This window comes from Schistocerca gregaria, chromosome 4 (assembly GCF_023897955.1).
Source record: "Schistocerca gregaria isolate iqSchGreg1 chromosome 4, iqSchGreg1.2, whole genome shotgun sequence".
Lineage (NCBI taxonomy): Eukaryota > Metazoa > Arthropoda > Insecta > Orthoptera > Acrididae > Schistocerca > Schistocerca gregaria.
This window is the reverse complement of record NC_064923.1, coordinates 82,713,074-82,785,162: the sequence shown is the minus strand read 5'-3', so window position 1 is coordinate 82,785,162 and position 72,089 is coordinate 82,713,074. Positions and strand designations below refer to the sequence as shown.

The following is a 72,089-nucleotide window of genomic DNA, read 5'->3' as shown; positions in this document are numbered from 1 at the left end:
TTGCTAGTGTAAACAAAGGTGCTTAGATTTTTCAAAGAATAAATGTAAAATTTTAAAACATCAGAACAGTTATCACATATTGTACAAGATTTGGTATGTAACACATCCGCAGCTGAGAGGCATGATAATTAATTTAGAGAGATGTGCTTCAGTTGTACTAATTATTTATTTAAATCACAATCAGTTTCGGGATTTTAAAATCCCATCTTCAAGTGTATGAAATTAAACATGACATATGATCAGGCCAGTCAGTGCAAGAGCTCCAATCATTGCATGTTGATGGAAACTGCCAGCCACTGGGCAGCCGCACAGTAGGAGTGCACTTACTGCATCTTATGTGTTACCATATACAATGGGATTTTAAAATCATGTAACTGGTCATGGTTTGAATAAATACTAGTACAACTGTAGCTCTCTAAATCAATTATCACATACTGAACGAGATGCAAACATTGGTGGCTCCAGTATGGGAAAGACAGAGCTATAATACTTCAGTGTTGAAACAAGTCACAAGTGGCCCTTTCAGAGTTAGCTCTGTCATGATAGAAGGCTGAATCCTGAATGGTTGTGGTTCATGGTTGTAATTGGAATGAAATGTTCTACCTTGACGATTGTCTTTTGTATTATTCTCAAAACTTTTGTGTTACACTGTTCTTTCAGCACTGTTACACTGTTCTTTCAGAAATCATCCTAATGATTTCTAATTTTATTGTGGAATAGTTATTGGTATTCAGATTATCTCTTCCTAACAATATGATGAAATTTAATCCTGGCTGCTTAAAAAGGCTGAGGTTGTTTGCAGTTGACTGCAACACTTATTCCACCAGGACGCGTGATTCCAGTATACATCTTGGTAAGTGGTCACAGGGTTGTAAACCACCGGGCAGTGTCTGCAAATCACGAGTGATTGACAGTGGGGAATAACTATGTAACAGTGTTAAAGTGCACTCTCAGTATCATGTTCAGAAGATATACTAGTCTTTCAACATCTCAGCCTGTGAATACAAACAGAGCCCCATAGAACCACTGTATACATTAAAATCTGCACTGAGAAGAAATTGCCAAGGATGTTGAGTGACCAGGTACCTGGAAATATTGCCTAGAGCTTCATTTGGTGGCAGATAAATTAACATATTGCCATCCTGTTTGCCAAGTACCCTTTTACAGCAACTGCTTATGCCTATGGTTAAAGGAAGATGAGTGAGTAATATGTATTGTTATAAGGCTAGCCACATCATCTTTAGCTCTCTTGTCCCTTCTGTGAAGACTGTACTCATTACTAGAGTCAGTGCATTTCAAGTGCATCTCTTACAGATACAAGTCTTAACAGATATTTCCTGTATCAAGACTTTCAGTTTCTCTACATGCATCTTGAAGCCACTGCAGTAGGAGAGCTTCTACAATCTGTATTTTATTTTATCCTCCAACTGTCTTTGTCAAGGTAATTGTGTTCAACAACTGTGAAAGTGTGAAGATGAATTCATCCAAAAGCTCAGCCAGTAATTGCACTTTTTTACAAACCTATGTGCTGCTCAGTACTACTTCTGTTCTGCAAGTAGGGACCTGCTACAGTGCAAATATTTATGGAAATGGCTGAAGTACCTACTTGCTACAGCAAGTTAGGTGAATAATGCATATAGTCTGTATCTGCTACGGCCTCTTGTTAGCACAATTGCCTTTCAACGGGATTTGTTCATTTATCATATTTCATTATTGTTAACTTTTTCTTTTGTATACATGGATGCACAGTTGCTGTGCATTTCTTTATGGAATTATTTTCCTGTGTGGGTTGCTTTTATTTTTGTAATGTCACCTCATGTGCATTTTCACACTATCTCTGTTACTTGCATCACAGTAAAAAACTATCATCATATATTGTCTTTTATTCCACATGTCTGTATGAAGGAAGCAATACCTGATGGCATACTTAAGATTCTTAATCATCAGGGAAGTTATGAGCACAACTACTTCACATGTAAATTCCGTATGTAAATGGAAGTAACTCCAACCCTTATACAGGTTTTGTCACTGGGCCAGTGTAGAAAATGTTAAAATGTGTTAATTTCACATTTCAAATAAAACTATACATGGTGTGGTCAATGTCTTAAAATTATACGTGGGACAAGGTCTGAATTCCTGGTACTACCAAGGATTGTTCCTCGGTGGGAGGGCTGGAAGAGGTGGAGTCTATATCGTGCTGCCAGGCCAGTTGACAAGCTACTTAAACGAAAAGTAGCAGCACTATGTTTGCTAATGCGACAGTGGCCTGCTGACATCAAGTCACTCCATACCACACCGATGACGTCATTGGCTCAGGACGATGCAGTGGTCAGTCGGGCCCAATTGGCCCGGCTTTGGCCAGAACTGCGGTGCTTCCCATTTCCATGTTTGGTTTAAAATGAATAACATAAATGCAGTGGGACAAAACAATTTATGTAGAAGACACCACTTTTGTGCAGCACATATGGGGTTATTTATTACCAGCAGGCAGCGTGATCAGTAATGACTGGATTATATACATTTGCATGTTGCATGTGAGTTTGCATATTTGGCTCCTTTTCGCCAGTTATTGTATATTTTAACTATAAACTATTGATGATGCATATTTTCGCTCTGTGTTTACAATATTTTAAAAATTTAGACAGGCAGTCTATAGTTCGATCTAGTTTTGATATCTCACAGATTGACAGCTACCTAGAACTGCGTGCATTTGCTAACTGAGAGGCCACTGCCTTGCAAAATTATTACAGAAGCCCCTGCTCCACTATCATACTGTATGTGTCAGCAACAATTAAGTTAAACTACGCAATCTTTTAGTCGCACGTCCATTGTTTCAGTTTAGCTTTCTATTTAATTGTACACTGTTGAATGTGTTTATGACGTGTAGTGTGCCATGCCATCCAAAAAAAGAAACGTCATTTTGTGGATAGCTGGCCATCCTGGAACATTTACGTATGACGGAATTGTTTTATATTGTCGAGTTTGTAAGAAAAATGTTTAGTGCAAAAAAAGTTTCAAATAGACCAGCATGTTAAGACTAGTCTTTCTATCCCAAGAATGTAGAAGAAGGAACTGCAACAACAACTTCTTGACAACAGCAAGTTGCAGTAGCAGGGATTTGTCCAAAGGTAATCAAAAAAGTCAGTTTATCATGGACCTATGTGAAGCATTCATTGCAAGCAATACTCCTATTCACAAACTTACTAACACTATCCTCAAAGGCTTCCTGCGCAAATATTGTTTCAAAATATACAAGATGAATCAACATTGCGTAAAAATTACATACCAACAATTTACGTAAATGTCCTGGAAGAAATATGCATGAACTCAAAGGCTTTGAGGGATAAAATAGTGAAGGCAGACTTAGAGAAAGCTTTTGACAATGTTGACTGGAATACTCTCTTTGAAATTCTGAATGTGGCAGGGATAAAATACAGGGAGTGAAAGGCTATTTACAATTTGTACAGAAACCAGATGGCTGTTGTAAGAGTCGAGGGGCATGAAAGGGACGCAGTGTTTGGGAAGGGAGTGAGATGGGTTTTAGACTATCCCCGATGTTATTCAGTCTGTACATTGAGCAAGCAGTGAAGGAAACAACAGAAAAGTTTGGAGTAGGACTTAAAATCCATGGAGAAGAAATAAAAACTTTGAGGTTCGCCAATGACATTGTAATACTGTCAGAGACAGCAAAGCACCTGTAAGAGTAGTTGAACGGAGTGGACAGTGTTTTGAAAGGAGGATGTAAGATGAACATCAACAAAAGCAAAACCAGGATAATGGAATGTAGTCGAATTAAGTTGGGTATGCCGAGGGAATTAGGTTAGGTAATGAGACACTTAAAGTAGCAAATGAGTTTTGCTATTTGGGGAGCAAAATAACTGATGATGGTTGAAGTAGAGAGGATATAAAATGTAGACTGGCAATGGCAAGGAAAGCGTTTCTGAAGAAGAGAAATTTGTTTACATCAAGTATGGATTTAAGTGTCAGGAAGTCATTTCTGAAAGTATTTGTATGGAGTGTAGCCATGTATGGAAGTGAAACATGGACGATAACTAGATTAGACAAGAAGAGAATAGAAGCTTTCAAAATTTGGTGCTACAGAAGAATGCTGAAGATTAGATGGGTAGATCACATAACTAATGAGGAGGTATTGAATAGAATTGGGGAGAAGAGAAATTTGGGGGACAACTTGACTAGAAGAAGGGATCGGATGGTAGGACATGTTTTGAGGCATCGAGGATCACCAATTTAGTATTGGAGGGCAGCGTGGAGGGTAAAAAACATAAGAGGGAGACCAAGAGATGAATACACTATGCAGATTCAGCAAGATGTAGGTTGCAGTAGGTACTGGTAGATGAAGAAACTTGCACAGGATAGAGTAGCATGGAGAGCTGCATCAAACCAGTCTCTGGGCTGAAGATGCATATAATCCAGTCTCTAGTGATCAGACTAATTCTTACCAATGGGGGTTAGCAGTTCTACTTGCCAATCCCTTCATATATTCCTGGGCTTTTATTCCTGTTTATGATTTAAGTTTTATTATATGCAAATGTTACCAGCGAATATGTGATCCAATGTAGTGATCTCTAGAACTCCAAAAATACTTGCATCAAAAAAAGTTTTGCATCACCTCAGTTCCGAGAGTTTCGGAAACTGTACAGAAAATTGGAAGAGAGATCAACATAAACATCATTTCTGCCCTTTTTATAACCACACTTTGCACATTGTACCACCATACAGTGAGACCTTCAGAAGTGGTGGTCCAGACTGTTGTACACACTGGTACCTCCAATACCCAGCAGCACGTCCTCTTGAATTGATGCATCCTATATTTGTCGTGGGATACTATCCACAAGTTGATCAAGGCACTGTTAGTCCATATTGTCCCACTCCACATCGGCAATTCGGCGTAGATCCCTCAGAGTGGGTGGTGCATCATGTCTTTCACAAACAGCCCTTTTCAATCTATCCTAGGCATGTTTCATAGGGTTCATGTCTGAAGAACATGTTGGCCACTCTAGTCGAGCGATGTCGTTATCCTGAAGGAAGTCATTCACAAGAGGTGCACAGTGGGGGCGCGAATTGTCGTCCATGAAGGTGACTACCTCGCCAATATGCTGCCGATATGGTTGCACTATCGGTCTGAGGATGAGATTCACGTATCGTACAGCTGTTATGGCGCCTTCCAAACCCCCCCCCCCCCCCCCCCCCCCCTGTGGCATATGTCGACCCCACATAATACCATCCCAAAACAGCACGGAAACTCCACTTTGCTGCACTCACTGGACATTGTGTCTAAGGCAGTCAGCCTGACCAGGTTGCCTTCTAACATGTCTCCGACAAGTTTCTGGTTGAAGGCATACACGACACTCATCGGTGAAGAGAATGTGATGCCAATCCTGAGCGGTCCATTCGGCATGTTTTTGGGCCCATCTGTACCGCACTGCATGGTATCATGGTTGCAAATGTGGACTTCGCCATGGATGTCGGGAGTGAAGTTGCACATCATGCAGCCTATTGCTCACAGTTTGAGTCAACAACACGACATCCTATGACTGCACGAAAAGCATTATTCAATATGGTGGAATTTCTTTCAGGGTTCCTCTGAGCCATAAATCGTAGGTGGCGGTCATCCACTACAGTTGTTGCCCTTGGATGGCCTAAGCGAGGGATGTCATTGACAGATCCTGTCTCTCTGTATCTCCTCCATGACCGAACAACATCCATTTGGTTCACTCTGAGACTCGTGGACACTTCCTTTGTTGGGAGTCCTTCTTGGCACAAAGTAAGAATGCGGGCATGATTGAACCACGGTATTGACCATCTAGGCATGGTTGAACTACAAACAACATGACCCATGTACCTCCTTCCTGGTGGAATTACTTAAAACTGATCGGCTGTTGGACCTCCTCCGTCCATTAGGCGCTGTTCATGCATGATTGTTAACACCATTGGGAAGGTTTAGTGACATCTCTGAACAGTCAAAAGGACTGTGTCTCTGATACAATATCCACGGTCAAAGTCTATTTTCAGGAGTTCTGAGAACCGGGCTGATGCAAAACTTTTTTTGATGAGTGTAAATGAAAAATCATATTATCCTGATCCTGCCTATAAATTCCTAGTATCTTGATTGTTGGGGATGGGAATCTTATTCATAATGTGGATAATCGTAACTACAGATGTATCACCTTCACTTTATGACATTATGTTAATGAAAGTATAAAATGGATAGTTAAAAAAATCTATTCACAAAGCAGCAGCAGGGGAAAATGCATATGAAAGATTTGGCAGTATGGCTTTCAGAGCATTTCCAAATCTTTTTATGTTTTTCTCCTGCTGCCACTTGATGTGTACATTTTTTTCACATACCCATATTATATTTTCAGACATAGATTGTTTCCAATAATATATTAATGTAGATTGATATACTTAAAAAAAACTATTGGATATTGGTAGATAAAAAATTAATTTTCAAAGCTGTGTCTTATTCAATAGCTACCAATTTTCTTGAAGTTGAGATACAAATGGAAGTTGCCATTTTAATTACAAATAGATAAAAATGCCCAGGTAAGTAACACACAAGAAGTTTTCGATAGATGCTATTCTGTTTTATACTTTCTTTGCTGAATTCCATGCTGACAAATGTTCCTTCATTCCAGTTAAAAATATTATATGTCTTATAATTCCACTGGATGTATCAATGGATAAATAGATATAATTATGCGTACACATCCTAAAAGATTGCCAGGTGCAGTGCAGACAGTCACTTGTGCCATGTCAAGGGGCAGATTTGAGGGATGTCGCGTATCACCAGGGCCTCACGTGTTGTAGCCAGCTAGTGTTTAAAGCAAACTCTTTGGTATGCTGATTGTTAATGACTCTGTACTATGTGGTTATCTCCTGGACTGTGAATTGGACTTTGTTGTCACCTAACTTCGACAGTTCGAGGCTTGTCTGCCTAACACAGGATTGTCTTTGCTCACCATTCAACCAACAGTTATGTTTTCATTGAATGAACTGATGGCATATATGTGTATCGAGAGCATGGTTCATATCTGAGTGCTTCCCAGTCAAAATTACAGTGTTCTCCAACACTGATGTGCGAGCTGTTCAACGAACCTTCTCAGAGTTCTGTATTGACAATGAGGTACCAACCACAAGAAGTCTATTGTTTTGTGTATATCCAGAAGAGTCAACAAATATTACTTCCTGTGATTTAATTGTAATAGGTCATATTTTGCAAAGGAGATGTTGAGTTGCAGAGAAGCACATTGAAGAGAGTGTCTGTGACATAGTGTCTCCTCAGTAGCAGTCTATACATTTCATTTCATGGTATTGTTTCATTGTTTAATCATGCTTAATGAAATCTGTGTTATTGAGGAAATTGTCTTATAAAAATTTCTGCTTGGTATAGATACATGCAGCTATCACATACACAGTTGGTATATTTTATGCTGTAAAAGATAATGGCTGTACAAAAGACAATAGCTCATAACAACACACTGTGATAACTGCCAATAAAAACATAGTGTTTAAGATTATTTGGGTGAAATAGTATAAAGAGTAGCACAAATAAATATATTATACTGGAATTTAATCAGTACATAATCTTCTGATTAGAATGTGGCTTTCATAAGGTAAGATTGAATAATTGAAAAATATGGAGCTGTGGTACCATTGACTGACAGATGGTCCATGGAATGCTACAAAAATTCTCTGTGGGACTAGACATTTTGTTATATATGTAAGTTCCCACTTACTTAAAAGTTCCTGGTGATTCTGTAAGTTGCATTTGTAATGCAAGGATAGTCTGGCAACTTGTACAAAGGGACTTTACATCAGTATTATGAAAAGAGTTGTCTAAATCACCTTCTGGTGTTCAGCCACACCAGCAAGTTGGGGATTGCATCCATACATGTGACTGAGAAAGCTGCAAAGAGACAAGTGCATCCTTATGATGGACAGATGGTGTCTACCTGCAGTCTGTAAACCAGGATCTTCTGCTGGGGATAAGTTATAATTATAGCACTGTGTTTCTTCCTCCTCTTCTTTCACGCTTTATATCTCCACACTTTCAGGTTAGAGTAATCATCCTGTCTAATGCTTTAGTGCATCAGTGCCCAAAGATAATTTCCTGAAGTTCCATATTGTTATAGATCAACAAACTTCCACATTACATCCATGAGTGATAATGCCTCTTTCTACTGCTGATGGTTTTTTTGAGAGCCAGTAGTACACTTAATGAGTCAGGTCAGGGTCTCGGTCAGCCCTAGCAGTGTGACAAACTGGAGAGCTTGCTCGGGAACCATGGCCTGTGTCATAAATACTGGGGGAAGAAGTATTATTGTTCTGCTTGGAGATCAGTAAAGAAAAAGGTAATGTCCACTTGTTGTTGACATGCGAAATTTTTAATCACATCTGTCCATTGCTTTTGCACAGTTGCAGTGACTACATTATTTATGTTTGGTATTTTACTTTTGTAGAGACAGTTTATGTTACAAAACCGAATAGGCCTAGCTGAGAAAAAGAAATTTCAAAGTGCTTAGTCAACAAATAAAATGGGGAATAAGGAAGTGTTTCCTTCTAAAATATAAATGATAATGACTGGAGAATCTCCTGTGTACATGCTGATTTCTGGACAATAGGGGACAACACAATCTGGGTAATTTGCAACACGAATTTATCCTACATCTACATCTAACAAGAATTATCACTGCTTTCACAAACTGGGAGTTGGGAGTGCTCTGTGTTGTAGGATCACTCTGATGCACATTTCAATGCAGCAGCTTTTATTATTATTATTATTATATTATTATTATTATTATTTTATTATTATTATACCACCATTATATAACTGAGACCATCCCAGCAATCAACATATGGTGAGCATTGTGGCAGGATGTGCACTCCACCAAGTATGGACCAGCATACAGTGAATGATTATCACTTGTTCTACCTTGGAAGATGTGGATCGCATCAGTTAAAAATTGTTGATTAGTCCCAGGAAGTTGGCAGCCAATCTTGCCAACACTGTATTGCCTCTCAACTTTGTATGCAGACTGAGATGTTCTACAAGTTTGCAAGTAGACACCACTACTTAGGGGTTTGCAATGCGATATTTCTAGCCCATTTTTATTGGCTACCCATCTATTATTATGACGGCATGATCCAACCCATGGCAGGTGCCCTCGAGAGATGTGGCCTTTTCTGCATATTTTAGTAGTTTAGCAGTGCTGGTTGTGAAGTTTCAGTATCTTCAATATACAATATTGGGCTGTCTTCCACCCCATGATGAAGGTCTTAGGATATTCAGCATGGTCCTGCCATTTCATTGTTCAACCTGATATACATTCTAAGAAAAAAAAACACAAAGGAATTATCCAAATGGGACAGAAATCATTAGATGTAATGTACATGTACAGAGAAACCAGTGATTAAAATTTCTGAAAAATTGGATCATTTATTCAAGAGAAATAGCTTCACAAATTGAGCAAGTCAGTAACATGTTAGTCCACTTCTGTTCTTTACGCAAGCAGTTATTCTGTTTGGAATTGATTGAGAGTTGTTGCATGCACACCTGAGGGATATCATGACAAATTCGGTCCAATTGGTGTGTCAGATCATCAAAATCCCAAGCTGGTTGGAGGCCCAGCCCATAATGCTCCAAATGTTACCAATCAGGTAGAGATCCGGCAACCTCACTCGCCAAGGTAGGGTTTGTCAAGCACAAAAACAGGCACTAGACACTCTCACTGTTTGCAACTAGGAATTATCTTGCTGAAATGTAGCTCTAGGATGGCTTGTCATGCAGGGCAACAAAACAGGGTGTAGAATATTGTGAACGTACCGCTGTGCTGAAAGGTGCTACAAATGACAATCAAAGAGGTCTTGCTGTGAAATGGAATGACACCCAAGATCAAGTCTGCAATCATTGTGATCTTTTTCAAAGATCACCGCAACTAAACTCAACTTGAAGTGATTACGATGGAACAAAAGGAAATGAATCCACTATATCAGGTCCCAGTCCACACACTGGATTTTCCTGGTCATCACATTCTGGGGGGACCAGGAACATCATGAGGAAAAGAAATGGAGCTTTTCAAAATCTCTTCGCAAATGCTACATTGGCACTCTCAACACAAACACACTCTTCAAACTTGGAAAACTAAAATTACTCAGGCATAATAGAAAATTTTCATATCAAAATTCTCATAATTCTCACAATTCAAGAGACGTGCTTCAGAGATAAAAACCATTTCAATTCAGAAAATTACAGTATCTATAAGGGGAAACCTGCTGTAAGAAGAGGCATACCATCATTATTTGGTACAGGATTTGCTGTACATAAATCAGTCATGGATAACATCATAGACTTCAGTTCCATATCAGAACGTATTTCCACACTCTCCTTCAAATCAGGTAATAAAGCATACACAGTTATCAATGCTCATGCACCAACAAATAGAAAAAAAGCCGCAAGACATTAAAACTTTTGTAAAGACATGGAAGATGTAACCAACAACATTCCAGAAAGACACATGAAAATTTTAATGGGAGGTTTTAATGTGCAATTAGGTAAAGAAAGAAATTACAAACCAATCACAGGTCCGCACTCAGCACACATTCATACAAACAAGAATGGAGACCACCTCATAAAATATTGTCAAAATTTCAACCTCAAAGTTATGTCGACACAATTTCAAAAGCCAAGACGAAAACTTAACAACATGGAAAGCGCCCAACACCGTGTGGGGGAGAGTTCCAGATTGATCATGTGGCCATTTCCACCAAATGTATGCGGGAAATTCTAAATGTCAGAACACATAAGGGATTTTTTGAGTCTGATCGTTATTTACTACAAGTTAAGATTAGGACAATCCCAAGACAGAAAAAAAAAAAAACAGCATGAAACAAAATAGTCAAACCTGATCCGGAATACTTCGAAGATAAACAGGGACAAAGTTGTTGAAGAGACTAATAGGCATTCAACAGACATTTAGACTTTGCAAAAACAATTCAGAAGGCAATTCAACCTCCTAGGAATGGTGGAACACGAATTGTGGTGTAGCCATTGAAAGAAGAACACAGGCATGGAAGAAATTCAGCAGTAACAGAACATCAGAAACATAGACGGAATTTCATGAGATTCAGAATCAATCAACAAAGGAATCAGAATAGAAAAACAGGTTGAAAGAAATTGACAAAGATTTCTAGAGAAATAACACTAGAAATTTTTACAGAACATTCAAAGAAAATATGAAGGGTTATCAACCTCCTAGCCACTGCTTCCGAAGAAGAGATGGATCCCTCGAAATGAACACGAAAGAAAATTGCAAAATCCTCAAACAATACTTTGATGAACTTCTGAATTGCAAAAAACCCACAGAAAAATTAACCTTCCAAAAGGCCACAGTCAACCCAGATTCTAATCCACTCACAATAGAAGAGATAGAGAAAATCATCAAACAAATGAAAAATAACAACGAAGCAGGAGAAGATGGTATTATTGCCGAGATCTGGAAGCTCCAAGATGAAAACATTACTAAGCAAATTTGTGAGATTATCTCAGAAATTTGGGTCACAGGGAAGTTGCCAGAAGAATGGAAATGTGCTTTGATCCATCCGCTACATAGAAAGGGTGTTAAGTCAGATCCAAATAATTACAGAGGTATTTCTCTAGTACCAGTGACATACAAAATTCTCTCAAAGATGTTATTAAACAGATTAGAACCACAAGCAGATCCACAAATAGGGGAATACCAGGCAGGCTTCAGAAGAGGGAGATCAGGCAAAGAACAGATCTGGAACTTGAGAACACTTTTGAAAGTCAGACAGACAAGAAACACTGTGGTCATCTTTGTTGACTTTAAAAAAAGCATATGACACCACAAACCGAAAAATGCTTTTTGAGATACTGGAAGAATATGGCTTTGACAGAAAAACCAGGGCAATTATACAACAGATGCTCACAGACACCACCTCAAAGATTAAGTTCATTGGAGAAATTTTGGAACCCTTCCAGATACACACAGGTGTCCGACAAGGAGATGGGCTTTCACCAATCCTGTTTAACATAGTCTTACACAAAATTGTCAAACAATGGGAAGAACAAGTTAAAGGAATACAGCTAGGAAAAACGTGAAACAAGAACAATCATAAAATGTCTGGCATTTGCAGATGACATAGCCATACTTAGTAATAAGACACAGGAGGCAAAGGAAGCACTGGAAAACCTACATGAAATAGCTGCCAAAACAGGTCTACAGATATTGTACGAAAATACTCAATACATGGAACGACAAACCAACAATGTACACATCATGCAAACGATGTATGGACCTGTAAAAAGAGTCGAAAAAATTAAATATTTAGGGGAATACATACAAATAGGGTGATCAAACAAGGTATCCAACATAGAACGAACAGAAAGAGTCCAGAAAGCATAAGAACTCACATGGCCACATTATAATAAGAAAAGCATATCAAGCCAGGCCAACATTGGACACTACAAACCAATTGTATTACCGGAAGCACTGTATGCATCAGAAATGACCGCAATTGGAGCATCAGGCATTATAGAGACAGAAAACATAGAACACAAAATTCTCAGGAAAATATTCGGACCAATACACAAAGATGGCATATCTTGTTTGCATTTTTTGGTCCATGTTACACCTGTTTGTTTGTCACAGTGTAGCTCATGTAGTTTACTTTTCTTAATGGTGTTTCTGAATTTTATTCTGTCCTTTATTATGTCTGGTGTGATGCTGAGTTGGTTCAGGTCATTTTTTACCTCTGCCACCCATGTGTTGTTTCTAGTGGTTATCCGGTCAAAGACCTGTTTGGTCAGTCTGTGTGATGGCATTCTGTATAGATGTCCATAGAATTGTGGTCTGCTTTTTCTAATATTTTCTGTGATTGTCTTCATATGTTTGTTTGGTTCCTCTGTAGGTTTCTTGATCCATATTCAATTGTTGTTAGTTGTATCAAATATTTTCCTAAGTATTTTCTGTTCTACTTTTTCTAGTTGTCTCATACATGTGTGTCCTAGGATTAGTGTGGTCTCTGCTACATACAGTGCTTTGGGAAGCACCACCATGTCATAGTGGCATAATTCGGCTTTTTGTGAGGCAGACTTCTTGTTGTAATGATTCCACACTACTTTGTATGTTTTGTCCAGTTTCGTTTTTCTTTCTTCGTTTGGGTCTCTGTTATTTGCGCTCATTTGTAGTGTTTCACCGAGGTATTTGAAGCTTGCCCTTTTTTAAATTGCTTTGTGTTCAGAGATGAGAGTTTCTCTGTGCTCATAAACTGTGTCTTTTCATCAGAGACCTGTAGTCCAGTTTTGGAAGCGATTTTGTGTAGTTTTTCAATAGTTTCTTTTGTTTTGTTTATATCGTTCATGAAAATTACCAAATTGTCTGCAAAAGCCAGACATTAATCTGTAGGTTTCCTAATGTTATCCGCTGTTGTGATATTTCTCATTCTTTTATTACCTTATCTCACACTAGATTGAAAAGGAGAGGTGAGAGGCCATCACCTATTATTTCTCATTCTTTTATTACCTTATCTCACACTGGATTGAAAAGAAGAGGTGAGAGGCCATCGCCTTGTCGGACACCTGTGCGAATTTCAAAGGGCTCTGATAGTTCCCCACAGTACTTCACTTTGGAGGTTGTGTTGGTCAAGGTTTGCTCTATGGTAGTCCATGTTTTGTTGTCTACTTTGTATTCAGCTGGAATTTTGAAGACAGTTTTCCGGTCGATAGAGTCGTACGCCTTTTAGAAGTTGACAAAGGTAATGATCAGGTTCTGTTTGTGTTGTAAAATCATTTTCAGGTTACAAATTTGTTCTGCACAAGACTGCCCTTTACGGAAGCCTGCTTGGTATTCCCCAATCAAGTGGTCAGTCTGGCATTCTAGTCTGTTTAGTAAAGCTTTAGAGAGGATTATGTATGTGACTGGTAGTAGGAATATTCCTCTGTAGTTGTTCTGGTCAGTCTTGTCACCTTTTTTGTTTAGCGGGTGTATCAGGGCAGTCTTCCAGTCATCAGGAATTTTCATGGTTTCTCATATATCTTCCAAGATCCTGTGGATGTGTTTGGTGTGTTGTGGGTCTGTAACTTCCAGATTTCTGCAATGATGCCGTCTTCCCCTGGTGCTCTACGATTCTTGAGTAACTTGATTATTTCTTTAACTTCTTCTAGAGTTGGAGGTACACTATCTGGATTGTACGTGCTCGTTTCTGTCATCAGTTATTCAATAGGGGGTCCGTTTGGAGGAGTTTTTCAAGGTACTTTGCCAACTGGTTTTGGTATTGGTTTATAGGGTTCCATCTGATCTTCTGAAGCACAAGTTGGGTCATTGATATCCAGTCATATTTTCTCTGAATGTTCTGTAGAAGTTTCTTGTATTGTTCTTCATGAAGTCCGATTCAATCTCCATCAGTTGCTGTTTATCATACTGACTTTTTCACTGGAATGATTTTGCTTGATTGTTTTTGTTTTTTCAGGAAGTTCATCCAATTCTCTGGGGATTTATGGCTACTAAATTTTTTCCATGCACTGATTCGTTGGTCAATAGTTTGGTCACATGTATGGTTCCACCAATAGCATTTCCTTGTCTGTGGTGCTTGTGCTAGTTTCTTGGCACCTCGGATTCTTCCTGAAAACTGTGTCCAATTTTCTCCATTTTAATTTTGTCTAATATTTGTGTCTGGTTTAAAGTAAGGTATTCTGGACCTGGTCTAACAATTTTGTTCTTCCTGAGCTTTTTCTTGGGCAAAATACAAATCCCGATCTGTAGTAGCTCATGGTCTGAGTTGAAGTAGCCTTTACGTGTGTCTATGTTCAAAATTTCTTTTTGTGGTATTTCTGGACTATTACATGGCCAATTTGTAGTTCTTTCTTTCTGCTCGAGAATTTCCATTTGGTAAGTTTCTGTGTTGGTTTATTGAATTTTGTTGACATAATGGTGAGGTCGTGGCTTTTGCAAAAGTCTATTAGGTGTTTTCCATTTTTGTTTGTGTCCTGGTGTGGAGTATGTCTTCCTGTGGTAATTCTGTATTCCTCTTCTTTTCTGAGTTTAGCACTGAAGTCTCCCAGTGAAACTTTCTGGCAGATTAAAACTGTGTGCCCGACCGAGACTCGAACTCGGGACCTTTGCCTTTCGCAGGCAAGTGCTCTACCATCTGAGCTACCGAAGCACGACTCACGCCCGGTGCTCACAGCTTTACTTCTGGCAGTACCTCGCCTCCTACCTTCCAAACTTTACAGAAGCTCTCCTGCGAAACTTGCAGAACTAGCACTCCTGAAAGAAAGGATATTGCGGAGACATGGCTTAGCCACAGCCTGGGGGATGTTTCCAGAATTCTGAAGTCTCCCAGTATTATACTCTATGTGCAGGAATTTTCCTGATAGTTTCGTCCATCGTCGTCCAGACGTCATCAATTTTGTCCGTGTTTTTCCTGTTGTAGTCATTAGTCAGAACATGTGCATTGATTATTGTGTAGGATTTGTTGGCTGATTTCACTGTGATGGTGCTGATTCTTTCGTTTGGTGACGAAAAGTCGATTATGCTGTCCGTGATGGATTTGTGTACTGCAAATCCTGTGCCAAAAAGCTGTAGGCTTTTCAGTTGTCTTGATGGTTTTCCTTTGTATATTCTAAAGTTCTTCATTTGAAATGGTCTTTGTCCGTGAATCGTGTTTCTTGCAGTGCACATATTTTGATTTGAAATTTTTTGATAGTGTCTGTGAGTTGTCTCATCTTTCCTGTCTTCATCAGTGTGTTCACATTGACTGTGCTGATGTAGTGTTTGCGTTTGGTCTCGAGGGAGTTTGAGAAGCTCCGATTCTTCACATGATGCCAGTGAGCCCCCAGAATCTGATGTTCATGACAATCCCAGTCTATTGAGTGGGGCTTGGGGTAATGATATTTTTCTCGTTGTACAATCATGATGTTTAGTAGTTGAATATATGGCATGTCGCCGAGTACAACCTGACTTTCCAGATCAGGAGACTGGTTGAGGCCGCCACTGACATATAGGATGACTAAGCAGGATTTGTGTACTATTTGTGCAGTTAATATTTGGGGAGATTTTGTTGGCCACATTTCATTGTTAACACGGAGCAGGTGTAAACCTTAGCATATGAACAAGAATCTGCCTTAGTTATACTTTCTTGTAATTAGATTTTGTGAATGACACACTTGTTCTGAGCCATCCTACTTCTGTTATCCTATTTACCTGAACTGTCTGTGCTGAAAAGCTCACCATTGTAGTTGGCACTTTTAACATAAGGGTACCCACTACGCCAAACTGGATGGGAACTTAAGGGGAGATGTAGGGCAAAACTGGAAAAAAAAATCGTTTTTTTTTTTAAATTGTGTGATTTATTAGATTGATTTTTTTTAAGAATAACATCCCAAAATTTCATAATCAAATTCTAGCTAGAAATTTGCCAAAAATTGAAATAAAAACTTTAAATGCAAATTGCTATAAACTGACTTTTTTGAGCTATAATCTACCTTTCCTCAGAAACTATAAAACCCAACATCCTGAAATTTGGCACAGTTCTTAAGAATTACTTACTGACTAATCTTGGGCAGCACTTTTCCATTATCTTTTCTCTTAGAAAGCTTCTTCTTTAAAACTTTATGAAAACAGAGCAGCACTAGGTAACACAAAATTGGAATATTAATTTCAAATCTACAGTGACTGTGAACCAAAATCTGTTCCACCTGTTGTATTAGCCTCGTATGCAGATGTAGACTGAAATTCCAGTTTTATTGCTTGATTAGTTTGTGAGAAAAGATACATTATAGAAACAATGGTAATTAAAAATTCAAATCCTTATAAAATGCATGTGGATGTACATTTTCAAACAAAAATTGTACAAGATGGCTTGCATTATATTGTACATAATAGTCTTAAGTTTTATTATTTTAGCTGTAATATTTTTGGAGACATGTATATTTAATTACAAAAATGAATTTTGCTCTATGTGTCTCCTTAAAACATTAAATAATAACACCCAGTTTGGCTCCTGCATTACTTACCGATGGGTCCAGAGCAGAGGCAGTTGAGCACTATCTTTGAGTGGTGATACATGGTGATATCTGTGCACCATGTGAGCAGTGTCTCACATTCTTCTTTTTCTTATTTGTGAAGAAACATTTATGCCTACACTGGTCATTTGCAGGGTCTCTTCTAATCTTCTCTTTTCTCTCACAGTCTATTGTTTAGTATTTCCTCCAATTGTAGATCTGTTTGATTCACATAATCCTTCACCTCGTGTTTCCATCTTTTTTGTGGTCTTCCTATTGTTCTTCTTCCAGATTCTGTCCATTCCAGAGCTCTTCTTGGCAGTCTGTCTTGTCCTGTCCCATTCCTTTAATGTTGCCAAACTATTTCAGCCTATTTCCCTCCACAGTTTCTTTTAGGAAATCGACCTGAAGCCCGTTTCATATTCCTTCGTTCTGTATCCTGTCCGTCTCATCTTACCCAGGATCCTTCACAGAAAGTGCATCCCTTCTGCTCAGATCCTCCTTTGTCCATGTTCTACATTCTGATCCATAGATCAAAACTGGTAGATAATGACTTGTGTATCATGATCTTCACTTCAGCAGATATTTTCCAATTCCTAATTATGTCTGATATGCAATAATAAAATTTTGAGCAATTTTTTTTATCCACTCCGAAGTTTCATCCTTGATGTTTCCTTTCTTGGTTAGTTTACTTCCTACGTATTTGAAATCATCTCCTTATTTAATTATTTTTCAAGCTCATTTTTGGAACTACCTTAGCTGCGTAGTCAGCACATCTGGTTGCCATGCTGCAGGCCCAGGTTTGATTCCTGACCAGGTCAGAGGTTTTCTCCACTTGGGAATTGGGTGTTGCGTTGTCCTCATCATCTTCAACATGCATGTCGCCCAATGTGGCATCATCTGAAAAGGCTTGCAACTCAGTGGCCGAACTTCCCCAGATGAGGAGTCCCAGGCATCACTGCCATACGATCTTTTTATTTTTCTAGACTCATTTTTTAAATTATTTGAATGGAATGTCAGCAAGCATGTCGGGAGATAAATTATACAAATTTTCATTTCATTTTCCTGAACTCATTTTAGTAATTCTTTGAACTGAATGTCAGCAAGCATATATGAAGGAAAAAATTACATAAATTTTGTTATCTTGCACAACATTTTTGATAAGCCCTTGGCACCAGCAACAGGTAGAGTGAATACTGTAGAGTGAATACTGTAGAGTGAATACTGTAGCACTTAATTTTAACAACAGGTATAGTTTTGTTGACTTGAAATTGCCCCTTGACTATGAACTATATGCATAGGTAGACTATCATTCTACCATACACATGCACAAACTAAAATGTTAATCGCTTGCAGGTAATTTGAATTCTACCTGAATTAGAAATATTGGCAATTATCATCCAGTAGTACAACTTTGAGCCATAAGTAGCTTCCTTACAACAGCGTGAAATTTCTCTAAGGCATTGTTCCTCACCCTTGTGAAACCTTTAATGGCTTCACATATGTGACTTCATACAGTACTTCCTAAATTTGCAGGTCCAGCAATTACTACATGACTACATACACTGGCCACCACTCCCTGGTTATTGGGTGAGGTATTGTAGGAAACAATTCGTGAGACCTGCGGTACTTCAGAGCTTTCCGATTTTTCATTGCACTGCTGAGCAGCATGCGCATTCTTTCATTTGCAGCACTGGTCACTTATGCAGAAGTCCGTGACATACACCAGTTGCTGGCAACCTGCAGATTTGCACCTAATTCTTCCACTACCGAGTTTTGAAGAGTTCCTGCCAATGATTGTTTTGATGGTATATGAGAGTTCATAGGGGGCTGGAATATTTAATCAAAGTTTCCACCCTCCCCATAGGTTGCAGTAATCTTGGTCGGTTGGTGATAAAAGGTGGAAATTCAAATTTAATTATGTAATATCACTAAAACATGGGTATGAATAATGTAGAGCTGCTTTTTGAGTCAAGTCCATGTGCTTTTGTAATTCAAACAGAACATCCCAGAGGACCATACTTACCAACATTGTAGACTCAGTTTTTGAATTGTATAAAATAATTAGGGACAATTTGATAGCAAACTTTGATAATGAATTCTATAATACGCTTATATAATGGACTGATAATGCAAGCTTCAGGAAGAGGCTAAATGGAACAATAATAAAGGTTATTGCTGATTGGTAATCAAAAAGAAAGAAGGCACAAACAGTGAATAATGTTAATGTTAATAATAATGTTAATGACTCATGTAGTTGTAATACACTTGTATTAAAACATTACGCATTATTAGGAAAAAGGAGGAAACTCTTAAGATAAATGACAATAGTTTCCCCTGCCTTGAGCAGGACCATGTTTAAAAGGTACTGAGACACAATGCATTAGATTCGTGAAACTTCAATTGCATTTGCACTTTCATTGGAGCAGATTACAGTTCCTCATAGAGTTTGCAAGTTAATGAGACAGAGACATTGGAATGTAGTTTTCAGGTTGAAATAACTGATACCTCAAATACCGTCAGATAAATACTGCAGACTCATCTGGTCTGGATACACCACAAAGTGTCACATCAGCTACCATGTCCTTGGCTGTCGCCTTTGCCACAGCCACTGTTTATGCATTGAGATGGTTTTGCCATCTCCCTCTGCAGGGAAGAGGAGTACATCGTATGTTTGGTACCTGATGACCCGGCACACACCATATACATCATTGGCCTGCAGGTTCCCACCCTGCCAGGTGATGCAGCTCCACTACAATGCGACATCTGCTGTGGTAACTAGGGCAATACGATCACAGGATACGGCAGGCACTATCTTGCATCTACAAAGCCATGTGACATCGCCCACTTCCCGGCATATGTTCGCCGGGCAATCTTTTAGGACCACCACCTGCGGCTCTCTCAGTCTGACACTGAGTCTGAACCCAACAGTAAATCTGTGTAAAATGACAAGTCTCCAAACAGGGCAACAGGACCAACACAATGACAGTGAACTGCTGATTGTGACCACAGATGATTCCAATCATGCCCACGATAGTGTAACCTATGGTGACAGACTGTGTGGCTTCTCTTGTTCCTTCCTGGAACTGTATGGATAGAGTAATAATTCTTCTCACAGATCGGGATGACCTCTTATACTCCTTTCATGAAGAATCCAAGTTTTCTTGTTGCTTTCTTAAAGAAATAAACTTCTGCTGTTCAATGCTACCTTGACTCCTCCTTTTCTGCTTGCACCATACCACAACAATATACCTTATCAACACTATTACAGCTGTTTTGCACATTTTCAATTTTCATTGTAAGCCAGTACAATGTCAACAATGGGTAACCACTTTGAGGCTTTGGACATCCATGCCTCATTACAGAATGTGGAGGTCGGAGGTTTGCCTGCTCTATAAAGTAGTACAAGCAGTGCTACGTGCCACATCCGTTGCAGATTAAAATGTTGGTGTGGGCACAGGTTTTTCAGAAGACATCATTCAGCATACATGTGGCTCACGGGACTCGACAGCAGATGACCCACCAGCATGGTTATTTACAATAACAGTGAAAATGGGAACATTAAGATTGTACTGTGGATCAGTGGAAATATGTTGCCTGGTCAGAAGAATCAAGTTTCTTTTCACATCACATCAATAGTAGTTTCTGGAAATGCTGTCATTCAGGTAAACAACTACTCAAACATGCAGTGCACCACAAATGCAGACAGGCCAGCTGGGGCAGTATTACTCTGTGGTGAACATTTACTTGGGTTTTCATGGGATCTTTTGTTGTAATCAGAGGTACCATGACAACTGTGGACTACATGAACATTACTGCGAACCACCAGAATTCCTTCATATCCAATGTTCTCCATGAGAGTGTTCGTATCTTCAACCAGGATATCTGCCTGTGCCAAAAGGTCAGAATTGTGCCAAAGTGGTTTATGTGCAGACAGTGAACTCTCATTGTCTTGGCAGTGAAGTTTTCCTGATATGAATGTAATGCAATTCACCTGGCATGCTACTGGGCACCTGCACCATATTCACAAACTCCCACCCTGTAATTTACAGCAACTGTTAGACACATGCATGGACATATGGTGCTACACCCGTCTGTAAACTTGCCAAGCACTTGTCAAATCCATGACATGTGCAATCACTGGTGCTGTGGTTCAAAGGTGCACCAACACACTATTAAGCAGTGATCATAATGTTTTGATTTGTCAATGTATTTGAGAGAGATGAAATGCCCTCACACTTCATACAGTAATAATTCTAAAGAAGGTACATGCTGACAGGTGTAAACATTACCAAACCAGAAGTTTAATAAGTTATGGTTGTTAAATAGAAGCAAGGAGTATTTGCAGAAAAATAAAAAACTGGTACAATTTGAGCCTGAGAAGATCGGTTTGGATTCTGGAGATATTAAGAACAACATAAGGCAATTCTGACTGTATGACTTATCTCGGAGGATAAGTTGAAAAAAGGCAAATGTATGATTTATCATTTGTAGATTTAGAAAAAGCTTTCACAGATCTTGACTGGAATGCACTCCAAAATTTTGAAGGTAGCAGTGATCAAATTCATGGAGTGAAAGGTTATCTACAACTTGTATAAAAACCAGACAGCAGTTATAACAGTCAAAGGACATGAACGAGTGGCAGTAATTGAGAAGGGAGTGAGATAGGCTCATCCCCGATGTTATTCAATCTGCACACTGAGCAAGTAGCAGAGAACACAAATGAGAAATTTGGAAAGGGAAGAAATTTAAATTTTGAGGTTTCCAGATGACACTATAATTGTGTCAGAAACAGCAAAGTAATTGTCAGAGCACTTTAATAGACAGGATATTGTCTTGAACAGATGTTATAGAGAAAAAACAGCAAAAGTAAAATAAAGGTATCGAAATTTAGCCTAAGTCAGTCAGAGCTGAGGGAATTAGATTAAGAAATTAGACACTAAAAGTAGTATGAGTTTTACTGCTTGAATAGCGAAATAAGTGATAATGACAGAAGTACAAAAGATAACAACTGCAGACTGGCAGTAGCAAGAAAACCATTTCTGGAAAAAAAAAAAGTTTTTTCTGAAAGTGTTTGAAATGTAGCCTTACAAGGGAGTGAAATGTGTGAGCACTACAGACAAGAAGTAGTACGGTGCTAAATAAGAATGAATGATAGGCTACCCTAACAGGGTATTTGGCTGTTTTCTAGAAACTGTCTTACATGATTAATTATGTAATTTTACACTCCTGACATCTTTTTTTTCCTCTTGGATTTTAGTCTTCCTTCATAAAAATGGAAATGAAATTCAAATAATTTGAAAGGCCACTAAAATGCCCCATTTTAGTCATGTGATGCCTGTGATGTCACTGGCCAGCTCACTGCTCCTATTGTCATAATGCAAATTAACAGTGATGTCTTGTTTGGTAATTTATGTTTCGAAAAATGTTTTACAAATGGTGCATAGTACCATACTGTACAAATACATCTACAAAACTCCTGAAAAGTGTTTTTGAATGTTCCCGAGAATGAGGTGATGTGTAAAACCTTGTTGCACTGTGCCGGAATATTGCCAAAACATCAATGAACAAGTTCACTAACTTGAATAAAAATGTGTTGTAGTGTGAAGTTAATGTTAACTTACCTCCAAGATATTCTCTCCCACTGTTACACCGAAGGCTAGTGTCATTCAATTAAATTACACGCCTAATGGAAATAATTGTTTTACCAAATTACACTCAGTTATTTGGTAGCTAAGTTTTAAGTGTGTTAGGCTGTTGAATTTTATAAGATGATGTCCATAGATTGCTGGTTCAAATCTAACCTGAATAAATATTTTAAATTATTTGTTAAATGACTTGACAGTCCTCTCGTGTGAAAACCAAATCACAATTACAAAACTTCACGACACTGATCAAAAACAATATTGTGTCTTCCTTGCTGTTTACATGCTTACAGTTACAGCTACTGTTCACACAGGTCATGTTCAAGAACGTATTTTCTAGTTAATGTGACCACCCATTTTTACCTTAAATGTTTCTATCTTCATACTATCCAGTTTGGATGCTTATTGTTTAAACTTCTGCACTTTCATCATCGTACATAAAGATGAAGTAAGTCTGCTTCAGACACTAACATCACAGTCCTTACGTTAGTGTCACATGCATGTTGTAAGTGCTTTAGATCTCTCCGTATCACCTCATCATCCAAAACTCCGTTGAACTGTCTGCGGATGGTGATATCTTCACTAGCAATGCTTTCCAAAAAGTTAATTTCTTGTTCACAAAGTAAATGCATTTATCCTCTGGTGTCTATTTCTCTGACTAAGACTAATGTGAAGTTATGTACAATACATCCCACAATTAAAACAACTGCTAGAATCAGTTCTTGCTAATGTTATTTTCGAATTTCGTGTAAAACTTTTAAAATTATATGTACCTTCCAGGTTTCAAACATGTGATCTCTCTATCTGCAGTTGGAAGTGCTATCCATTGTGCCACCAAATGCCTGTTCTGTGCACTAACTCTACTGAGTGTCTTCTACAGGGGAAATAAGAACTAAGTTTTGCCAAGAATAATTTTATTCTGCTTTGGGTCATAGCTCATACTGATAGTTGACAACATATGGACCCATTTCCAGAAGTTCTACACTTCCTTATTTTTGAACAAGTTTAATAATGTTGCAGGGAGCAGGGAAAAGAATGTCCATTGTTATACATATCTCCACTGTAAATGGATGGAGCATAAACATGTCAACTTTTGCAAGATTTCCACTATCAGCATTTACAAAATTGCTTTCTATTGTTACTTAAAAGCTGCAATTGCATTTTCCATCCCTAATTAGCTAACCTTCTTGCAGAAAAAGTACGTAAAAACCTAGTAACTACAGCTAATGCTCCTATAACACAAGTAGAGCTTCATCGTACTCCTAATCTGTGACATCACCAGAGCATCAGCCAATAACAGAACATTTTCGATCATGTGACCAGATCTTAATAATTAATTAGTTTTAAGCTTTAATTACATCCACTAAAACATACTTTGTGAGAATATTGACCGTAAATGCTATTTAAATGTCATAATCAATCAGAACCACTTTTTATGATGGGAAAATAGCCTGTTGCTAATGTGCACTTTATTAAAGTCCACAATCGGTTTCAGGCTTTAGTAAAGTACACAGTACCAAATGAAGTGGCCTAGCATTAACCCTTAACTACTACGGTCATTCACAGGAACACAATTACTATGGAGTGGTCTCTCAGACCACATTTTTATATTTTATATATGAAACCAGAATTTTGCTGAACATATATAGTTTCTTGACTTCCTGTCATTCATTGCATTTTTTTTAAACAATGTAATATTTTAAACATTAAAAACAGAGATTCCAAGACTTACCAAGCGGGAAAGCGCCGGTAGATAGGCACAATGAATAAAACACACACACACAGAATTTGAGCTTTCGCAACCGGCGGCTGCTTCGTCAGGAAAGAGGGAAGGAAAAGGAAAGATGAAAGGATGTGGGTTTTAAGGGAGAGGGTAAGGAGTCATTCCAATCCAGGGAGCGGAAAGACTTACCTTAGGGGGAAAAAAGGATAGGTATATACTCGCGCGCGCGCGCACGCGCACGCGCGCGCACACACACACACACACACACACACACACACACACACACACACACACACAAGCAGACATATTTAAAGGCAAGCAGCCGCCGGTTGCAAAAGATCAAATTCTGTGTGTGTGTTTTATTCATTGTGTCTATCTACCGGCGCTTTCCCGCTTGGTAAGTCTTGGAATTTTTGTTTTTAATGTATTTTTCCCATGTGGAAGTTTCTTTCTATTTTATTTACATAATATTTTAAACACTTTGACAATTAAAACTAAGCAAAATTTGGAGTTTATTTTTATTTTATGAGTTACGAAAATAATAGCAAATAGTTAGCTCTCTACTCACACACAGGTTTTCATCAGATGGATTATATAAATAATTGGCAATATAACTAGGTGGAAAATTACAACTTCACTTACGATACATTGTGTGCGAAGTCAATTTTCAGTTTATGACTCATCTTTGTAATGTTGAGCGAATATTTCAGTCCGCAAGTCTATGAATGGAGAAAGTTTGCCACATTTTACTTCTAAAATTACAAGTGAAAACTAAATGTGTGTTCTCATGTGCCCTGAATCATACTTTAGTCAATATCCACCTGCAAACACTTCACGCAGATCTTCCTAGAACACTCCAAACAAATTGGAACACCACACGGTTGACATGGATATCTTGTTTTCCTCTTCACATAAGGAGGGCAAAAGGAACACGTTTTTCAATTTTCGAATTCTCCTTTCGGTGTCTGAGGCTCATCTTGTAAGTGAAGTATTCTTGTAAGTGAAGTGTCACACAACTCTTGTGGCAAGCGTCCAATAGAAAGTCTGTGCTTCATATGAGGTCCAACTAGGTCTCTTGATAGAGTCTTCATGAAGCTCAATCTCGACATTACCTCTGCCTTTGGCTAAGCTTGATGTACCACATAACAATTTACACCACATGCAACATCCACTAATGTGAAGAAAATGGCCAAAGGCCACCTTCTTGTCCAGCGACTTGACGAATAAGCTCCACATCTTTGGTTGAGACTCCACACCACCTTTTGTTGTGTTATAAAACAGGATGATCTCAGGTTTTCCTGATTCCGGATAATTGTTTACTGAATGGTGCATAAATGAGATCAGTAATGCAGCTTTGTACTTCTTGGGCATGAAGGAAACCAGAGTCATGTCTTGTGTAAAATCCGCAAACAGATGTCTTCACACCATGTTTCTTATTAGGTAAGAAGTTCTGTGTGATCTCCTTTTTGTTCTTTTTCAGTGTACCAATGTATGTGAGACCTTTTTTTGAAAGTTCATGGACTAGTTCTACTGTTGAGTACCAGTTGTCACCTGTAACGTTTCTCCTTTTGTTTTCAATGGGTTTCCCACAGCCTGTGTGGGAACACTGTGGGCTTTCTCATGGCTGGGAAGGGTGTGACCATTGCTGCCTTTTCCAGAATAAATATATGCATTGTACAAGTAATTTGTACGAGTGTCAGTCAAACACTGAACTTTCAGGCCATACTTTGCCGGTTTCTTTGAATGTCATGTACATTCTAAACCCTCATCTTCCACGAAAAGGAACAAGCATTTCATCGACAAACACTGTTGCACCTACAAACTATCAAAGTTGACTGTTTTCGATGAAACACAAAAAGATTTGTGAAGTTGCTGCTGATTTGTCTATTTTTCTTTCTTTCCATCCAATCATTTGGATTGTCAAATCATAATGCAGACAAGAAAAACAGTAATCTTTCTTTGCTAACAGAGCATCTGTGCATCTGAAAACATCACAGGTAGATGCCGTGTTTCTTGACTTCCGCAAGGCGTTTGACACAGTTCCCCACAGTCGTTTAATGAACAAAGTAAGAGCATACGGACTATCAGATCAATTGTGTGATTGGATTGAGGAGTTCCTAGATAACAGAATGCAGCATGTCATTCTCAATGGAGAGATGTCTTCCGAAGTAAGAGTGATTTCAGGTGTGCCGCAGGGGAGTGTCATAGGACCGTTGCTATTCACAATATACATAAATGACCTGGTGGATGACATCGGAAGTTCACTGAGGCTTTTTGCAGATGATGCTGTGGTGTATTGAGAGGTTACAACAATGAAAAATTGTACTGAAATGCAGGAGGATCTGCAGCGAATTGACGCATCGTGCACGGAATGGCAATTGAATCTCAATGTAGACAAGTGTAATGTGATGCGAATACATAGAAAGATAGGTCCCTTATCATTTAGCTACAAAATAGCAGGTCAGCAACTGGAAGCAGTTAATTCCATAAATTATCTGGGAGTACGCATTAGGAGTAATTTAAAATGGAATGATCATATAAAGTTGATCGTCGGTAAAGCAGATACCAGACAGATTCATTGGAAGAATCCTAAGGAGATGCAATCCGACAACAAAGGAAGTAGGTTACAATACGCTTGTTCGCCCACTGCTTGAATACTGCTCAGCAGTGTGGGATCCGCACCAGATAGGTTTGATAGAAGAGATAGAGAAGATCCAACGGAGAGCAGCGCGCTTCGTTACAGGATCATTTAGTAATCGCGAAAGCGTTACGGAGATGATAGATAAACTCCAGTGGAAGACTCTGCAGGAGAGACGCTCAGTAGCTCGGTACGGGCTTTTGTTAAAGTTTCGAGAACATACCTTCACCGAAGAGTCAAGCAGTATATTGCTCCCTCCTACGTATATCTCGTGAAGAGACCATGAGGATAAAATCAGAGAGATTACAGCCCACACAGAAGCATACCGACAATCCTTCTTTCCACGTACAATATGAGACTGGAGTAGAAGGGAGAACCGATAGAGGTACTCAGGGTACCCTCCGCCACACACCGACAGATGGCTTGCGAAATCAGGGTCATTATCGCTGTCATCGAAGTCTTCATCCCAATGGGGAGATCTTGAACATCCACATCTGCCTCACATAACACATGTTGTATAGAAGGCCCAGCTCTCCCTGCCATGGAAAAACAGTAGCATGCAACAAAAACACGGCACACTAACACTATGGTGCGTCTGTGAGACCTCTCAAGGCTAATAATTACAAAACAAGAAGCACCAACAATGCAACAATGCTGGCATGTGTAGCTTGACAGCCAATAGGAAATTTGGCTTTGCAGGGGTGTGAGAAATATATCGACACAAAAATGAGTAGCAGTCTGAGAGACAGTATATAGTAGTTAAGGGTTAATTGAATATACAGTTGCAGGATAACAGCATTCTCAAACAGATAGAAACTAATGACTACCGGAGAATGCTGAAGATTAGGTGGGTAGATCAAATAACTAATGAGTGCTGAATCGAATAGTTGGATAAAGAAGTTATTGCACATCTTGACTGAAATAAGGGATTGGTTGATATAACACATCCTGACAGATCAAGGAATCACCATTTTGGTAATGAAGGAAAGCGTGAAGAGTAAAAGCTGTAAAGGTAAACCTAAAGTTGACTATAATGAGCAGTTTTAAGTGGATGCAGGTTGCGATACTTATGAACACACTTGCACAGGATAGACTAGCATGATGCATTAAACCCATTTTTGTACTGATGACCTCAACATTATATTTCCTTCACTGGTCCACACTGTGCTTACTGATGGTAATTTCACTTACCACTATAAATTTCTGTTCCTTGTGTGAGCACTATCAGCTGTCTGGTGTGAAATTTCGAAGCCATTGCTCTCGTGGATCTATAAGGAAGCAAATAGGTAAAGCCAAAACCAGGAAATGTTGATTATGTACATGGATCCATAGGAATTAGCCTCTGGGAAGTGGGTTGATGATTCATAGCAGAACATGGTCTCAACAGTTGAACTGTGAGGAAATTTCTGAACACCAACCTGCACTTTCATTGCAGATCATGGTCTCACCAGTTGAACTGTGAGGAAATTTCTGAACACCAACCTGCACTATCATCCACACAAAATGCAATTGTACAAACATTCACACCTCAAGATTATATCGGCTGAATGCACAGTTGCCAAGAACTATTGAATGTCAGTCAATGAGATGAAAAGACTGTTCACAACTTATGCATGAGTGGCATGGCCTATTTTCAATCGAGAAGCTTCAAAATTTCCCTTAGTGGTGTGATCATACCCCCTACAGTCTTCATTAAAAACTGTTTCTGAGAAAATAGTGGTATGCACAGCATCACTACGCTTTCAGCAAGATATCACCACAAACCATATTGTCTACAAATGCAGTGGATTTGCTTCAATGGACATTTACAGCTCGCCTCAAAAGCAGGAATGTCTTTACAGTGAGTGATTCCTCCACAATAACGGCTCCAGACATCTTCCTCTAGGACAAACATATCTCTCTGACATCAAATAAGGGACATCAATAAGAAAGAGGCCTGTATTAAGTTATCAGTCATCATCTAACTGGGAACTAATTACATGTGGTGTCCCACAAGGTTTCCATCTAAGGATCTTCAAATTTTGATGTGTGTATATTCATCAGTGACATTACCAGATGACAAGTTTGTTTCATTTGCAGATGATAACAAACACTGTAATACCTGTAAGTAACAAATTAAGTACCTATAATTTTAGAGAGATCAGTAAATGAAAGCTTCAGACATTAATAACTTGCTCCTACCCCATTTTTTTGTCATTAAACTTTGAAACAACACAATGTGCAACTATAAACTTGTCAAAGATTTAATTCTAAGATTTGATACCAACATATCCTTGGTTTTACAATTACATTCAGTTGTAAGCAACATGCCTAAGAATTTCTGAAGCATCCAAACAAATCTTTATTTGGGGTGTGGATGTTGTCAGAGCTGATTTAAAAATAAAAATGCTAGCATACTTCACTAACTTTAATTCCATAACCCCATATTTTTTGAGGTAACTCAGCAGGCCACGTGTAATAAAAATTATTTGTGGTGTGAAATCAAGAATGCCCTCAGAGGCCTGTTCAAGGAACTGGGGATAGTAACTACTGCTTCCCAGTGTTTTTATTCCTTAATGAAATTTGGTGTAAATAATATCTCTGTTTCTCAAACCAACAGTTGAGTTCATGAAATCAATATAAGAAGTATGAGTAATCTTTTTAAAGATTTAAAGTCACTAACTTTGGTCAAGAAGGGCATCCATAACAGATGGACACACATTATCAATAACTTGCCAGATTAACAAAATTCAGCTTAAGAGGTGCGAAAAGGATTTAATTGTGGGCAGCTATTTCTACTCAGTTAACAAATTACGTAGCTGATATTATTGATAATATCAAACAATGTGTTACAGCAACTTCATTGCAATAATGTGATTAATGCAAATAAATATAATAAAATGATTTTCCCTTTGATGAAGTGTTGCTTAAGTAGTGTAAGAATTACCACATGCACCTCAATGGCTTGTAGCTTCATACATTTTGTAATAAATTTGTTACTAGGCCTGTCTCTTAAATGAAACAATGTTTAGGATTTTTTTGATTTAATACACGTGCATGACAGCATTTCATTAAGGATATGTGTACTGTATTTCTTACTATTTTTTTAAAAATAAAGTTGTATTGTGTATCCTTATTTAATGGCATATTATACGTCTTTGCATATCTCCACAGTTCAGATCTATGTAACTTAACTATGAAGTAATAGAAAAATGCATAACAACTGCTGCTACTTTGTGTTAGCAAATATAGCCTGTGTACGCATGAATGATAGGAAAGTACTAACACACCAAAAACGAAATGATACACGTACTTTATATTAATTGCAACTTATGTTTGTTATCCCTGGGAACCATTCAAGTTTCCTTTCATCCCCAGACACTGCACGCACGTCTTCCACATACAGTTTACATCACACGAACTGTATACGGAGCTTCTGTCACTAGGCCATTCTCTAGCGACGTTAGTCGATAGCAGTTGATTCACACTAACAGTAACAGAAGCTATGATAGCGTTTTAACACTATTCTTCTATAAGTAAATCAGCCACGATGATTTGGTCGCTTGAAAAGAGCAGTTCAATCTGGTAGCCAATGAATTTATCAGGTAAATGTATTTTTTTTTCGATAGTTTAACGTACATTGAAGGGTACCGACTTCGCACGTGAATTCGAACCTTTGCCTGTCGACCTTCATACTTATCTGCTATAGCAGAAGGCCTCTTGCGTAGACAGTGAGTTGCAATAGGGCGTTTTTAGTAAACATATACTTAGTTCTTCGATAGAAAATATGGCTCGTCAAGGCGCAAGTTACATCGCTGCATTCGCTAAAATGTGTGCAGAAGACAAAGGATTTATCAGAAATTTACGAAAGGTAACGTCAGGGTAATTAATTGCAGTAACGTATTAGGAATCCTCGGTTTGTGGGAAATTTGTGGGCAACTAATTGAATCCTGTCGTAAACATTGTGCAACTGAATGTGTATCTTCTACAAGGTTATGTGACCAGTGCGGTATTGCTGACCTGCCATAGGCCCTTTGCCAAAAATTTCTGGTGGATTGGGAGATGGTAGTGCACAGGTTGCATTTTGCAATTTGCAGTTTCGCGTAAACAAGAGAGAGGAAAACCTTTTCGATAGTACACTTTCGCTCCATACAAAGCTGAAGGTTGTTTTGGCAGTGATGTTCGAAGTCATTTTTACGCGATTCTTTGGGCACCAGAGGCTATGCATCAATACGTGATCGCCATTTGTTTATTAGGAGTAGGACAATCCTGCTGTTGCAAACCAAAATTTTAACTCATTCGGAATCCTTATTTCATAATTGAAAATACGCTTGGAACATAGACACTCCAAAATTGTTCTTAGACGCTTTAAAATTTATATGTTAGATTAAAATAAGAAAACTATAATTATTCCCAGAAACTATGTACGATGTCTCGGATTTCAGCGAGTGATATAGGAAACAACATTTTTAATGACATGTGAAGAAAATGTAAATTCCTGCATTATCAGGCATTTCTAATTTAATTAACTCAAAACATTATCAACAGACTGTCATTGCCATATAACTGCAGTATTATCAAAGCCTGTATAACTTTTACGGTCTCAACAACAAAATTTTAGTTATAAAGGTTTGCTACAGGTCACGAAAGCTGAGAAGCGGCGGGAGATGATTTGCTGGTTTCATGCTCTCCATATCCGTATTCAGTGACGCCTCTGTTGTCCGAGGATGACTAGGTGGTCGGTCGGTACCGTCGGACCTTCCGAGACCTGTTAGGGCGGCGTTTTGAGTTTGAGTAATAATGGTTTGATAATACTTTTAATAATAGCACTGGCGAGTGATCGAATGTTTACATGTGGATTGTGTTACTCCATGTTAACAAGTCTTGGGCATTCGTAAAAAATTAGCATTTATGTGGCATAATGTAGAGAAACTGCTGAAAACACAGATCGCTCCAAACGGATCAAGAAATAATAAATGTCATGGTGATTACATCCTAGGCAGCTCTCCATCTTTGTTTCATTTTTTTTGTAACTACCTAATCTCCCCCACCCAGCCATAAAAACAGAAGCTCCCTGTGCATGCGTTCGTGAGAAGTTTAAATAGGAAATGGGGGAGGGAGGGCAAGCTATCATTGGAGCACTAACTTCAGAATTTTGAGTTTTTCATCATTTACTTGTTCTGTAAATCCCATGAAAGAAAACCAGGGATGTGGAACAAGTCAATGTTCATACAGTAACAAAGTGAAGCAGTTATTAGATACTCTGGACATTAATAATAGCATTTGTTAAACTGCTATAAACTGTACCAAACTCACTATCCAGTCCAGATAATGATCAGTGCAGGAGATTCCAAGATAATAGTTTAACATTCATAGAAATGCCAGTCATAGATAAATAGACCAGACTATTAAAATTTATAGTGTTAACAGTGATCAGCTCCCAAAGCATACTTAGCCAAATACCGAAGTATAAACTTCTTCAAAAAAAGCATTGGAATTCATATAACACTATGCACAAAAGCTGGCTATAACCCAAACACAACACCTGTGAGAGTTGTGGGGCATATCTTGATGAAAGAAAATAAATTCTCTTAAAATTGTTAGGAACAGATAGTTCATAAGCCCAGTCACGACAGATATATATTATCAAAAGTGGCAACAATTAGACCAGACATTTAGCATTGATTCTGAGTTATATGCTTGTTATTAAATCAAATAATATGTACTTGCATTTATTTTCAGTGATTAAGCCTCATGTTTATATCACCACACATTATTATCTTATAATTCATTGCACTCTCTTTGTCGATGGACACTTTCTTTCTTTTCTGAAGTGTGTTTCAAAATTTCCTTCAGGAGAAATTATTAAGTTTATGTATGAGTCTTAGACTGCTGTTATCTCGAAATCCTTGTCATCACAAAATGAGTTGATTTTAGTTATCCTGTTGACTTATAAACGGTCCAGTCATATTAACTGATCGCCTATCAAAAGCCTGAATAACCACCTTTCGCATTGTGGACCACTGTGAGATGTGCGGGAAAAGTATCACTGAGGTTCTGGAAGGTACTGACAGGGATATGCAGCCATGCCAATTCCAGTGATACTGACAACCGCTCCCTCCTACGGCCTGGACCCTTCCAACAATTGTTGCAGGTTGTTTGCTTTCAGGCATTTCATGCTGTACACGCCAACTGCCATCTGTCCAATGCTACATAAACCATGATTCATCTAAAAAGGCTGCTTGTCGCCACTCAATGGACGCTCAGTTGCAGTATTGGCATCCAAATTCCAGCCTCCATCACCAATCAACAGCAGTCTCCATGGGTGCATGAACCCCTTCTGCAGAGGTCCATATGCAACACCATCCCCTGACCTGTTATTGACAGGACAATGTTAGCAGTCTTGATTAATTTGGGTAGTCAGTTATTCAACAGCTGCATGTTGGTTTGTCTGTACACATCTCTGCAACTGTCATTTGGTTAACCACAACTACTTCAGTGCCAGTTGTGGATAGCACTATTTTGCCATGCACGGTATAATTTAACTGTTGTGTACAACTTCATACACAACAGTAAGTAGAGGTGGGCTACGGAATGGTGAAGCAACTGTTGCCAGAGGAAAACTGGACAGGAGCAGAAATGATTAATGAACAAGTTAAAAAAGTAAACAGAAGATTTACATGTATTTCTCTGAGTGAACAAAGACTCATAACAATTAATGCAGTAGAATCATAGTACAGCTAATTCAATGTCAAGAAGGAAGAGGCACTCTGAGTTACAGCATGAAAAACGATGTCAGAATCGCGACAAGGCCAGGCCTGTATGGCATCTTCTAGTGAAGTGGTTCCTAGTGCAAGTGGGGCCTTGAGGCTTGCGCTGGCCATCCTATATCGTGGCGACAGGGAGTGCTCATGGTACTGAGCCGTTGGAAGTGTGGCTCAGTGGGTGTGCACTGTAGATGCCAGCGGCATGGTATCGATACGTGATATCACATTAACCATGGCGACATGCAAACAGTTTACAAACTTAGCCATTTTGGAACTTCTTCCATCCTTGGCCCCAAATCCAATGACCATCTTTGGGATGTAAAACAAACTGCTTCGTTTCTGCTTTATGACATTGACTGCACTGTTTTCCACATCCTCTGACATACTTTATATATCCTCCATTGATAGTGATGCTATCTGCCATCTGTGAATGATTATTGCTCTCTGACATTGAACATTAATATGTCTGAACTGTGTAGATTTTTTCTATAGTATGTGGCAAACTCATATACAGGATCAGAATTTAGCAAGAGTAAATTTTTGCAGGGAGATTGATTTGATTGATGCTGGTGAGAGCAAGTGTGCTGAAAGGCATACTGTGAAAACATCTTACAAGAACATATTGTTAACACATGTAATTTATTTATTTTGATACATGAGGGATTGAATATTATCATGGAAGATTTTTACTACTGTTTCCTCATTTTTTTTCTTATTACAAGAAATGGCTGCAGTACCACTAATTTTCATTTTAAACATTCTGAAGGCCTTCTCTCGTGGTCTACTGTTTGCAGAGTTCCATTACTGTTTGAAATGGACATTTCATGCTATACCAGCTCTCATTGAATCTTCTGATTTGCAGCAATCTGATCATTTGCTATCCCATCACCCTTGGCTACTGCATCCCACCCTTTGTACATAATTGCCTCATTTTTCTGCAACTGAAGATGCTGCACTCAGGTGAGCGGTTTTTGTTGTGATCCTCAGTCAAAAGAATGGTTTGATGTAGCTCTCTCTGCTGGTCTGTCCTATGCCAGCTTCTTTATCTGTACATAACTGTTGTAACCTACAAACTTGCTTACTATATTCAGGCCTTGGTCTACTTCTGCAGTTACCATTGATGCTTCAGGATATGTCCTGTCAACTGAGCCTTTCCTTTAGTCATATTGTGCCATTATTTATTCCTCTCCTCCTCCTCCTCCTCCTCCTCCTCTCTCCACAGCCAAATTCGATTCAGTAGCACCTCATTAGTTTTACATCTACCTACACAATCCTCAACATTTTTGTGTAGCAGCACATTTCAAAAGCTTCTAGTTTATTTGTGTCTGAACTGTTTATCATCATGTTGCACTTCTGTTCAAGGAATACATGCAGAAAAGCCTCCTAACACTTAAATATATACTAATGTTATCAAATTTCTCTTTTTCAGAAATGATTTTCGCACTGTAGTCTGTCTGCATTTGTATCCTCTCTATTTCTGTCATCATCATCAGTTGTTCTGCTGTGAATAGTGAATCTCATCTACTGCTTTCAGTGTCTCATTTCCTGTTCTAATTTCCATTACATTGTCTCATTTAATTTGACTTCACTTACTTACCATTGTTTTCCTTTATTTGATGCTGATTGCATAACCTCTCTTCAAGACATTTTCCATTCTGTTTTATTGTCCTTCCAGTCCTTTACTGCCTCTGACAGAATTTTGAATGTTGTTGGAAAACATAAAAATTTCTATTTCTTGCTTTTTATAATTTCTCCTTTATTTTCATTACAGCTTGCTCAGTCCCCAAAGTGAATAACATTAAGGATATGCTACAACACTGATTCACTCCCTTGTCAGTTGCTACCTCCCTTTCTTTGCCTTCGGCTGTTATAACTGCTCTCTGGTTTCTGTACAAGTTTCATTCTAGTACCTTCAGAATTTCAAAGAGTGCATTCCAGTCAAGATTTCAAAAGCTTTCTCTAAATCTACAAATATATTTACATATCTTCAGTATATCTTTTGAGTTAAATCATAGGGTCAATATTGCCTTGGATGTTCCTGTGTTTTTTTGGAACCCAAAGTGACCTCCTCTGATTTGGCTACTGTATGTTTTTCTGTTCTTCTGCAAATAGTTTTTGTCAACATTTTGCAGCCATGACTTATTAAACTGTTAGTTTGGTAATGTTCATATCTGTCAGTGCCTGTCTTCTTTGGAAGTGGAATTATTATATTTTTCCTAAAGTCTTGAGGATATTTTATCCATCTCATGTATCTTGCACACCAGGTGAAATAATTTTGTCATGACTGGCTCTCCCAAGGATCTCAATAATTCTAAGTGATTGTCATTGACTCTAGGGCCCTTGTTTCTAATTAGGTCTTTCAGTGTTCAGCCAAATTACTCTTGCAGTTTCATAACTCCCGTCTCATCTTTATCCTTATCCTCTTCCCTTTCTAACATGTCTTCATTTTCCTTGTATTAACCATCTATATGTTCCTTCGACATTTCAGCCTTTCCTTCTTTGCTTAGTAGGCTCCACTACTGGCTTACCAGCTGAGCTTTTAATATTGATACAGCTGATTCTCTGTTATCCAAAGAACACTTTTACAGAAAAATGGAGGTACTGTAATTTTCGTAAAGCAAGATCGAACATATAAGTCTACTAATAAGTTTCAGCATCTCAATGCAGAGAGGGACTTTGAGCGGGCACTTATTGAAGTCACTGGGGAAAAACAGTTGTAGCTTGAATATATACTAAACAAGCTCCATCTAGACAAGAAATCAGCAGTGCTGTATGGGGACTTCACACTGATCTTCTTGGAACCAGCAAAGGAAAAGAACTACTGCTCAACCTCACTGATACATTCAACTTAAAACAGACAACCCCAGCATGAATCACAAAAACTGCTTCCACTGCCCTGGATCAGATATTTATGAATACAAACTGTACTGCAGAATGTATAAGTTCAAGCTTAGTGATCATGAAGCTCAAGTTGTCACCCTCCAAAGCTACTTGCTGCCCACACAGAACTACAAAAAGAAACATTCAACTCTATTATCAGGAGAAAGGTGGGAAGAAGTTTTACGAACAGATGACTCCAGCAAAAAGTTCACGAAATCCTCTAGCATCTTCAGTAAATACTTTGAAATTCCATTCCCTCTCAAAATACAAGTAATAAGAAGCACAACTCCAAAAGCAAAGAGATGGATAACAACAGGTATCAAAAATCTCAATTGTGAGATAAGAGAATTACACAGATACAGGAAAAAAACAACATACTCCCACTTCTGAACAACAACATTCAAAAATACGTTCAAATCTATGAAAGAGTGATATGCCAGCCAACAAAGGGCCAATGATAAGTCCATAACAGTGTCAGCAAATAAAAGCCAAACAGTTTGGAACATAATAAAGAAGAAAGCATATAAAGTGTCCCCTAAAATGAAAAATAACACTCTGTCTCATGAGAACAAGAGTGTAATTGATCCCCAACATATCACTCGTCTTTTCAGGTGTTACTATGCAGATATTACAAATAATTTAACAGTCAGTGACAATACAAATGGTTAAAAAAAACCTGAAAAACAAAGCGCAGTTACGTTCCTCTTCAATCTATATTTGTGGATCCACTCCAGATGAAACCATCTGTGTTGCATCAACTCTTAAGAAAGTGTCATCAGGAACTGATAGTATTCCTGATTGCATCATAAAGCAATGTATTACAACATTCCGCTGCCCCTTGCAGATACAGTCAATTCATCATTTCTGACAGGCACATTTCCAGACTGTTTAAAGAATTCTAAAGTGATCCCTATTCATAAGAAATGAGACAAATCAAATATAGAAAACTGTAGACCAATTGCCTTATTATCAGCCTTTAGTAAAATCATAGAAAAAGTAAAATATGATATGTTAATGAAATTTTTCGAGATAAACAAAATTCCCACTGATACTCAGCATGGATTTTGGAAAAATAAATCAACAACTAGTGCTATCTGTGATTTATACACAATGCCCTGCAAACATTCGACAGAAACAAAGTGCTCTGGCAATTTTATTTTACTTTCATCCAAATGACACAAACTTCCTTATTACAGGAAACAACACAAGTTAGCTACAAGTAATAGTAAATAAAACTACAGCACATCAAAACAGGTGGTTTGAAGGGAATAAACTACTGATAAACACCAAAAAAAATTCTAAATTTTTGTTTAAAAGTGTGACAAAAAATTCCACAATCTGGAAAGATTTTTTGGATGAATGAATAAATACAAATAAATTTTTCTATAGGCAGCACCTATCTTTCCCCTGATCATACATGCTTCTACATTCTTGTGTTTGCCCTCTAAGAGTTACTGCTCAGGCATTTTCCACTTTTTGTCAATCTCAGTTTTTTAAAATTTGCATTTGCTCTCACCTGCTTAATTTGGTGCATTTTTATTTTCTCGTTTCATCAGCTAAATTTAATATCTCCTGTGTTGTCTAAGGGCTTGGTTTTTTGTCTATTTGATCCTCTACTGCTTTCTATATTTCATCTCTGAAAGCTATGCATTTGTCTTCTATTGTATTCCTTTCCCCTGTGTCAGTCAGTCATTGCTTAATGCACCCTATGAAACTCTCAACAAGTTCTGTTGTTTCAGTTTATCTAGGCCCCATCCTGAATTTCCCACTTTTCTCCAATTTCTTCAGTTTTATTCTGCTGTTTACGACCAGTAAATTATGGCCAAAGTCAACATCTACCTCCTGGAAATATTTTACAATTACAATTCTGTCTTACTGTCATGTAATCTAGTTGAAACCTTCTCATATCTCCAGGTCTCTTCCATGTATACAAGCTCCTTTCATGATTCTTAAACCAATTCGCCTACTATTTTTCCTTCTCTTCCTTTTCATACTTTTGAATTCTAGTCCTCACCATAAGCAAATTTTCATCTCCCTTCACTATCGGAATAATTTCTTGTACACTCCTGGAAGTGGAAAAAAGAACACATTGACACCTGTGTGTCAGACCCACCATACTTGCTCCGGACACTGCGAGAGGGCTGTACAAGCAATGATCACACGCACGGCACAGCGGACACACCAGGAACCGCGGTGTTGGCCATCGAATGGCGCTAGCTGCGCAGTATTTGTGCACCGCCGCCGTCAGTGTCAGCCAGTTTGCCGTGGCATACGGAGCTCCATCGCAGTCTTTAACACTGATAGCATGCCGCGACAGCGTGGACGTGAACCGTATGTGCAGTTGACGGACTTTGAGCGAGGGCCTATAGTGGGCATGCGGGAGGCCGGGTGGACGTACCGCCGAATTGCTCAACACGTGGGGCGTGAGGTCTCCACAGTACATCGATGTTGTCGCCAGTGGTCGGTGGAAGGTGCACGTGCCCGTCGACCTGGGACAGGACCGCAGCGACGCACGGGTGCACGCCAAGACCGTAGGATCCTACGCAGTGCCGTAGGGGACCGCACCGCCACTTCCCAGCAAATAAGGGACACTGTTGCTCCTGGGGTATCGGCGAGGACCATTCGCAACCGTCTCCATGAAGCTGGGCTACGGTCCCGCACACCGTTAGGCCGTCTTCCGCTCACACCCCAACATCGTGCAGCCCGCCTCCAGTGGTGTCGCGACAGGCGTGAATGGGGGGACGAATGGAGACGTGTCATCTTCAGCGATGAGAGTCGCTTCTGCCTTGGTGCCAATGATGGTCGTATGCGTGTTTGGCGCCGTGCAAGTGAGCGCCACAATCAGGACTGCATACGACCGAGGCACACAGGGCCAACACCCGGCATCATGGTGTGGGGAGCGATCTCCTACACTGGCCGTACACCTCTGGTGATCGTCGAGGGGACACTGAATAGTGCACGGTACATCCAAACCGTCATTGAACCCATCGTTCTACCATTCCTAGACCGGCAAGGGAACTTGCTGTTCCAACAGGACAATGCACGTCCGCATGTATCCCGTGCCATCCAACGTGCTCTGGAAGGTGTAAGTCAACTACCCTGGCCAGCAAGATCTCCGGATCTGTCCCCCATTGAGCATGTTTGGGACTGGATGAAGCGTCGTCTCACGCGGTCTGCACGTCCAGCACGAATGCTGGTCCAACTGAGGCGCCAGGTTGAAATGGCATGGCAAGCCGTTCCACAGGACTACACCCAGCATCTCTACGATCGTCTCCATGGGAGAATAGCAGCCTGCATTGCTGCAAAAGGTGGATATACACTGTACTAGTGCCAACATTGTGCATGCTCTGTTGCCTGTGTCTATGTGCCTGTGGTTCTGTCAGTGTGATCATGTGATGTATCTGACCCCAGGAGTGTGTCAATAAAGTTTCCCCTTCCTGGGACAATGAATTCATGGTGTTCTTATTTCAATTTCCAGGAGTGTATTTTACTTCACAGTCTTTCAATCTCTTCATAATGTAGCTAGTAGGCATATAAACTTCTACATTGGTGGGTGTTGACATCATATCTGTCTTGGCTACTATAACGCTTCTACATTCTATTCATAGCAGCTTACCCACTTTCCTATTTTCTTATCCACTATTAGACCTACTTCTCCATTACCCATTTTTGATGTATTTATAACTTTGTACACCTTGTTCTTCCTACCACCATACTTCACTAATTTCCATTATAGGCCTACTAATGTCAACCTATACATTTCCTACATGATTAAGGGATCTAGTATTCCACATTCCAACCCATAGAATTCTAGTTTTGTTTTTCCTGAAGACATCTTCCTGAGTAGTTTGTGCCTGGAACACTCAATAGGGGTTATTTTACCTCTAGAATATTTTACCCAAGAGGATACTATCATAACTAAGCCATACAGTAGAGCCATATGCTATTGGGACAAATAACAGTTCCCCCTGTGGGTTCGGGGGTAAGAATAGGCCCACGGTATTCCTGCCTGTCGTAAGAGGCGACTAAAAGGAGTCTCAAACGTTTTGGCCTTGTGAGATGGTCCCCTAACGGGTTTGACCTCCATCCTTCTAAATTTTCCGAAGAGCGAGCCGATTGGGGAAGGGCGCCTTACAAGGAGCGATGTGTCCATCAAGCATTACCATCTCTAGCCAGGTTTGTCGTCATCGCTTAGCAGTCCCGCTCACCTACCATCTCTTGGGCGTGGATTTGTTCTTGGGTGCGGTTTCTTGCAGTCTGCTATGCTGTGCCGCTTTATGCGCCAATGACGATATTGGACTACATCACCTGAAATCCAGCACGGTAGCCAGTCCATTGTGGTGGGGCCGCCATGTACCCTGTTGGTTGTAGCCCCCTGACTACACAGGGATCGCTCTGCTGATGCCAGCGCCGTTAACTCCCCACGTATGCCAAGGAGTAGATGCCTATCTCCTTGGGGCATTGGGACTCCCGGCAATGGCCATCCTGCCAGGTGGTCGTTGCTGAGGCTGGGTGGCGCCCGTGGGGAGGGCCCTTGGTCGGAGTAGGTGGCATCAGGGCGGATGACCCGCAATGAAGCGTGGTACATCATCTCTTGCTGGTGGCCAGCCGCCAGCAGTCTCTAAGCGTTCCAGGGCTCAATACAACGCAACTACATATGACCCCAAATCGTTCCCCTCCCTGGCTACACCATGGGAGGAACGAAAGACTAAGGATGCCAGCGAACCATACTCGCCCCGCTACCTGGTGTGTACGAGAGCTGATGGTGAATCCTTTACATCCATGAAGCCTCAGTTCTTCGTCGAGCACTTAGAGGACAAGTTCGGGGAGGTGGAGGGCTTGTCCAAAATGCGCTCGGGCTCGGTTTTGATCAAATCGGCGTCCTCCGCCCAGTCCCGCCGGTTACTCGATTGTAACAAGCTGGGGGATGTTCCGGTTACAATCACGCCCCATAAGAGTCTTAATATGGTCCAGGGCATAATATTCCATCGGGATCTTCTATTGCAGTCCGATGACGAGCTTCGCGCCAATTTAGAGCGGCGAGGTGTTCACTTCGTCCGGCGCGTACATCGTGGTCCAAGGGATAAGCAGGTTGCCACCGGTGCCTTCATCTTGGCCTTCGAGGGTGATACTTTACCTGAGAAGGTCAAGGTGATGGTCTATCGTTGTGACGTCAAGCCATATATCCCTCCCCCGATGCGGTGCTTTAAGTGCTGGAAGTTCGGGCATATGTCTTCCCGCTGTACTTCCGGCCTCACATGTCGAGATTGTGGACGCCCATCACATCCCGATACTCCATGTGCTCCGCCTCCCATCTGTGTAAACTGCGGAGAGCACCACTCACCTTGCTCGCCGGACTGCAGGATCTACCAGAAAGAGCGCAAAATCATGGAGTATAAGACCCTGGACCGCCTGACATACACTGAGGCCAGGCAGAAGTTCGAACGCCTCCATCGTGTTCGAATGCCTGCCTCTTACGCCGCGGCTACTACTGTTATGGCCCCATTAGCTCTCCCTCAGACTGCCACCTCTCAGAGCCGGAATGCTACACCTGCCCCCTTGATGGTGGGGGGCACTTCACTCCCTGCTGCTCCTGCACTACCTGCCTCAGGAGCAGCAACCCCCCAACCATCGGGGACATCAGTCCCCACTTCTAAGCTGGGGAAGCCTCAAACTTCCCCTGCTCGAATAGCACGGAAAGGGTCCCTTGGGTCCCTTCCTTCCCAGGTTTCCGCCTCTGGGAAGGGTGACGTCAGCCAATGGAAGAAAAGCAGACCAGCGGCTGATCGCAGGGCTTCCCGCTCCTCCTCCGTCCCGGAGACTGACTCGCTGGAGCCCTCCCAGCCAATGAAACCCAAGGACCAGAGAGACAAGACGAAGAAGAAGACCTCTAAGGCCAAGGACCACGCGGTGGCATCCACCCCACTGCTCCCTACAGGCTCTGCGTCCGGGGATAAGGTGGAGATCCGGGCGTCCGCTGAGGACCTGGATCTCGCCGGACCCTCAGACGCCATGGAAGCAGATTGTACTGGTCCTTCATCGGTGGCAGCAGGTGACCCAGTGGCGTGATCTGCCTCCTCGGCCCCTTCACGCCTTTTTCGGACATGGACAAAGCAATACTCCAGTGGAACTGCAGCGCTTTTTTCCACCACCTTGCTGAGCTTCGCCAACTCATCAGCAGTCACCCTTTCCTCTGCATTGCCCTACAGGAAACTTGGTTTCCGGCAATGCGGACCCCTGCCCTACGTGGGTATCGGGGTTATTACAAGAACCGGGCAGCTTATGAGAGGGTATCTGGTGGAGTCTGCGTCTACATCCTTAACTCTGTCTACAGCGAATGTGTACCTCTTCACACACCTTTAGAGGCTGTCGCTGTAAGGATGTGGACGCCTCAGCCTATTACTGTCTGCAGTTTGTATCTTCCGCCAGATGGTGATGTCTCACGTCATGTGTTGGCTGCATTGATAGCACAACTGCCTCCTCCTTTTGTGTTACTGGGCGACTTTAAGGCCCATAACCCCCTGTGGGGTAGCGCCGCGATTACTGGCCGGGGTAGAGATGTCGAGACTCTTCTCTCGCAGCTTGACCTCTGCCTCTTAAACACGGGAGAGCCGACACATTTCAGCGTCGTCCATGGCACATTTTCGGCCATCGACCTTTCTATCTGCAGCCCCGGACTTTCACCATCCATCCACTGGAGTGTCCATGACGACTTATGTGGTAGTGACCATTTCCCCATCTTTCTGTCACTACCACAGCGTCACTCTTCTGAACGCCCCTCCAGATGGGCTCTGAATAAGGCTGATTGGGGCTTGTTCTCCTCTCTCGCCACTATCGCACCTCCTTCCCCTGACACCATTGATGCGGTGGTTCAGTCGGTCACCACCGGCATCGTTTCTGTGGCGGCATCTGCGATTCCCTGTTCATCCGGGTCCCCTCGGAGGAGGACTGTGCCTTGGTGGGCGCCCGAGATCGCAGAGGCGATTAGAGATCGCCGGCGGGCTCTTCAACGCCATAAGCGGCACCCGTCCTTGGAGAACCTCATCGTTTTTGAACAGCTCCGTGCCCGTGCCCGACGCCTTATTCGCCAACGGAAGCAGGAGTGCTGGGAACGGTATGTTTCCACCATTGGCGTCCGTACCTCTGCATCGCAGGTTTGGGCTAAGATTAGGCGACTCCATGGCTATCGGCCGCCTGTCTCTGTCCCTGGGCTTTCGCTGAATGGAGTGGTGTGTACTGACTCCGACACGATTGCGGACCGGATAGCAGCGCATTTTGCTCAGTGTTCCGCATCTACGAATTACCCACTGGCCTTCCGCTCCCAGAAAGAGCGGTTGGAAAGCTGGAGGCTTTCCTTTCACACGTGCCACGCGGAGTCGTACAATGCTCCTTTCAGCGACTGGGAATTCCAGAGTGCCCTATCTGCTTGCCCTGATACGGCTCCTGGGCCAGACCGCATCCACAGCCAGATGCTGAAACACCTCTCTGTGAATTGCAAGCGACGCCTCTTAGATGTTTTCAACCGCATCTGGGTTGAGGGTGTGTTCCCGTCTCAATGGCGAGAAAGCATCGTCCTCCCCGTGTTGAAACCTGGCAAGAACCTGCTGGAGGTGGACAGCTACCGCCCCATAAGCCTCACCAACGTTCTTTGCAAGTTGCTAGAACGTATGGTGAGCCGGAGGTTGAGTTGGCTCCTCGAGTCTCGAGGCCTTCTGGCTCCGTCTCAGGGTGGGTTCCGCAAAGGCCGCTCTGCCGTCGATAATCTGGTCTCCCTAGAGTCTGCCGTCCGTACAGCCTTTGCACGCCGCCAACATCTGGTTGCCGTCTTCTTCGACATGCGGAAGGCGTACGATACGACTTGGCGATATCACATCCTGGCCACACTTCATGGGTGGGGTCTTAGGGGCCCGCTCCCGATTTTTATTCAGAATTTTCTGTCGTCTCGTTCCTTCCGCGTGCAAGTTGCTGCGTCCCATAGTTCCTCCCGGGTCCAGGAGAACGGGGTCCCACAGGGGTCTGTCCTCAGTGTCTCCCTGTTTTTAATTGCGATCAATGGGCTCGCTGAGGCGGTGGGATCGTCCGTCGCAGCTTCGTTGTATGCAGACGATTTCTGCCTCTACTACAGCTCCGCTGGCATTGCAGTTGCTGAGCGCCAGCTGCAGGGCGCTATCCGCAAGGCGCAGTCGTGGGCTGTAGCGCACGGCTTCCAGTTTTCGGCCGCTAAGACCTGCGTTGTGCATTTCTGCCGGCGTCGCACGGTTCACCCTGAGCCACGCCTTTACCTTGACGGTGAACCTATTGCTGTGGTAGAGACGCATCGGTTCTTGGGACTGGTATTTGATGCCCGGTTGACTTGGCTGCCTCATATTAGGCAGCTTAAACAAACATGCTGGCGGCATTTAAACGCTCTCCGTTGCCTTAGCCACACCGGATGGGGTGCCGATCGGTCCACCCTTCTCCGGCTGTATCAAGCGCTGATCCAGTCCCGCCTTGATTATGGGTGTGTGGCTTATGGTTCGGCGTCGCCATCAGCGTTGCAATTGCTGGATCCCATCCATCACTGCGGGATCCGACTCGCCACAGGAGCATTTCGGACAAGCCCTGTTGACAGCTTACTTGTGGAGGCTGGTGTTCCTCTATTGCGGATCCGGCGCGACCGACTTCTGGCCGCTTATGCTGTCCACGTTTGTAGCTTGCCAGGGCATCCCAACTACCGTCTCCTGTTCCCGCACTCGATCGTCCATCTTCCAGACAGGCGGCCCTGGTCAGGGTGTACGATCGCGGTTCGCATCCGGGCTCTACTGTGTGGGATTGAGTTTTTTCCTCTCCCGCCTGTTTTCCGGGCCAATCTCCGTCTGCCCCCTTGGTGTGTGCGCCGACCATGCATTCGGCTGGATTTGGCACAGGGTCCGAAAGACTCGGTCCCTCCTCCGGCCCTCCGCCGCCGCTTTGTTGCTCTCCTTGCCGAGTTTCCCGGATCTGCCGTGACCTATACCGACGGTTCGATGGTCTCTGGTCGCACTGGTTACGCTCTTACTCTAGAGGCTCATTGTGAGCAACGGTCGCTGGCACCCGGGAACAGTGTATACACTGCCGAGTTGGTTGCCATCTATCGCGCCCTAGAGTATATCCGCTCCCGCTCAGGTGAGTCCTTTGTCATCTGTAGTGACTCCCTGAGTGGTTTACGAGCTCTTGACCAGTGCTTTCCTCGTACCCGTCTGGTGATGGCCATCCACGAGTCGCTCCATGCTCTTGCCCGTTGCGGCCGCTCCGTGGTCTTTGTTTGGACCCCAGGTCATGTCGGCATCCCGGGCAATGAGCGGGTTGACACGCTGGCTAAACAGGCAGTGAGTTCACCGGCTCTGGAACTCGGCCTTATGGAGTGTGATCTCCTGTCGCTTTTGCGCCAGAAAGTGCTTGGTGCCTGGGGTGACGAGTGGCGCACCCTGCCCACGCCCAACAAACTTCGGGCGGTGAAGGAGACGACCCGTGTGTGGCGCTCCTCCATGCGGGCCTCTCGGAAGGACTCTGTCGTCCTCTGCCGGCTGCGCGTTGCCCACACGTGGCTGACGCACGGCCATTTGTTGCGCCGGGAGGACCCACCGCTATGTCGCTGCGGGGCAGCTCTGACGGTGGTCCACATTTTGGTGGACTGCCCGCTTTTAACAGGACTCAGGCAGACATTTGCGCTGCCTGATACCCTCCCTGCCCTTTTATGTGATGACGATGCTATGGCGGACCTCGTGTTGAGTTTTATTCGGGCAGGGGGTTTTTATCGTATGATTTGAGTGTTTGTCCTTTTATTTCCTGTATTGCCTTGGGCCTTTGGCCTGTGGTTTTAAACTGTGGGTTTTAATGTCATTTGGTGGTTGGCTTTTCCTTATTTTCATGGTCGGCCAACCACCTTCACACTCGGTGCGATTTTGGTTCCGTTTGTCTGGTCTTTGTCTGTCTTTCTTGTATTGTGTCGTCCCTTCTCTCAGTTCTCCGTTTTTAACGACTGACAGTTTTTATTTCGTGTGATTTTATCGTGGAACAAGGGACCGATGACCTTAGCAGTCTGGTCCCTTCAATCCCACACCCAACCAACCAACCAACAAATAACAGTCTACCAGTTTCTCCTTGCTTTCAGCTGACTGTAGCGCCAACATAGCAAGTCCATATTGGCTAATTTTTCAAGACCAGATCTGTCAATCATCCAGATTGTTGCCCCTGTAACTACCGAAAATGCTACTCATCTATTTTTGGAACCACATGTAGCTCTAGCTCTTTCCTCTCCACAGATATCCTTCATTGTAGTTTCATCTACAATACAGCTGTCTGTCACTGAAGCATACAGGCCACTCCACCTCAACAAGGTCACAGGGATAAGCTATTAAATATCAAAGAAGAAGTTAAAGTAATTGTTCACGAATTCTTTTACTCAAAAATAATACACTTCTATGATAAGGTTACAGAACCTTATAACACATTATAACAAATGGTTGGACAATGAACAGACGGAGGATGAGGCATTGGACTCATGTATGGTATTCTTGTTCCTATCCAGCCACTCTGGTGCAGGTTTCTCATAGTTTCCCTAAATCACTTCAGGTGAATGTTGAGGAGGTTCCTTTGACAGGGCCATGACTTATTATTGACACTATTCTCAGCTGATTAAGCTTATTGCTGTCTCTCCTGAGACACTGATGTCTATGGGAATTAAGTTACAGTCTTCCTTCTTTCAGCTACAAATACAGTTTGAGGAAATAATGGCAGATCTATACTTGTACAGAATCTGAGAAAAATACTGATTCCAAAAACAGTCAGTTATCCCAGGATTTCTAAGGGCCTTGTCTTTTTTCCTACTTGCTCCTCTCCTGCCTTCACTATTTCATTTATCAAAGGTACCCATTCATTCTCTGCTGTTTTTCTTTCACCAATTTCAGTCAATAATTGCCTCATGCTCCACCTGAAACTCTCAACTTCTGGTTGTTTCAACATATCCAAGTCCTGTCATCTTAATTTCCTAGCTTTCTGCATTTTTCAGCATTAATGTGCATGTCCCTCATCATAAATTGTGGTCAGAGTCCACATATATTCCTGAAAAACTTTTCATTTTAAAATCTGCTTTTCAAGTCTCTGTCCTACCATTGTATAATCTCTCTGAAGCACTACTTGTCACTAGGTCTCTTCCATGTGTACTAACTCTGTTCCTGATTTTCAACCGGTAGCAATCATTAAATTGTTCTTTGTACAAAATTCTATCAGTTCCCTTCCCACTTCATTTCTTTTCCCAATCCATATTTGCATGCTGTTACTCCTTCTCTTCCTTTTTCTACTATTAAATTATAGACCTCCATCTCAATTGAATTAATATCTCCCTTATCATATTGAATAATTTCATGTTTGAGTCTATTCATCAAATGTAGGACTAATAGGCATACATGTGTGTTCTGTTGTGATGAATCATAGATTGTGTTTATTTTGGTTTGATAATCCATTTGCAATGCTGTTCACTGTAATTCTCCCACATTCCTTTTTTTCTTATTCATTATTACACCTACTCCTGCATTACCCTGTTTCATTTGGTGTTGATAACCCTGTATTCAACTGATCAGAGCTCTTGGTCTTCTTACCACCACAATCTACTAATACCCACTATATCTAATGTTATCATATTTAACCAAAATGTTGGTGGATTAAAGAAAAAGTAGATTCTCACAAAAGTAAAGAAAAAAAATAATGTTACCATTTTTCACCAAAATATTCCAGGATTGAAGAATAATGTAGATGAGCTCCTGGTTTGTTTAGATGACATTGAATCTGATAATTTAATAGATATACTATGCCTGTCTGAGCATCACATTGTGTCTGATATGGAAAAGGTTATAAACTAGCTGCACATATAAGTAGAGAGAATAAGGTGAGAGGAGGAGTTGCCATATATGTCAAAAGTTATCACTGTGTAAAAAGCTTAGATACCAAAAGTTTTGTCTAGTGCAACATATAGAAGTATGTGCCTGTCAACTTAAACTAAAGGAGGGCTCTTTTATAATTGTAACAGTATATAGGTCCCTTTCAGGATACTTTCATTTATTCTTCAAAAATTTGGATGCCTTGTTGTGCTATCTCAAAAATGGTTCAAATGGTTCTGAGCACTATGAGACTTAACAGCTGTGGTAATCAGTCCCCTAGAACTTAGAACTACTTAAACCTAACTAACCTAAGGACATCACACACATCCATGCCCGAGGCAGGATTCGAACCTGCGACCGTAGCAGTCACACGGTTCCGGACTGCACGCCTAGAACCACGAGATGTTGTGCTATCTGTCAGCTAGGGGAAAGCAAATTATTATTTGATTCACTGAAAGAGTGTAATAGGAAGAATGACCTGGAAGTCTTGCTCGGTTCTTTCCGTTTGACATCCATCATTAATTTTTCTACTCGGGTAGTAAAGGACAGCAGCACATTGATAGATAATACTTTTATATACCAAGATTAGTTTAAAAACATAAATTTTTGTCCTGTTGAGAATGGCCTTTCTGATCATGGTGCTGAGCTAGATTAGATTAGATTAGATTAGATAAGAGAAGTTTTTCATTCCATAGATCCGTGCTGAGGAGATCCTTGTGGATGTGGAACATGTCAATTTCTTTTTAGCTGAAATAACAATACTAATAGTATGAGTATATACAATACATCATTTGTTTCTATTAAAAAATTCATCAATGGAGTAGAAGGGGTTGGCCCCTAGTAAGTCTTTCAGGCGCCTTTTAAACTGATCTTTATTTGTAACCAAATTTTGTATGTTTGCTGGCAAATGATTGAAGATGAGTGTTCCTGAGTAGTGGACCCCTTTTTGAACTAAAGTAAGTGCTTTTAAGCCCTTGTGCAGATCATTTTTGTTCCTGGTATTGTATGTATGAGCTGAGTTGTTTGTTGGAAAAAGTGATATATTATTTAGGACAATTTTCATTAAAGAGTAAATATACTGAGAGGCAGTAGTTAGTATACTCAGTTCTTTGAAGAGGTTTCTACAGGATGCCCGTGAATTTACTCCACAAATAATACGAATTACACACTTTTGGACTCTGAGAACTTTTGTTTGACTTAAAGAGTTACCCCAAAATATTATACCATATGACATTATGGAATGAAAGTAGGCAAAGTATGTAAGCTTTTTCATTTTTTTTGTCACCTATGTCTGCTAACATTTGAATTGCAAATACAGATTTGTTAAGGTGTTTCTGCAGTTCTGTGGTGTGCTCCTCCCAACTGATTTTATTATCGAATTGTAATCCCAGGAATTTAAGACTGTCAACCTCTTCTATCTGCTCTTCTTCATAGTTTATGCACATGCTGGGTGGAAACCTCTTACAGGTTCTGAATTGCATATAGTGAGTCTTTTCGAAGTTTAATGTCAGTGAGTTGGCTTTAAACCATTTATTAATATCCATAAAAATATCATTAGCAGATCTTTCTAGAATTACACTCGACATACTATTTATTGCTCAAATGGTTTAAATCATACCTAACTGGAAGAGTGCAGGACGTTGAAATAAGTAGTTCACATAATATCCAAAGAGCTGTTGATCTCTCAAACTGGGGAACAATCGAGAATGGGGTGCCACAAGGTTTGGTCTTGGGTCCTGTGCTGTTCTTAATATGTATTAATGGCTTGCCATTCTATATTGACGTAGATGCAAAGCTGGTACTTTTTGCCGATGATACAATTGTAGCTATAACACCCAACAGAGAAGAATTAACTGATGAAATTGTAACTGATGTTTTTCTGAAAATCATTAAGTGGTTTTCTGCAAATGGGCTCTCATTAAACTTTGACAAAACACAGTATATACAGTTCCACACAGTAAATGGAATGACACTATTAATAAATATAGACTTTGATCAGAAATCGGTAGCTAAGGTAGAAAATTCAAAATTTTTAGGTATAGCCATTGATGAGGGATTGAACTGGAAAGAACACACTGCATAGTTCCCACCTGTACATCTGAATGGATAGCTGTTTTGCTGCTGGAATACTTTACACAGAAGGGCACTATCATCATTAAACTCTTCAGCAGAGCTGCATGTCCTCAGGAAATGTAACTGTAGTTTCCTCCTGCCTGCAGTTGTGTCACAGTACCAACATAGAATGACCATGTTGGCTAATAAATATTTGTCTCTGTCAGAAAATCCATGTAAACTTTTAAGCAGAAGCACAGAACATATAGCTGCATGACTAATAGAACTACAAAAACACATCTTCATTACAACAGTACTTCAATAGTTGAGTTGTATTTTGCAACAATATCTCCTGCAATGTAGCTTGTTTAATACAACCAGTAACATGCTACAGACACCCCTCATTGTGTTGTTATCAAAACTACAAAACCATGATTGCACCATAAGTTTACATATATTTGTCAGCTCTTCCATTTTGTAAAGTATTTCGTATTATTATTAGTATCATTATTATTATCATTTTTATTATTATTACAGCTACAATTTCTTCAGTCTTGAACTTTGTGATACAGTTGATTTGTCTTTACCCACCATTAGTCACACAGACTACAAGTGTAGTGACTGCCTTCCCATTCTAGATGGACACAGTAGCTTCCAGTAGGTGGGTTGAAAAAAAAAAAAAAAAAAACACCTAAAGCAAAAATTTAAAGTTCTCTTTTTAAATTGGACTACTCCTGTAGTCCTTGTGCCTAAACTTGTCCCATGGGATGGAGGGTTAAAGTTTATTACATCAGGAAATATGATTTTAAAATATCATAAATTAATTACTATGCAGTTGAGAATGAATGACATAGCCAGTTTTGAAGATCAGTTATTCCTGATTTGGAGCTAGTAATTAGCTTATCTTGAAATTTTGAAATTCAAAAGTCATTAATTAATTAAGATCCAATTTCAAGATACAGCCCATTTTTTGTACCATGTTATGTTTCTAAAAATTGTTCTGCTGATACTGTGGCTCAAATTTTTTGAATATATTGATTTTCTTGGATTTTGTATATTTTGGATTTTAAGAGAAATATTCTAAATTTAAACATTTGTTAAACAGATTACAAATGGCAGCTCTACCAAAGCCATGGAAAATATATTGCTTATGAAATCACAGTATCAAAAAGTAATTTCTTGTGATTTTGCAAAACACAAGGGCACAAATCATTTGGTACATGAAATAACTAGTCATAAAAATACAGTCTGGTAAACTCTATAATATTCACTCTTTAGAATTACTATTCAGATCATCTTCTTCTTTTCCTCTCTCTCTCTCTCTCTCTCTCTCTCTCTCTCTCTCTCTCTCTCTCTCTCTCTCTCAAGGTGAGCTATGAAGACTTTTCAGTTCACAGTGATAATGGATGGAGAAACTTGACACAGTGGGGGATGAGGTGCAGTAAAAAATATGTAAAAATATTTCGACTACTAACAGCCATGCTTAGCAGAAAAAAATCCTACTAGTTTCTATCTAAATGATGTTTCTGCATATTTTTGGTTAAATAAACTATATTTTCTCTCTTTCTCTGTGTATGAAATGTTCAATGTTAATTTTAGGTTAGAATTACATCTGCTGGAGAGGGGAAATGTCGAGGAGAACTTACCATTGCAGAGGAACATCAGAATCCACTAGGAACTATGCATGGTGGATTCATAGCAACATTGGTTGACCAGATGTCGATGTTTGCTCTTCAGACACATGAAAATAGACCTAAAGCTGTTTCTGTGAATATAAATGTGAGGTGAGTTTTAAATATTCACAGAAAAAATTAAAAGAGGAAACAAGACAGTGCATATGGTGGGATTAACTGAACAGTGCTAACACACATTCACATATTAAAATAAATTTGAGAATGCACCCAAAGAAACAGAGAGAAAGAGAGAGGCAGAAGGCGGAGGATAGAAGAGGAAGAAAAGGACTATGGAAGAAATTAGAAAGTTTAAGGTGGAAACTGATAAATTAAGACATGGGTGATAAAAAGTCGATAACAGCATAATAGAAGCTTCTGAAATGTGGTATTACAAAAGACTGGTAAAGAACGCATGGGTAGATTGGATAACTAATGAAGAGATGCTAAATTAAATGGGAGAGAAAATGAGCACAGAATAGAAGGGGGTAAAAATTAAAGAGGAAGACCAACACTTTGATAAAGTAAGCATATTCAAATGGCTTTAGATTTCAATAGTTAATTAGAGAATATGAGACATGAGAGAGAAGACCTAAACAATATCAGGCAGGACTGTAGTCATAAGTTAGACAGCCAATTCTCATCTGTGAATTTGTTTGAGGGGTCAAACACTAATTCAAGTGCTGCAACCAGTACACAGATATAGCACATTTGACACAAGCATACATTGTCTGTGATGACTTAGTCAGCCAAACTGTAACGCGTAAAAAATCCTTGTTTATGAGAATCACTAAACATTTAAAACTGATAGTAAAGTTGTTTATTTGTAACTTTGAGATTATCATTTGTAATCAGTACCAAAGAGGTACAAAATATTTGCTAAGACAAATCTGAATAGGAATATATTCATCTTTCTGCATGTATATCCAACCAGATGGCAGTTATAAGAGTCGAGGGACATGAAAGGGAAGCAGTGGTTGGAAGGGAGTGAGACAGGGTTGTAGTCTCTCCCCGATGTTATTTAATCTGTATATTGAGCAAGCAGTGAAGGAAACAAAAGAAAAATTTGGAGTAGGTATTAAAATCCATGGAGAAGAAATAAAAATGTTGAGGTTCGCCGATGACATCGTAATTCTGTCAGAGACAGCAAAGGACTTGGAAGAGCAGTTGAACGGAATGGATAGTGTCTTGAAAGGAGGATGTAAGATGAACATCAACAAAAGCAAAACGAGGATAATGGAATGTAGTCGAATAAAGTAGGGTGATGCTGAGGGAATTAGATTAGGAAATGAGACACTTAAAGTAGTAAAGGAGTTTTGCTATTTAGGAAGTAAAATAACTGATGATGGTCGAAGTAGAGAGGATATAAAATGTAGACTGGCAATGGCAAGGAAAGCGATTCTGAAGAAGAGAAATTTGTTAACATCGAGTATAGATTTAAGTGTCAGGAAGTCATTTCTGAAAGTATTTGTACGGAGTGTAGCCATGTATGGAAGTGAAACATGGACAATAACTAGTTTGCACAAGAAGAGAATAGAAGCTTTCGAAATGGGGTGCTACAGAAGAATGCTGAAGATTAGATGGATAGATCACATAACTAATGAGGAAGTATTGAATAGGATTGGGGAGAAGAGAAGTTTGTGGCACAACTTGACCAGAAGAAGGGATCGGTTGGTAGGACATGTTCTGAGGCAACAAGTGATCACCAATTTAGTATTAGAGAGCAACGTGGAGGGTAAAAATCGTAGAGGGAGACAAAGAGATGACTACACTAAGCAGATTCAAAAGGATGTAGGTTGCAGTAGGTACTGGGAGATGAAGAAGCTTGCACAAGATAGAGTAGCATGGAGAGCTGCATCAAACCAGTCTCAGGACTGAAGACCACAACAACAACATCCAATCAGAGATATAATGAACTTTCATACTGGGAAAGGTGTGTACCCTACTGAGCCTCAGCACCAGGTATCTGCCTTTCATTTGATGGTGCTCTGTTAATTGACAATATGAACTCAGTGTCCTGTGGGTTGTTTCAGATTGCTATCACCTCCACAGCCCTTTTCCAAATGAGCTAAAATGTCTTCTTTTAACAGTAAAGGAATAAAACTACATATAAGAATAATACATCAGATTGAATGCTGTGATAATAAGCTAAGGCCTGTTTCCAGATTCAGAATTATCTTTTGGGAGAGGGGTAATGATGAACTTCTGTTTTTTTTATTAAAGTAGTGAACTGGAAAGGAACTCCATGCACAGACCAGTGCCTTTTTCTGGGCACAATTCTTGGTTGTCAGGACAGCCAGCAAAGAAACAGATGGATGCTTCATTGTCTGCGTATCAAGCATTTCTTGATGTGTAATTTTGAAGAGCCCTACCACAAAAACTGATGACTCAAGTGTGCAATTGTTACTGCACCTACATTGGTTCTGTTACCAAAGTTTGTTAAGATGTACAAGATATAGAGTAACTAGAATAATTTTGTTTAGAACAAGATACAAAGATAAAAGTAAATTGTATGTGTAGTAGACCTCTGTCTGCATAGTATATATCCAGAACATTGTTTTATTAAGATTTTATTTTTTTGGCAGAGGGAATTAGGTCATGAAGCCAATGGAAGTTTGCCATCAGGTACTCATAAATAGAATAAAAAGCGTGTTTTATTTGTATTTCTTTACAGTTTTCTTAAAAATGTTGATTTAATTCCTGATGGACAGAGGTAGTTGGTTGAATAGTGGGCAGCCCAAATTTTACACCCCGTCGTGACTGCTCTACAATCTGTGGGTTAAGAATAAAATAAGGAAAGGAATTATAAATGACAGTATGGTAGGTCCATATGTTAGCTCAGCACATCTTACAACTGCTGTCTACAGGGATGTTATTCAGAACATTTTCCCAGACATAGTACAGGACAAGCCCCTACAAATAAGGGAAAATATATGATTTATGCATGATGGGGTCAAGCACATTTCAGTCCTGTTTCTAATGCAGAGAAGTTTCATGAATATAGCATGTAAGCTTCTGGAACCATGTTTGTGTGTGTTTGGAAAGGTGCAACAGTCCATTATCCAACAACTACATACGAATGTAAAAGTAAATGGAGGAAGCTTTGAACATTTGTTACGATTTTTTGACTCAAGAAATTTATAAAACTTCTTTTCTTAGTAACACAAAAATAAAGGACATTTTCTTATTTTCCTGTCAGGAATCCACTATGAGAGTTTGACAAATATTTCTGATACACCCATATAAAAGAGCAGTGCATTGGCAGAGGTGTCATTTGTACTCAGGTGATTTGTGTGAAAAGATTTCCGATGTGATTATGGGTGCACAATGGGAATTAATAGACTTTGAAAGCAGAATGGTAGTTGAAGCTAGATGCATGGGACATTCCATTTCAGAAATCATTAGGGAAGTCAATATTCTGAGATATACAGTGTCAAGAGGGTACTGAAAGTACTAGATTTCGGGCATTACCTCTAACCACAGACATTGGTTGAAGCTAGATGCATGGGACATTCCATTTCAGAAATCATTAGGGAAGTCAATATTCTGAGATATACAGTGTCAAGAGGGTACTGAAAGTACTAGATTTTGGGCATTACCTATAACCACAGACATCACAGTGGCTGATGCCCTTCACTTAATGATTGAGACCAGGGCTTCTTGCATAGAGTTGTCTGAAATAACCACAGAAATGAATTTTGGATACACTACAAACTTATCCATTAGGACACTATGACAAGATTTGAGATTAATGGGCTATGGCAGCAGACAACATGTGGTGCCTTTGCTAGCAGCACGACATTGCCTGTGGCGCCTCTCCTGGGTTCATGACCACATCATTTGGGTACAACATGACTGGAAAACTGTGACCTGTTCAGATGAGTCCTGATTTCAGTTGGTAAGAGCCAATGGAAAGGTTCAGGTATGGTGCACACACCATGAAGCCCTGGGCCCAAGTTGTGAACATCATGTGATCTCAATGTGCAGCTTGGCAGTCCAACTGAAATGGTCCAACTGAAATGGTCCAACTGAACTGATGGTGTTGCACTATCATGTTTTGCACATTCATTGTTAGCTGCTACAGGCAGAAGATGTGCTTTATTGGTGCTGCACATTTTAGGGATTTTGACCAAGATAAACTCATGCTGCAGTAGTCTTCTTCAGCACACCAGTGTAGAATTGTGCACAGAAACAGCTAAGTGAAAAATTCACACAGTATGCATTTTTATTTATATATAAAAGCCAAATTTGGAATTTTTCTCTGTGAGATGCATGTAGAAGGTTTGTGTGTCAATTTGAACTTATAGATTCACATGTTTTACTTACATGTTGCTTCCGCATAACCTTTCATTGATGGTATCAATACCCATGTGTATCACAATATCTTGTGAAATGTTGAACATTCATGAGTGCCACAATAAAGTTGCACTGTAATAATAAATTGCAGGCATTAACTTATTTGTACTCTTCAAAATTTTTTTAGAACAGTAGGCCTATCCTCATTTAAAACAATGGACCTCTAATTTCATTGTATAATTATGTGAGAAATAGGTTATATTTGAGAATGTTCTGACACTTACAAAACATTTGTGGTTCACAGTTCTGCCAAAGAATACAATCCCCTTGTATTTGACTGTATATCAACACAAATAAATGTGCATTATGGATGCTGCCAATATCCTTTGCACAACTCTGAGCAATTTGTAGGAAATTAGTGTCTGTGATTTACTTGATTTGATTTGATTTTGACAGGGAAACTAAAACAGCTTAGGTCTAATCCGCCACTGCCTGCACCGAAACCAAATTTATTGTGCGGTATTGCTTCCTGTATATCTAATAAAGCCAACCAATGCCCTTAAATAGTTCAAGGAGTCCCTTTACCAGTTTTTTGTTAGACACAATTTCTTCAGGTCTGGTTATCCCGAAGATTCTGTATTTTTTGCTCTCCAATGCCATGCATTTGAAGATTAAATGTGATGCAGTTTCTTCACCCTCATCACAGATCCTACATTTAGGGTCTTTTTCCGTTATACCCATGGTGTGTAGGTGTTTTTTTTTGAAATTCCCATGGCCAGTCATCAGTCCAGTCATGAGTTTGATTTCTTTCGTTCAATCCCATGACTACAGAGCTTCTTTTAAAAGATGGTTTGGGCATCATTACCTTACCATGTTTTTCTTTATGGACCTTGGTCCAATATTCTACATCCTGTTTCCTAAGCCAGCTCTGTAGTTCTAGTTTGATGATAGCCTTGGTGATTGTCAGGACAGGTTCCAGTCCAATAAATGGGGTCATTGCTGCCATCCTGGCCAATCTGTTGGCTTGTTCATTGCCATAGATTCCTGAGTGGCCAGAGACCCACAGTAGGTTTACCCTGTTGCTTCCCCCTAGCTACACCAGAGCCCTGTGGTATTCTGCAACAATCTTAGATCTCGTTGGAGGTGCTGCCTTGTAGCACCTACACATATTCTCCTCCACACATTCCCTGAGTGCAGTAATTACAGCTTGGAATACCAAGGCCAGTTTTCATAGAGAGATGATATCCTCCAGTCTTGGCTAAACCCCGTACACCCCTGCCCCAATGCCTTGGTCTGATTTCGACCCATCAGTGAACCAAACAATGTTCCCCAAATGGTGTCAAACTTTTTTTCCCCCACTGCTCCCTACTTCCAATTATTATATTGTAATGCTTGTTGAAGTAGTTGGGAGTTTTTATGTAGTCAGCTGGCATTCCCCCAGCCATTCCTATATTTACCTCACTCACTATCTTAATGTTTGATTCAGGATATCCCAATGAGATCCAGTTTTTACCAGTTTTAAGTCTGTATGCCCCAGCTGCTGCCAAAGGTGTAGTGGAGGCATGTCCAGCATGACTTTTATCTCAGCTGTTGGTGTGCTGCTAATTCTGCCTGTTATGGCTAAGCAGGCCAGTCTCTGCATCTTAGCAAGCTCCTTGGTTGCAACCCGCTGTTCTACCTTCTTGCACCACACTACAGCCCCGCAGGAAATCCTAGGTCTAACCACCGTGGTGTATATCCAGTGCATACCTCTGGGGCTTAGGCCCCAGTTTTTATCACAAGCCCTTCTGGTACTCACTAGAGTACTTTTCGCCTTGGAGCAGATGCTCTTAATGTGAGGGATCCATGTTAGTTCCTCATCTAAGGTTACCCTAGATATTTCACTATCCCCTTCACAGGTAGATTCCAACTTGAGTGTTGGATATACCTCTTCATGAATGCCAACACAACAGTCTTCTTGGGATTAACCCTTAGATCCCATTTAGTCTTGCCCAATATCCAATCCTCCTTGTGCCATATTTCTAACTGTGTCAGTAAATTTGCCAAGTATTACTATGAAAAGGCCATCTGAATATCCTTGGTAGAAGCATTGTCTGGAATTTAGTTCCTCAATGAATTCATTCATCACTAGATTCCACAATAAAAGGGGCAGACCTCTTCCTTGTGGGCAACCTATAGTGGTGTTAATTACCATCTTTTCATCCATCATGTTAGCCTCTACCTTCCTTCCACTAAGCATGGTCCTGGTCCACCTACATATAGTAGTTCCCAGGTCATGCACCTCTGCTGCCCTTACCATGGAATCATAGGTCATGTTACTGAAGGCCCCCTTGATATCCAGGAAGATGCAGAGGCCTATTTCTTGGAAAAGTGCTTTCCCAAGGAGTCAATGGAGAGCTCTCTCACATGATTTACCTGGTTGATATGCATGTTAGTTTGAATGTAGAGGGGCTCTAATTAGTCTCGTCTCCCCAACATATACATTAACCAGTTTTTCCAATGTTATGAGAATGGAGGAGGACAGACTGATTGGTCTCATATCCTTGGTCTTGGTATGATCAATTCTCCCTGGCTTTGGAATGAAGACAACCTTCACTGTCCTCCGAGCATTGAGAATGATTCCTACTGTTAGACTAACCCTGAATAACCTGCATAGGACTCTTATGAGATTCTCTCCTGCCTGTTGCAGGAGAGCTGGAAAGATTCCATCTGGGCCAGATGACTTGAACGGTTGGAATGTTCCCACTGCCCATTGGATTTTATTGAAGTCCGCACACTCCTTGGCTGATTTCCAGTCCTCTCTCTTAGTGCGTGAGAACCATTGTCTCTCCGGGATCACATTCTGGTTTGTGTTTCCTGGTAGAGCGTATTGAGGAAAGTGAAATTTGAGAAGATGTGCTGTGTTTGTATATTCCCCATCCTTCTTCCTCAGTGTACCTTCTGGATTGGTTGGTATTCCAGTGAGGATTCTGTGGAGTCTGGCTTGAGCAGCTGTACTCTCCACTTCTTCACAGAGTGCCTTCCAGGATGCCTCCATTGCTTGTCTAATTGCAAGCTTGTAGTTGACAAGGGCCTCATGATATTTTGCCTATTGTCCTTTATGTCTTGCAAGGTTAAACAGTCTTCGTATCTATTTCCTTTGCATTTCCAAGTTATTATTCCACCAAGGCACACTCCTATTTGTGCACTTCTTGATGATTTGTACAGTCATCCTGATATGAGGTCACTATGGCAGAGGTAACAGCCTCTGCTACTTCCTCAAACTCTACTGGACTCATTATCGAGGTTTTAATTTCCGATAAGCCTAAGCAAGGTCCCTTCTATATGTTTCCCATCTGTTCTCCTGGGAGTCCTGTAGGTCATGGTCTGTCTGATTCCCATTTCAAGCTTGAATGTAACATACGTGTGATCCGATGAGGATGGCTGTAACATCACGTGCCATTGTTTGACATAGCTGCCCATCATCATCATCATCATCATGGAACCAAAGGCTATGTCAATTACTTCTTCCCTTCCGCTATTCCTGAATGTAAGCTCATTGCCCCTATTCAGGACCTCCAAGTTCTTAGCTAAAAGAAAGTCAAGAAGGTGCTCACCTCTACTGTTGGTGTCCTTGCTGCCACACTCTAGTTTGTGGGCATTGGCCTCACATTCCACCAACAGTTGGTCACCTTGCCGATGGCAAGCTTCTACCAGTCTCCTCACCTCCTAAGGAGCTAGTTTCCTCCTCTGCACCCCAGACAAGGCTTTCATATTGATCTGGTTCAACTTCTCGGTTACAGTACCCACTTCTGGCTCAGGTCTAGACCCTGATTCGGTAGTGGGAATGCCTTCCATTGGTTCTGACCCCAATGTTAGGGTGTCTGAGGTCTCAGTTTGCCCCTCAGTTTGTTTTAATTCATTTTCTTTAGTTGTGTCCGTATTGGTCCCATGAGATTTGGGGATCCACACGGTCCACACCACGAATACCCCACACAGTGTAAGGCTAATTACTCAGGGATGTCGCCCGGTATCCCTGAAGTTCCATTTGTGACACATCTTGCCATGTACCACACACCCCTCAGCATGGATCGCATCACACCCTGGGTTGGGAAAGGGAATTGGGAGTGGATAGGGAAGATGGGATGTTGTGGGACACTCTTAGTCTGATCCATCAGCTGAGGCCTTTCCGGCAGTAGGTTCTTTACCTTTGGCATAGCCCTCAGCTTCAAGCAGATATGCAAACCTCTCCACCCGCAGGGGCAAGTGTGTCCCCCGGAGAGGTGTGGTTTACTTACTGTAGCAAATATTCTAACACACATACTGTGTTACATCTAATTTTCCCTCAAAGAGGAGTAGCTCTATATATTATCCACATTTATTGCAAATTAACTCCATTTTCAAGTTTGCTAACAACTGTCATTAATCTCAAAACATTTTAGGAAACTAGTAATTTTTACCATAAGCTTTTATGTCACCTCAATAGGAATCTCATTTTGTGTATTTGTCTCAATTCTTATAGGGAATTAGCAAATTTTTATCTCAACAGATTGAAAGATAATCAGCAGCCTTAATGTATAGTCATTTGTTCACTACAATGAACCATCCAAAATGCAGCTCCACGGGGAATAGTGTTATCAAACATGGGATGAGTTGGTTGACATTTGTAAGTAGCTGCAAAACACCCTGACTACTGTCAAACAGTCCGCAGCTCATGGTCTTGTGTTCTCTTTCCCATATACGGGGTCCCAGGTTCAATTCCCGGCAGGGTCAGTAATTTTCCCTGCCTCGAGATGACTGGGTGTTGTTGTGTCGTCTTCATCATCATTATTCATCCCTATTACGGTCAGAGGAAGGCAATGGCAAACTAACTCCGCTAGGACCTTGCCTAGTTGGCAGTGCAGGTCTCCCGCACTGTTCACTACGCTCCTCGGAGTATGGGACCTCATCATCACTCTCAAACGACTGGCAGCTGCTGAAAATCAGTTTGTTAGAAGAGCTCCTGAGAGTCGTGTACCAGTGATACCTGTACCAAAGGTACTTCAAGCACTACCCTCTCCTGTGGATCCTGTCTCCCCTGCAGAGAGTACAGGATCTGTCATTACTCATCCATTTGACTGTGAGTGGCATGTCCATGGTAGATCTAGGCATCCTGTACAGGGTAGATGGGGACCAGGGAGGACTCAAGGTGTTGTATCAATACCCCTAACCAACAAGTTTGAGCTGCTGTCTTTAAGTGAAACTGAAACTGAGGCAGTGGGCCTCACTTCACCTGTGATGGGGAAACCTGCTTTACTCAGTGTCAAGAGGGGGGAAGTGCAAAAGGCTAAGAGTCTATTAATCATTGGCAGTTCAAATGTATGGCAAATGATGGTCTCCCTTATGGATATGGCAGCAATGGACAGGAAAGGATACCAGGTGCACTCAGTGTGTATGCCTGGGGGCCTCATTCTCAACATCTTGAAGATGCTATTTTGGCAGCCATGGAGGGAACAGGGTGCAACCAAATTTCAGATTTTGGTGGACATTGGAACAAATGATGTCTGTCGTCAGGGCTCTGAGTCATACTTGGTTCATTCCAGTGACTGGCAGAGAATGTTGAAAAGACCAGCCTTGTGGAAAGAGTTTTAATGAAGCTCACAATTTGTAACATGCTCCCCAAGACTGATCATGGCTCTTTGGTTCTGAGTTGAGTTGAGTGGAAGGACTGAACCAGATAGAGACCTCAAAGGTTCTGTGACAAGCTTGACTGCAACTTGATGGAGTTGCACCATAGGGTTGAGAACTGTTGGCCCCCCAAGGAAACACAGAAGTATCAAAAGGAATGCCTTCCAGAGATGAGAGTATTAAAATCCTGATGGTTAACTGCCGAAGCTTTTGCAGCAAAGTGTAAGAGTTTGAAGCACTCATGAAAAGTAGTGAAGCTCACATAATACTAGGTACAGAAAGCTGTTTGAAACCTGAAATTGATAGAAGTGAGACTTTTGGGGAAATTTTGCATGTATATTGAAAAGATAGGCAAATGGGAAATGGAGGTGGTGTATTAGTCACATTAGACAAGGAACTCAAATCCACTGAGATAGGAATTGAAGCTGCATGTGAGATTATTTAGCAAGGACTCAATATCAAGGGTGGGCATAAAATGATAATAGCATCTTTCTATTGCTTGCCAAACTGACCTCCTGATATAACTGAAAACTTAGAGCAAGCCTCAGTTCACTTGTATGTAAGTTCCTCAATCATACTGTAATTGTCAGTGAAGACTTTAATCATCCAACAATTAATTGGCAAAATTTTCAGTTTTGTTACTGGTGGGCATGATAAGACATGCTGTGAAATAGTACTGAATACCTTATCTGAAAACTATCTACAATAGATAGATAGGAACCAAACTTGTGACAGAAATGGATTGGATCTAATGGCAACAAATAGACCTGACATCTCTGAGGATGTCCACATCAAAACTGGTATCAGTGAACATGAAATGGTTGTAGCAACAAGATTACCATGTAAAAAGGACAGCTAAACCAAACACAAAAATGTACATGTTCAGTAAACTAGATAAAAAACCAGTAGTGTCATATCTCAATAAGGAACTTGAAACTTCTATCACAGGGCAGGAGCATGTAGACGAACTTTGGCTCAAGTTTGAAAGAATAGTTGACCATGCACTGGATAGAGATGTACTCAGTAGAACAGTTCATAATGGGAGGGACCCTCCATAGTATACAGTAAATGTAATGAAACTTCTAAAGAAACAGAGATTACTATGTAAAAGAAAACATGGGGCTATAGATTAAGAGACGCTGAATGAAACACGTTTGGCTGTCAAGAGAGCAATATGTGATGCCTTCAATGATTACCATAGCAGAATATTGTCAAATAACATTTCACAAAATCCCGAAGAAATTCTGGTCATATGTAAAGGATGTTAGTGGCACCAGAGTTAGTATCCTATCCCTGATGAATTACACAGGAACTGAAATTGAGGGTAGCAAAGCAAAAGCAGAAATGCTTAACTCCATTTTCAAATATTCCTTTACAAAAGAAAATCCATCAGAATTGCCACAATTTAATTCTCATAGCACTTGAAATATGAATGAAATAAGTATTTGTGACATTGAGAAACAGCTGAAATCATCCAAATTGAACAAAGCTCCAGGGCCTGATGGAATCCATGTCAGATTCTATACTGAATTTGTGGCTCAGTTAGCCTCTCTCCTAATTATAATCTATTGTAGATCCCTCAAACAAAAAACTGTGCCCAGTTCTTGGAAAAAAGCACAGGTTGCACCTGTCTACAAGAAGGGTAGTAGAAGTGGTCCACAAAACTGCTGTCCAATTTCCTTGACATCCATTTTGTAGAATCTTATAACATATTCTGAGCGCAAACATAATGAGGTATCTTGAACAGAATGACCTCTTCAATGCCAACCAGCATTGATTCCAAAAACATCGATCATGTGAAACCCAATTCACACTTTTCTCACATGACATACTGAAAGCTTTGGATCAAGGCAATTAGGGAGACATAGTATTTCTTGGTTTCCAAAAAGCATTTGACTCAGTACCACACCTACACTTGTTGTCAAAAATATGATCATATGGGTGTCAAGTGAAATTTGTGACTGGATTGAGGACATTTTGGTAGGAGGACGCAGCATGCTATCTTCGATGGAGATTCATCATAAGATGCAGAAGTAACTTCAGGTGTGCCTCAGGGAAGTGTGTTGGGTTCTTTGCTGTTCATGTTGTACAGGCAATATTAATAGGAAAGTCAGGCTTTTTGCAGGTGATGCAGTTATCTATAACAAAGTACTACCTGAAAGAAGATGCATAAATATTCAGTCAGATCTTGAGAAGATTTCAAAGTGGGGCAAAAATTGGAAACATGCTTTAAATTTTTATAAATGTGAAATAGTGCATTCACAAAATGAAAAAATGTATCGTATGACAATAATATCAATGAGTCACTATTGTAATTGGCCAACTCATACAAATATCTGGGTGGAACACTCAGTGAGATATGAAGTGGAATTATCACATAGGCTCAGTCGTGGGTAAAGCAGCTGGCAGACTTTGGTTACTGGTAGAATACTGGAGAAGTGCAATAAGTCTATAAATGAGACTGTTTACAAATCATTCATGCAATCAGTTCTAGAATGTTGCTCAAGTGTGTGGGACTCATAGCAAATAGGACTAAGAGGGGATATTGAATGTATGCAGAGAATGGCAACACAAATGGTCACAGGTTTGTTGGACACATGGGAGAGTGTCACAGAGATATTGGAGGAACTGAACTGGAAGGCTCTTGAAGATAGACATGAACTATTCCGAGAAAGTTTGTTAACAGAGTTTCAAGAATAAGCCTTAAATGATGATTCTAGGAATGTACTACAATCCCCTGCACATCACTCACAGAGGGATCATGAGGATAAGATTAGAATAATTACAGCACACACAGAGGCATTCAAACAATCCTTCATCAGTGCTCCAAATGTGAATGGGATGGGAAGAAACCCTTATAATTGGTACAATGGGATGTAACTTCTGCCATGTACTTCATGGTGGTTTGCAGAGTATATGTGTAGATGTAGCTGGAGCAGTTCAGATTTCTTCAGTTAAGTCAGTGAATTTCTTTAATTGACACTTGGTATCTGCCAGAACACTTGGACATAGTTGTGACATTGTACAGTGTGAACAAAGCTGATGTCACATAAGCTTAATGGTCTTTGGTGACAGTAATATTGCAAATAATACTAGGTTTGGTACTTGTGTGCTAACTTTTTGAAAACTGAAACAATCAGTAAGAATGGTACAAATGAATCCAAACTCAGAGAATGTGTGTTTTCTTAAGTAACTGAGGAGTTCAGTGACTAAAGAGCTGTCTGTCAGACAAAGTGAAAACATGTAAGGAAGTTCCAGATTTACTTGTTGACATCAGAGAGCACAATATCAGCAGATGAGTCAGTTTCCAATAATGCAGAATGACCTGTCTCTGGGGAGTGATTTTTGTCTGGGCCAGGTTGGTGATGTGCATACTGTTCTGTTGACTTCCATAGTCAAAATACTACTAAAAATTCAAAGTAGAGTATATAACTGCCTTTACAAATATTCTAAATGGCATAACATTACTTGTATCACTCTCATCTCTGCCTGTTCTGCAGCATATTATTCCACGCTCGATCCACTTGAAGAAAAATCATCCCTGAAAATTATTTTTTGTCACAAAGTAAACCAGCAATAGCATTCACGTGTTCCGTGTAGCCTGAAGTATTTATAGCTTCTGTGCAATGGAACCGTTGTAATGGCAGGAATGTCATGAGTCTAGCCTGTTGCAGTTGGCTTTGAACCCTGAATGCAAACTAGCCTTCATCCATTCCTGAGCTATAGCGTTGAGTGAGTACTGTTGATAAAAGCATATGGTCTATTTCTCAGTGCAAATGAGCTGTCACCACACACCTTGGTCTCATTGTGTTCTCCAGTACACATTATTTGCTGTGAATTATGCTATCCACTTGTTCCTTCATTTCATCTTTGCCTCTATTCCTGGTCATGCTGCCTTGTTTGAACTCTCTCACATTCTGGTTATAAAACTCCTGAATACTGATGAGTCAAACTGGCACATCCTATCAGATTGACACTTTATGTCACACCTCCTCATGTGCCAAACTTGGCATCACACAGACTGTGATGGGACATGAGACAATGTCTTATGGGTGTTACAAATATCTGTCTCTCTGAAATCTCTTACAGATAGCATACTGTTGCATGCAACATTCAAAAACTGATTTGTATGAGTGATTTTGTATATAAAGTTGTGTAATCTTTTCACAAATGTGGCTGTGATGATGCTGCATGATCACATCTTCATTTGGAATAGTGTATGCAAGCTTGTTTTAAGCTGTTCTTGGATGAATGCTGATTGTATTTTCAACAATGTGTATGAAATATATCTTAATTCACTTCTTCTGTCTTTAGTCACTCTTTCATTTCTGTCTTACATGTACTATGATGAAAATTGCAATTTGCGTACTCTTTTTTTTCTGTGTAAATTGCTCATGTAAACTGCCTGAAGAAATTTGATAAACTTATTGATTAAAAATGTGGTGCAATAGTTCTAGGATATTAAATGTTACTGAACTTAAGAACAACACTTTCAATATTTCCATATTTTCAGTTACTTCAAGCCAGCAACAACAGGTGACGAAGTCATAATAGATGCAAGAACAATTCGTGCAGGAAAGAAAATGGCTTTCTTAGAGGTTGATCTTATAAAGAAAAAAACAGGAGAATTACTTGTAAGAGGTTCACATGCAGTATTTATTGTTTCACAGAAAACCATTTCATAGATTTTTTTCAGTATTTCAAATTGCATTAAAATACTGAAATTATTTTTGATGTTCCTAGATGTGTGATGTAAATTCTGACAGAATTGTGTAAGACAGCTGTACTTTTTAGTTTTATTTTAGTATGCACCACAGAGTATCACAGACGGAGATCTACTGCTGTGTTATATTTAAGAATGTTGAAGTATACTGTATTGTTGTTACACTTTTCTGTGCCATTGTATGTATGTTTTAAAAAGTATGACGTAGAAAAATATTGTTGGTTATATTAGTTGGTTCTAAACAGTATACCTCGGTTGGTTAGTAAAGAAATACTCTATCATAAAATGTATGTGTTATTAACATATATCTATATACATCACTACCCCTCTCCCCTCCCTGCCTCCTCCAGATTTGTGCTGCCATCCCACATGATAGTTGCATTCTGGTCCAAGCTGCCAGAATTGGCGGTCGTGTGTGTGTGTGTGTGTGTGTGTGTGTGTGTGTGTGTGTGTGTGTGTGTGTGAGTGTGAGTGTGAGTGTGTGTGTGAGAGAGAGAGAGAGAGAGAGAGAGAGAGAGAGAGAGAGAGAGAGAGGGTGGGGTGGGGGGGGGGGGTTATGCTTACTTGTGTGTATGAATGGTGTGTGTTTCTCTTTTGCTGGTAAATGCTGTGGCCAAAAGCTTTGTGTAAGTGTCTTTTAATTGTGCCTGTCTGCAATTTAATGTGCCATCTTTATGATAAGTAGCAATCTATCTTTCCCTGTAAAACTACACTCCTGGAAATTGAAATAAGAACACCGTAAATTCATTGTCCCAGGAAGGGGAAACTTTATTGACACATTCCTGGGGTCAAATATATTAAAAACAAAGATTCCAAGACTTACCAAGCGGGAAAGCGCCGGCAGACAGGCACATGAACAAAACACACAAACACACACACAGAATTACGAGCTTTCGCAACTGGCAGTTGCTTCGTCAGGAAAGAGGAAAGGAGAGGGAAAAATGAAAGGATGTGGGTTTTAAGGGAGAGGGTAAGGAGTCATTCCAATCCCGGGAGCGGAAAGACTTCCCTTAGGGGAAAAAAAGGACAGGTGTACACTCGCGCACACACACACACATATCCATCCGCACATACACAGACACAAGCAGACATATTTTGTGAGTCATGCTTGGGTGGCTCTACTGGTAGAGCACTTGCCCACAAAAGGCAAAAGTCCTGAGTTCAAGTCTCAGTATGGTACACAGATTTGATCCACCAGGAAGTTTCTGTAAAGATCAATTTATGAAAAAGATTAATATATTTTCAGGGAAGGATCCAAATTCTCTCTGATGCTTAGCATGGCTTAAGGAAACTAAATCCATAAAGAATGCTTTATATGAGCACATATTTTTCATCTTAGGTGCCTAGGTGTAAAACCCAAAAACTGGTTGGGGTCTTCCTTCATTTGCCAAAAACATTTTAATTCAAAAACAACATAATTTTGTTAACTGCAGTCCTGTGGTATCAGAGGCATTCCTTTGACCTGGTTCAGCTCATATCTTACCAACAGAAAGTAGCAATAAAAAACGATTATGGGCATATTGGAACTTTCTATTCTGATTAAGAAGATATCCCATGATATGTGCCCTGTAGTGCAGTACTTGGACCAGTCATGTTCCTTCTGTAAAATAAACAACTTATTGTTGAGCATCAGTGACGCTACCAGTACACTCTTTGCACATGATACCGCTGTCCTCCTTAGTAAGTGAAATGATCATGAACATCTAGCCCATCTTGTGCCTCCTTTTCTATTTGGATATAATTTACTTGTGCTGCTGTTAGTGTTTTGGATACACGTGTAATTGTTTGTTGTGTAGTAACACCAGGGAACTTAAGTGACAGAACAGTATGCACCCTGAATTATAAAGCATCCATTGGCCAGACTAAAGGTTTTTTACTGGAAATGTGGCCAGACAGCTTCAAGAATGCTGTCTGACAAATGGAGGACTGCTGTAACTTGATTTATTTTTTCTCTTTAAGCTTATTGAGAGGATATGGTATCTGCGCAGCATTTGGTGTAAATTTGTGATAGTAATTTACCTTGCTTGAAAATGAAAGCAGCTCCTTAAAATATTTGGGTGCATGGATATCATTAATCACTTTAATGTGGGTCTGATACTGTCATTTCTTAGAAAATGGACAAGGTACTGAATCCTCAGTTAGAAAAAACTTCCCTTACTTAATTTACATTTGAGTCCATGAACTCTAAGGTTGTTAATCAACTGCACCTTGTTAGACCCAGCAAATATAATGTCATCTAGATAGTTCATAGCTTTATATACCACTGTTGAACCTACTCTACGTATTTTTGAAATATTGGAAGAGCACTTGTAACAATACTCTATTGTGTTGATATTGTTAGAAAGGTGTACTGACTGCCATGAAATGCTTTGACTGTGTGTGTGTGTGTGTGTGTGTGTGTGTGTGTGTGTGTGTGTGTGTGTGTGTGTGTAAGGCCAATTGCAGTAATCATCATCAGCTGATGATATATTTGAATAGAACTAACCCTCTAACACCTGAGCTAGTTGCTCATTTGATGTGGAATCAGATAATCATCTACGTTACTGTGAGACGTTTCAGATGGTATCATATCAGCACCATGACAGATGGAGCCATTATGATTTTTTAATTACAACTATAGACATTACCCATTGTCTAGATTCAATGGTTCTCACAAAACCTGATGCCCCTAAATGATCAAGTTCCTCTTGAAGTATATCATCATCATCATCATCATCATCATCATCATCATCATCATCAACAACAACAACAACAACAACAACAACATAATCATCATGAACTGTTTCCAGCCACAGCCTGGGTCTGTTTGGAACTTAAGCCTCACTATATGGTGCTGTTTTCCACCATATTTCTCTGTCTTTAATGTCATCCAAATTTAGGAAATGCTCAAAGTGCTCCATCCACACTATCTTCAGTGTTTCTTTGTTATTAATCTCATTCCAATTTCTATCCATCATTTCTGCATCCTCTTTCAAACCTCTCCTCTTACCTTTGACCATTCCATACAGGTCTTTCTTTGTTCTTCTGCTGTCTTCCTCCATCATGTTTGTCCATTATTCCATTCACTTTCTTCTCTCATCAGCTACTGTCTTATTTGCTTCTTTCTCCTTTTCCTTATACTTCTCTCTTGCAAATTCAGTCCTTTCTCAGAACTACAGCCTGAAGGCCTTGTTCTTTCGTCCCACTACCTCCTTGACTCTTTCATTCCACCATGATGTTTCCATCATGATGTCTCCTTCCACCATTTTCTTTCACTTGTTCTTCCACATACAACTATTGCAGCTTCTACCATAGCACTTTTAAATTGTCTTCATTCCTCTTCTTCCACTTTTAGTTCATCTTTTGGTAACCTTTTGCTTATAATCTACTGGTATTCTTTCACTTTTTGTACTTCAGTTTCCATACTCTAATTCTCCTCTCCTGGTTCTCTATCTTCTTCCATTCATTCATGATTCTCATGCCCATCACCAACTGTGTCATTAAAGAAAAGACATGGGTCATGTTGAGGGGTGGCATCAGCTTTAATTAAACAACATACATTAGATTCATATAAATCAGAGTATTCCTTACATAAAGTGTGCAAATTACAGAACAGAATGCTATTAGATAATGATGTTTACTGAATATTGTCTTTGTAAATTGAAGTTGATAACAGCATGTAGACCAAAAATGTTAGCTGTGGCTAGTGAAGACAAAAAAAACATTGTTAGTCTGCATACATGTTTATAGATAGCATTGACAGTTACTTGGCCTTTTGAAGTAATGGATTGGTAACTGTATGTTATCAAACCATGTTTACTCACCTCCAAAGGTGGTAAGCTGATGCGTCATTCTGTTTCACGTTTTATTAGGGGCAAGGAAGTTCCTATTGATTTGGAAACCTATGTTCACCTTTCTGATGGCATCTTAGATCATTAGTTTGAGTGGAATTTTGGATATGAAAGTGTTTAGTAAAGGTTGTTCGATAACGGCTGTAATGAAAAGAATCATATTTTGAAATTTGCCTTTTTATTTTTAATCAGAAAATTTCTCTCCCACAGTGAAAATGTTAATCTTTATGCAGAAGCTACTGTCCAGGACCAAATTTAATACATGTAACCATGGATGACCATATAGGCACACCCATACTTTATAGCAGCTAAAAAAGGAGAGAGACACTACATGAATTCACAGTGCACTGCCAAGAAAAATTAGATCAGCATTGAAAATAGTTGACACTGGGCAGCAATAAAAACTGAGTCTGTATCTCCCTACTTTTGGCCTACTGATTATTGTCTGTGACTGTTACTAGATGCAGTTAATTCATGTATCTGTTTATGGAGGAGTGGACAGTATAGTGTCCCATATTTTTTTTTTATTTTCTTGTAGAAACATTACTCAAATGCCGGCTGCGCAAACTTCACTGCTTGCCAGTTATTCTGTATAGCTATGTGTTTCTCAGTCAATTAGTTCATGACAACACAATGCTGCCACTGAGTAAAGAAGTTCTCTCAATTATAAGTTTACCACTGGTACATTGTAAAAAGTAGAAATAGCCTGTGAGCGACTACTCTATTAAATCTTGAAGATAACTGTGTTTTTTAAAGGGAAATATTCAAACACAATATAAATAATTAATAATCTAGAAGCATAGACAGTAAAGAACTTTGACATTAGTTTACAAAATTCCTTATTGGCCCTGGCAGTAGGTTAAACATTTACAATAAATATATTCTTTACAGGATTGTTTCAAGACTTTTTGTACAGTACTACAAAAGTAATTTTGCTCAGTGAGATACTTTGAGCTTTACACAGTAGATGGTGACAGTTTGCTCAACCAATATTTCTGTTCATTAGAGTTCATGCAGCTTCATTCTCTTCCAGCATATGCACTATAGAATGATTTGCCTTTCAGATTAGGAGTGAGGTAGGTATATCTCAACATTCTCCCATGGTCTCAAAGAAAACCCACTTAAATTCTAAGTGAGATTTTTTCATTCCCATATCACTGGTTACGTTCCATAGGATGGTATGGTAGACCACAGGATGGATTGGCAAGCCAGTGAAATTTTCAGATTTGAAGATGCAGTCCCCACACAGCGGGACAAGGGTGAGAGGAGTGCCAAAACTAGGTGGACTCGAGAAGATGA

At 40.3% G+C, this 72,089-nt stretch overlaps 1 protein-coding gene across 2 annotated transcripts; it reads left to right on the top strand.

Annotated features, from left to right (window-relative positions):
* The first annotated feature begins 30,699 nt into the window (after nt 1-30,699).
* LOC126267515 (acyl-coenzyme A thioesterase 13-like) lies at nt 30,700-67,246 on the top strand. Of its 2 annotated transcripts, none has more exons than XM_049972814.1 (3): nt 30,700-30,900; nt 52,225-52,409; nt 66,751-67,246. In XM_049972814.1, the coding sequence occupies exons 1-3, from the start codon at nt 30,817-30,819 to the stop codon at nt 66,920-66,922; spliced, it is 441 nt and encodes a 146-aa protein (XP_049828771.1). In that variant the 5' UTR covers nt 30,700-30,816; the 3' UTR covers nt 66,923-67,246. The 2 variants fall into 2 exon arrangements, with proteins under 2 accessions (XP_049828771.1, XP_049828773.1); XM_049972816.1 differs by lacking the exon at nt 30,700-30,900 and adding an exon at nt 31,703-31,832.
* The last annotated feature ends 4,843 nt before the right edge of the window (nt 67,247-72,089 follow it).

Excerpts from the sequence above, each read along its gene's own strand:
- LOC126267515 (XM_049972814.1), top strand. The coding sequence starts at position 30,817 with ATGGCTCGTCAAGGCGCAAGTTACATCGCTGCATTCGCTAAAATGTGT. Across the intron at positions 30,901-52,224 it reads TTATCAGAAATTTACGAAAG|GTTAGAATTACATCTGCTGG; the intron begins GTAACGTCAGGG and ends TGTTAATTTTAG. Across the intron at positions 52,410-66,750 it reads TCTGTGAATATAAATGTGAG|TTACTTCAAGCCAGCAACAA; the intron begins GTGAGTTTTAAA and ends CCATATTTTCAG.